The sequence below is a fragment of the Halichoerus grypus genome, chromosome 5, assembly GCF_964656455.1.
Source record: "Halichoerus grypus chromosome 5, mHalGry1.hap1.1, whole genome shotgun sequence".
NCBI lineage: Eukaryota > Metazoa > Chordata > Mammalia > Carnivora > Phocidae > Halichoerus > Halichoerus grypus.
The window spans coordinates 171,390,234-171,457,515 of record NC_135716.1 but is presented as its reverse complement, the minus strand read 5'-3'; the positions used below and the strand labels follow the sequence as shown (position 1 = coordinate 171,457,515).

At 56.4% G+C, this 67,282-nt stretch overlaps 1 protein-coding gene across 4 annotated transcripts; it reads right to left on the bottom strand.

Moving 5' to 3' along the window:
* Positions 1 to 10,901: 10,901 nt before the first annotated feature.
* On the bottom strand, positions 10,902 to 37,687 carry WNT4 (Wnt family member 4). 4 transcript variants are annotated; one of them, XM_036093075.2, is made up of 5 exons: positions 36,194 to 37,687; positions 21,338 to 21,573; positions 12,352 to 12,483; positions 12,115 to 12,257; positions 10,902 to 11,466 (listed from the first exon to the last, which is right to left on the bottom strand). In XM_036093075.2, the coding sequence occupies exons 2-5, from the start codon at positions 21,483 to 21,485 to the stop codon at positions 10,999 to 11,001; spliced, it is 891 nt and encodes a 296-aa protein (XP_035948968.1). In that variant the 5' UTR covers positions 21,486 to 21,573; positions 36,194 to 37,687; the 3' UTR covers positions 10,902 to 10,998. The 4 variants fall into 4 exon arrangements, with proteins under 4 accessions (XP_035948968.1, XP_077929802.1, XP_035948965.1 ...); XM_078073676.1 differs by lacking the exon at positions 36,194 to 37,687 and adding an exon at positions 35,265 to 35,474 and having other exon boundaries at positions 12,352 to 12,441; XM_036093072.2 differs by lacking the exon at positions 36,194 to 37,687 and adding an exon at positions 35,265 to 35,468.
* Positions 37,688 to 67,282: the final 29,595 nt, after the last annotated feature.

The window sequence follows — 67,282 nt, the reverse complement described above, 5'->3', positions numbered from 1 at the left end:
TTTCTTAACCTGTGTATGAGCCTCTCCTTGTATCCAGCATGGTGTGAAGCACATAGTGAGTTCAGATGTCTGAACAGAAGAGAGGCAGGGAGGAGAGGGGAAGTCAGGAACGCAGAAGAATCCAGCAGGGGAAAAAATAACGCATGGGTCATAATACCGTCTCATGTTCATCTTCCAAAAGGCCTGTGAGGCAAGTAGAGCAGGTGTTTATTTTACAAGTGAGAAAACTGGCCTAGAGTTCAGCTTCTATAAGATTTCACAGATGGAATCAGAGCCTTTGGTTCAGAGTCCAGTGCTCCCTCTCTGCTTGAGCACCTTACCTCTATGTGGATGATGCCCCTTTTCTACTGAGTGGCTTCTGTGGTTAGGCAAGCTGGGACTGGCATTCCACTAATTCACAAAATGGGTAAGGTTCATCGTAGCACCCCTCCTGTCCATTTTCCTTCTGCAAAGCCACGCACCCTTGGGGCAAGTTGTTGGCTGTCACTTGGTCATATTGAGGTGGGCTGGCAGCGGCGGCGGCTTGGTTTCCAGATTAAGGAGTCTGCATTTTGCTTCAGTCATCTGAACTTTTCTCTTCAGATATTAAAGGGTAAACCAGCCCCTCTGGAGTTGAAAAGCAGGACATTGGGGAAGAAGGAACATGTAAAAGCGTGTGTGCATGGAATTTTAGAGCTACTAAGGAAGTTGCAGGCTTTGGAGTAGAACAGATCTAGGTTTCAAACCATCTGTGCCATCGAACAGCTGTGACTTTGGATAAGTCCATTAACCTCTGTCAGCTTCAGTTTCTTCATCCCTAAAGCGGCACAGTTGCTATGTTGTAGGGCTGGGGAGAGTCAGAGATGTGTACACAGAGAAGCATGTCCCCGAGTGGCTGTTGTGCGTCCGAGTTATTTGCTGTCTCTCTTGGGTGCTGCCGATGGATGGACCCTTGATTGCCTTCTGCTCTGGTGAGCTGAGAGCAGGAATCCCAGGCCTGGTTCTTGGGAAGCTCACCCCAGGGGCGATAGAATCTGATGCATTTGTACTTTCCCAGGAGAAGGGGGAGGATGTCTTTAAACTTCGTGTTGGCTGCTGGGCCCTGGGACAAAGGGGAGACAAGCCCCAGGGCTGAGACAATCCTGTCTTTATTATCTCCGATGTCTCAGGCCTGTCCCCGCCTGGAGATATATGGCCGGGAAAGCTAGCTCCGTGGCCTCGGCGCGATTCCAGGTCCTCGGAATGTCTGGCTGTTTTATAGCAAACAGGATCACGCACAACAGCCCAGCATCCAGGCATCTCCACCCCAGCAAGCTCTTTCTCTCCGCCAGCTTGTAAAACAGTGGGACCTACAGCAGTGTGACATAGGCCCCATGCCTCTGGGGGTCCCAACAGCCTGGCACTGCTGGGGCAGCAATGCTGGGCAATGGTGGATCCATCTGAGACTCTGGGCACAGGGCCAGCAGCGCCCTGGGAGCATCTTCCAAACCAGGCTCCGCCTGGCTCAGTTCTTACTTGTAAGCCATGGGCTGCCCTGATTCTATCTGCTTTTTCCCCCTTTTGTCCCCTTGGGAACAGCTGCAGGGAGCCACTGAGAAGGCTTGTTTACAGATGCACTTGGCACAGGGTGGGGAGACCAGCGGTGATGAGTCCTTGAGTTCCAACCTCCAGCTGCTCCCAGGTGCTGGGGAACCTTCCGCTCTGGGCCCCAAAGAAACGAGTCCACACTGTTGTCTTTGGCTGAGGCTTCAGGAACTCAGGGATGAAGGGACCAGGAGACAGTGGGTCAGATGGCTGTCCAGGGCACCATTTATAATGAGGCCATATGGGCTGGCCCTCCGGGGAGGCCTTGTGCAGGGACCAGGGCTGTGGACCCCCGGCTGAGGCTCTTCTCTGGGGCCTTGAAAGGAGAGTGGGGTCCTGCAATCCAGGAATGGGTAGTAGATGAAGATGGTTTCGTCTGTTTGCCTGACTATTTTGTTCGGGAGAAGGAGTCCAGAATACCAGCTGTAGAGCTGTGGTGGTAGAGAGCTTTTGAGCCCACTCCTGCGCAGTCCTTCCTCAGGTAGGCAGTCCACCTTGCGCCCTGCTCAGCAGATGGCTGCATTGCATTATTTTCTGGAGTGTATGCCTCGGTTCATTTGAAATTTATTTAGTGAGTGCTGACAACAGCTTCCCTGCCCCGCCTTGCCCATATAAAAAAGAAGATCCAGATCCCACCTTGCAGGAGCTCCCAATCTGAGAAGGAGCATGTGCAGGTGTAAGCAGTAGTGTTTGTGGCCCAGTGTGCCATATACTTCAGGGGAAGCACAGATCTGCAAAAGGGGTGCCTGTCTGTTTTTCTGAAAAGTGTGTCCTCTGCCCAGCAGAAGTCGGGGGTTCCACCCTGAAACATCTGGCCTTGGCCAGGCTTAGGATCATGGGCGAGGGAGTGGCCACAGGAGCATTCTGTGATGTTCACAGCAGTAGTGCTGGCTTGATGGCCCGGTACCAGCCGTGTGACAGGCAGCGTGCTAAGTGCTTTTCGTGCTTTATCTTCACAGTAGCTCAATTTCTAACTGAGGAAGCAGGTGGGATGACTTACCCAAGGTACACAGCTAGGACATGGTAGAGCTGGGGTTATTTGACTCCAGGGCTTTTAAGCACTAGACCCCCTTGGGGTGGACAAATAGCGTATGTAATTTGAAAGGCTTATTTTAGCTACCAGATTTATTTTGAAATGTCAGATAGAGCTAATAAAGTAAGGGCTTTGTCTCTAAAGGCAAGAGGTATAGGTTAAAGGTTGAGAACCCCTTTCCTGCTAATGAACTGATGCCTCCTCTGGGCAAGCTAGACGGGGGTTCTGACCCTTGAGGGCAAGTTGGAGGGGAGTAACCTGCTTCTCTCCTCACCATGCTGGGCCCCCCCTATCCCGCTGAAGCTCGCTGTGGTTGCAGGTGGGTGCCTGAGCAGCTTGGGGACCAGGAATCAGATGCCATATTGCTGAGCGGAGAGGGGTGGGGTGTGTGGGGGCGCTGTCGTCAGGCACATGGCTATGCTGCCTGGCCAGGTAGGCAGGGGGGCGTGCATGTCCTAGGGCAGAAGTGGGGAACGGGACGGGCGACTGTTTACTGGACACTGCCTATATTACGCTTCAGTTCCCACAGCAGCCTTTGACATGGCATGGGGGGAGGGGAAGTAGAGACTCATGGGGGTTAACTTATCTGAGGTCCCCCAGCACACAAGAGGCCTGAAGAGACTCATTCCCAGATCAGTGCAGTGTTGGTGCTCAGGCTTCTGGCACCACGCTGTGCCTGCTCTTCTGAGGAATGAGCCTAAAGTCCTCTCCCCTAAGCCCCCTCTGATTTGAATGACTGAGATACCCTCTCTCTCAGCCTCCCTCTTTCCAGACTGAAGCAGTCTGAATTCTTCGCAGCAGCCCTGCATCCTCTTGGTCACTTCTCTGGATTTATTCCAGCTCTGTGATGAATCAGAGGGGCAGCAACTCGCCCTGTCCTGGCTGCGATAACCATCAGCCATTCCTGAAGCTTCCCAGGTGGCTCCAGCCGCTGTCCAGGATGGGGGTGAGGAGGAGGCCCAGGCTGCAGGAGGTGCTGGAAGGAGGGAGGAGAAGGGATGGAAAGACTCCCAGGAGAAGAAAGACCCAGCAAATTTGAGTGTCATTGAGCCCTTATGGGGCCAGGAAACTGTGCCATCCACACACCCTAGCACACAGTTTCCCTTAGTCTTCAAGAAAGAGCCAGGTGCTGGCTGATGACCACCGCTAGTGTTGCTTACAGTCCACAGAGCACTTCCCCATTCAGTGTTTCAGTTGGTTCTCCGACAGCCAAAAGGGTGGGGTGGGGGTGGGGGCCCTGTAGAGTAGAGGCTTTGGAATAAGAACTGGGTCCGGTTCTGGCTCTGCCATTGTCTTCACCTCTCTTTTACAGATGAGATTTAGAGGTTATTAGCTTGCTTCACATTCCACAGGCTGTCAGCAGTGGAGCTAGAATGAGATCCGGGGTCCTGGTGTCTGGAAGGGGCCTCACGAGGAGGGAAGGGAGAGGCAGCATCTAGAGGGCTCTGGTTAGGGGCTATTTAAGTCCTGCCTAGAAATCCGCTTATTTCTGTGTACTTATGATCTGTTTGCTTTTCTTCAGTTTCTTAGTAAAAGATCTTTTTGAAAAATACCTCCCTTTTTGTCTGAACTGAAGGGGAAAAGGAGCTCTCTCTACGGTCTTCTAAACCTTGGTCCAGGCTAGATGTTCTAGAGCAGGTGTGGGAATAGCCTGGAGAGAGTTCAGGCTGCGGATTGTCAGCCCCTTTTTGCTGTGGCTAGGAACCCAGCAGCCTCGCTGGCCGGCTTGACACTAGACTTCTGCCACACCAGCCAGGGCAGGGGGTGGTGGGCAGGGCTGCTGTTACCGTCGTGGCTTTGTCGCCCTTTGCAGTGTGACGCCAGCTTTCCTCACTCTCTGCCCCAGGGAACGCTGTCTACAGAGCAATGTGTAGGTCCCCTGCAGAGTGATAGAGTTGACCTTAGCCCATCTGGAGACCTAATGTTGCTTTGTGGGGAGGGGTGGGCTCATGGCTCTGAGGCCCTTTGGCCCAGGACCTTCAGAGGTTGGTCTAGGCCAGCAGTGGGGTGAGGGACGATGGAGGTGGTTGTGGGACTGGAGGAGAGGCCTGGTGACACACTACATCCTGACTAGGAGCCTGAAGATGTAGGCAAGTCTCTTCCTTTCTGTGGGCCTCAGTCTCCTTATCTGTGAAATGGGGTTAAATCACACACCTGCCTCTGAGCTGGTTTATGCAATAGGAAATACCTCTGTTCCATTGTTTGCTTGTGATCATGGGGTGGGATAATGCTGGTAGGTGATGGTTAGTGTGGGGCCTGACCCTGTAGTCAATAGATTCTTAGTAAATGGTGGTGCTCTTGCATATTGACGATCAGCACAGCATTCTGAGGGGCCTGGCTCATTCCGGGAGGCTGTGTCGCTTTTCCCAAGTGGAAGCTCCAAGGAGGCTGCAGTTCTTGATGTTGCTACAAAGTCCAGAGGTACCTGGGTAGGTGAGGAACCAAATTGAGGATAGAAGGTTTGGCTCAAAAAGGTGCTGCTGTCCGGCTGGAGGCTGACGGAGGTGGAATCAGGAAGTGGGGAGTAGGAGTAGGGCGTTGTCTTGGGCCTGAGCTCTCCCTGTGGTTGCTGGGTTGAACTAATTACGTCCAGTAATTCCTGGTCCAGGACCAGTCTGTGCCAGAGTTTGTTCTGGGTCCCTCCTGCCTCCCTTGGTGCCATGTCCCCCATTTATCAGTCTCTGGACCTCAGTTTTTCTCTTCTTTGGGGTCCCCCTTGGTCTTCTCAGTTGTGGGGCTTCTACCATAGCCTTCTTAAGTCTGGGAGTGTTGCTTGTGGGACTAGAGACTGGCCCTACTCCGAGGTCATACAGAGTTTGGTCCCTCACTAGACTGTGAACCCCTTGAGGGCAGGGTGCAGGTCTGAATTGCCTCTGGGCTCCTGTGTCCAGCACGGAGCTTGTAATCCTTGGGTCCTGACCAGAGGGCCCAGCCCCTCTGGGCCTCAGTTGTCAGGCTGGCCAAGGTAGCACAAGCTCGAGTTGGCCCTTTTTCCTCACAGGTGGCATGGGTAGGGGTGGGGGTGGGTGCTGAATCAGAGTATATGGCTCCTTGTGTCCAGCTTCCTCTTCCTGGCTGGCCCAAGGCTTGGGAACAGTGGCTGCCTTTCTGGGGCAGCCAGGGCGCCTGGCCAGAGTATGCTCTGTCGGGCACTGTCAGCTCTTCAGCAAACCCCAGTCCTCCTCTTAACCTAGAGAAGGCCCCGGGTTATTGGTGTTATTCTTGGCGGACCACCGGGCCCCTCAGCAAACAGGGAGGCGAGTGTGCACCCGGCCTGGGCCTGTTTGTGTTGGCCTCGCCAGGCGGGGGATTAGCTCAGCTGGGCTGCTAATTGCCTCCGAAGTGCTGAAGTGCTGGCCGGCCGGGATGCTGACAAGGGCTGGGCCTCTAGGCCCCTCCTCCCCAGCAGGCACTATGCCAGGCTTGGGGGCCTGGCCCAGGAGGGCCCCTTCTCTCCCCTGTCAGCGCCTGCTTGGCCTAGACCCTTGAGATGCGGGCAGGGGGTCACCAGGGCTGGCGGCTCAGGAAGGAGTGGGGGGAGATGCCTATGAAGTCATTGCCTGGGCCAGGCCAGACTCCGCCCCTTCCCCCCACATCCCTTAGACCCCCTCTCCCTTTCCTGAGTCAGATGCCTTCTGAAGCTCAGCATTTTCTCCTTTTGTCAGGAAGCTACGGGCTCCTCTGCCCAAGATGCCCTCCGGTCCCTCAGTGCTGTTCTCTCCTTGTGTGTGTCTCTCTCTGTCCTATGTCTGTCTTCCCACCTTCTTTTTTTTTTTTTTTTTTTTAAAGATTTTATTTATTTATTTGAGAGAGAGAATGAGACAGAGAGCATGAGATGGGGGAGGGTCAGAGGGAGAAGCAGACTCCCCGCCGAGCAGGGAGCCCGATGCGGGACTCGATCCCGGGACTCCAGGATCATGACCTGAGCCGAAGGCAGTCGCTTAACCAACTGAGCCACCCAGGCACCCTGTCTTCCCACCTTCTGCCTTTCCCTCACTCTGTTTCTCAGTCTTTCTTAGCCCCTCTCAGTTGCCCAGAGCCCTGTACTTCCTTCTACCCTCTGTCTTTCTGTGTTCTCTGGCCCTTCCTTGGTCCAAGACCCATCTCAAACCCTGCCCCTGGTCTCCCCAGACATCTCTTGGACCACTGCTGTCAACCAGGGGCTAAGACGGAGGTCCACTTTATCACGGTCTCACAGCTTTCCTAGAGACCTTCAGGCCTGAGTTGTGAGGGCAGCTGTCAAGAATGGATGTGGACATAGGCCCTCTGTGAGCTGACCTTGCCTGGGAGTCCTGAAGGCCTTCCATCCTCAGGCAGAGCCCCTGGGCCCCACTACATACACTTCCCTACAGCTCTGACACTCCTTCCTCCCCTCCTTGGCCCCTGTTCCCTGTCCTAGCCCTGCTTCTCGGCCACACTGAGAACTTGGTTCAGCCTCTCTTGCTGGCGCTTAGGGGCAGCTTTGCCATTGCCTTGCTTGCTGCTGCTTGGGTATTCTGACCCCTAGGGTTCTCTGGTCTCCTGGCTGGGGGTCTCTGTCCTGAGACATCTGTCTGTTTCGGATTTTGGGGATGGGGCCAAAGTAGGATCACCTGTCTTCAGCCCTTAACTGTCTCTGATTTCCTCCTCGTTTCATCCTCTCTTCTGGCCCCCTCAACTTTAGAGCCACCTTAACTGCCTCCTACATTCCTGAAAAGGGAATAATAATATTTATAATAGTAGCTGCCATTTGTTGAGCTTTACATATTTGATTTAACATCCCCAAGAAACTGGTTCTATTATTGTTTAGCCCCACGTGAAGTTGGGGCAGGGGGCGCAGCCCCATATTACAAATGAAGAAAATGAGTCCTAGAGGGGGACAGTGAGTTATTCAATTTTCCATATAGTGAAGAAGTGGCAGCACTAGGATTCCAACCCATGTCTGTTTGATTGTAAAGCCTGGGTCCTTTTCACAGTTGTAGGAAATGGTTGGGTATGGATCTTTGCTCGGCCATCATGGACCCCCTGTATCACCAGTTCTTTTCTCTGTGCCTTGACCCTGATTTGGGGATGAGGTGTCCTTTTCTCTCCATCCACACTCTAGACCCTTCCCTCCCTCCGTTATCCCCTTCCCCAGTTCTTCACAAATCCGTGTGTACCTCTGCTGTTTTGAAAGCACTTGCTTCAGCCCTTTTATACTCCGCTAAACCTTTGGAAAGCAAGCATATAGTAGCCTAATTGCCCTCAGGCATGTGAATTTGCTGCAGAGGGGTGGGGGCTCGGGAGGACAGGCCATGGCCCCCTTGGTAAGGGTGAGGACTTCACTAGACTGAAGTTCCTGAGAAGCCACTTTGGGTCTTCCCATCAGCTCTGACTTGGGTTACATGGAGTTTTCCATCCAGACTTCTCATCCTGACCAGGCTTCAATTCTGGAGTGGACTTCTAGCCACAGGCCTTGGATTCCTGTGTCCTTGGGCAGGAACTAAGTTCTTTTTGATTTGTTCCCTACCTTCTCAGTTGGCACCCACTTCACCAGACCCTCCTCTGTCATTGTCTTTGTTCCTCGTCTGTATCAGCGCTCAGGAAGGGTTCTGAGGCCTTAGCTCGGGCCAGGGCTTAACTAGCTGATCGTGGCTCAATGAAGTGCAGGTAGAGCCTCGTGTGTTAAAGGGGGATTCCAGACAGCATGCAGGTGGCTCCTTCTCATGTGGCCATCAAACCAGTTACTCAGAAGGAAAGAGGGCCAGGAGGGTCCCCATATCTAGACTATGAACTGTTTATCTGCTTTTCCCATGTCCTTCCCCACATCTCTCTCCTCCCTTTTCTGCAAACAAAGGCACTTTCACAATTGCAAGATAAAGAAATAATCATTTTATCGTGCATCAGGCTATTTCATGGGGATGTCACAATGGCAAGGGGCCTAGTATAAAAATTAGAAGATGGGGTAGGGCAGCAGAGGGAGTAGCAGCATCCAGAGCTGGGGCTTATCCAGCCCTAGGCCTCAGAGGACATCACCTTTGTCTTATGGAGACTAGTGGAGAGGGTTTCGGGCAGGACTTGGATCCTCTGGCCAGCTTCCAGAGTGGGTGGGCTACATCAGGCAAGTGCTGGTTTCTCCTCTTTATTTGGGACAGTTTGGAGCTAGGTGTGTCCAAGGAAGCTCCATTTTCCTGCGGCTGTGGGTCCCTTTGGCCTTTGGGGTGCTGGTTGTGGTGGCAGCAGGGCTGGGCAGAGCTTCCTAGAATCTAGTCTACTTTATAGAGGTCATAACCTTGAGAACCCCAGGCTGGTCAGCTTTGAGAGAGCCCCCGGGCAGGTGGAAAGGTGAAGCCTGTGAATGGACACAGACCCTCTCACTTCTTCCTGGGGCAGTGTCCATAATACCAGCATCCAACCTGGACCTACCAGTACCCTGGTTCTGGCGACAGGATTCGGGGATGGGGGAGAGTGGTTCTGTCCTGTCTCCAGAGGGGGAGGGTCTCCCCTGCTTCCTTTGTGTGGATCTGGCCTCTGCCAGTGAGGGATAGCATTTTCCCTGGCACTGAGCAGACAGCTGAACAGAGCCTGCCAGAGGAGCAGTGAGCCCAGCTGGGCCGCTGTGGGGACACTTAGTGGGCTTAGCTTTCATCCACATCAGAGCCTGCCCGCCCCAAGATTACCCCTCATTCCAGTGTGGCTGCAGCATCTCACTTGGTTTTGGCCGCCTTCTTGGATGGACATTGAGCAGAGAGCTTGGCTGGGGGCCAAGGGTGTTGACCCTCTCTTAGTGAGGGAGCCAACACCAGGAGGCACAAACCACAAGGCCTGGAGGAGAGTTTCTACAGGCCGGAGCCTATATTCTCAAGCTGGGACTTTGAATTCAGACATGGAATCCTGGAGCCAAGAGCTTGGGGTCTGAGAATCTCCAGTGGGGATCCCAAGCCCAAGATCTCAAACCAGGAGCCTGGAGCCCCATTGAGGGGGCAGCTTGGAGACTGGGCCTCCGGCAAGCTCCTCTGGTGGTTGGGAGCAGCAGCGGGGTCAGGCCACGTCTTGCTGTGTGCATGTCCTGCTCACAGGAATTTGGTCTGTGCTCCTGCCGGTTTGGCTTGGGCACAGGGCCAGACCCGGGCTGCTGGTGCTTTCTCTGGGGGACTCTTCTTCAGTGCCCAGGGTATGTGGGGGCAGGGTGCCTCAGCTGCTGACACCTCACTTCGTCAGCCCTCTAGCTGTGCACCGCTTCCCTCAGAGCCTGTTGTGTGGGTTGGGACCCTGTGGCCGCTAGGCCCAGCTTGTAGTCTGTGGCTTCTGCTGCTTCCTGGCCCCTCTTCCTCCAGCTGGTGCCCCCTCCCCAAGGCTCAGACCCAAGGGGACCTGCAGGTCCTGGGCCTTTGGGTAAGGTGCCCCGGAGGAGCCTTGGCTGCAGGGCTCTTCTGGCTGTGCCTCTGCAGCCAGCTCGCCCTGGGACCCGGCTGCGCATTGTCCCCTGTGCTGTAAGACAGGCACAAGCATGTCTGCCTTTGCATCTGCCGGGAGTGTTGTGATCATCCTGTGGGATGGCCCAGGAGAGGGCCTAGCACATAGTATTTGCTCAGGAAATGTGGTTCACTGAGGAAAGTAATGGGTGGGAAAAGGCTTTTTCACTGGCCAGTTCCTCTGCGTGTGTGATTTCCATTCTTCATCTTACCGAGGAGAGGCACCGCGAGGAGACACACGTGGAGGTGTCCCTGCCAAGGCCTGGCTGGGACCTCTGATCCAGGATGACCGCTGGTGCTCCTGCCTGGGAGGGACCAGGGAGGGGCAGCTTCCCCTCTCTGATGGGGAGGATGGGTGGGCTGGGCTCCAGGGCAGGACCGGAGCCTTCTCTGGCTCTTGTCTCACCTGCTCTTCCTGCCTGGAAGGTCCCACAGAGACTGAACCTCCAGCTGCTCATGGAGGGCCGAAGCGAACCCTTTGCCCTTGAGCTGGTACCTGCCCATTCCCTTGTCCTGGGGACTCGAGAGACAAGGTTACTAGGCTGAAGCTGCCAGGGGTCGGGTGTGTATGTGTAGGGGTGCAAGTTCATCAAGATGGCGCCGGTTTCCCCCTGCCTTAGGGCCACCTCCTTCCCTAGATGGCAGGGCCAGGGGGCACGTGGCGAACACTCCTTGTTACCCTGCTCAAGTCTGCGAGTAGAAAAACAGGGCTAGCGGCCACATGTGGACAGCCAGAGGCACGAGCAAGTTCCCTTTGGTCAGTGGCAGCCACGAAGGCCCAGGCTTCAGAGAGGCCCTGGCTGGTGCCCTTGGGGCCGCCCGCCTGGTTTCAGCAATAAATAACATGAGGACCCAAAAACCAAACCAAAACAAAAAATACAACCAGTATCTTTTGGGGTAGGTGCGGGGGGCTGTTTAAATTACCGGCCTTCGGCGGGCCGCGAGGTGGTCGCCGGCGGGCCGCCGCGGTCACCGGCACGTGTGCAGCTCCACCAGCCGCTGGCACTGGCGGCACTTGACGAAGCAGCACCAGTGGAACTTGCAGCTGCAGCGCTCGGCCAGCTCCACCTGCGCCGTGTGGAAGCCGCGGCCGCAGCACAGCAGCTCGCAGCCGTCGATGGCCTTGGACGTCTTGTTGCACGTGCGGCCCCGCGTGCCCAGCACGCCGCTGCGCATGTCCTGCTCGCAGAAGTCCGGGCTGGGCTCTAAGTACACCAGGTCCTCGTCCGTGTGCGGCTTGAACTGTGCGTTGCGCGGCACCAGCGCCCTGGAGGAGCCCACGCGGCGCGGCTCCACCTCGGTGGCGCCATCGAACTTCTCCTTCAGTGCGTGGCCCACCTGGCGGAAGGGCGGCACGGCTCGCCAGCACGTCTTTACCTCACAGGAGCCCGACACCCCGTGGCACTTGCACTCCACCCGCATGTGTGTCAGGATAGCCTGCAGGGGGGCGGGGAGGGGAGAGGGCCCATCAGGAGACGGCGGGCGGGGGGGAGCGCTGAGGAGGGGCCGCTGGTGGGGGGGCGGCCGGCGGGGCCGGGGGTGGGGGAGTGCCACAGAATTGGAGCGAGGTTGACTGTCCTGCATCTTCTGTGTTAAGCACCTGCTGTATACCGGGGTGGGCCAGTAAGCTGTGTTGGGGACCGTTGAAGACACTGTCCCTGTGCTTGGGGCACTTGGCGTTGATGGAGGAGAAGCATTTCGGAGGGTAGCGTTATATGAGACAGGGAGTGGCGAGTGGCAGGATGGGGGAGAGCACGGCTGCGCTGAATCTGCGGAGGAACCGTGACGAGGAGGGTGGAGAAAGCACGTGGTCTGTGCGCTGACACCAGGTTCGCATCCTAGCTCTGCTACTTAGGAAGGGTGTGTGTGTGTCGGGGGCACACCCTGCTCCGTGACACCCGCTCACCCGGCTGCTTCCCCGCCCGCCACCCCCTAGCCCGCTGGCCCCCCTGGGGGCGCTGGTGCTGCTGGGAGCCTGAACGAGTGTTCCCGCGGGGCGCCTGGTGGGGGGGGGAGTGTGCTGGGGGCCCTGCCGAGCCCGCCCCTGCCCTGGCGGTGATGGTGGCAGGGGACGTGCCACACTACCTTCCTGCCGGCCTCGTTGTTGTGGAGGTTCATGAGGGCGCGGCTGGACGAGGCCCCCTTGCTTCTCTCCCGCACGTCCACGAAGGACTGGGAGAAGGCCACGCCGTAGGCGATGTTGTCCGAGCATCCCGACCACTGGAAGCCTGTGGGGGGTGGGGGGCACCGTGGCCGCCGTGAGTGAGGGCAGGGCCCAGGCCCCCGGCCGCCACTCACGCCCTCCCCACGTCCCACACTCACCCTGCGGGCTGACCCCGTGCACCGTCCGGTCACAGCCACACTTCTCCAGCTCCCCACTGCTGCACGCCCGTGTCACCGCAAAGGCCACACCTGCTGAAGAGATGGCGTACACGAAGGCCGCCTCCCGAGTCCCTGTGGGAGGCAGAGGGAGGGCAGGGCTGGGTCCCAGTGCTCCGCCCCGCACCCTCCTCTGTCGCGGGGACTGGTGCAGGGGAGCCCCACGAGGCAGGCTCCCGGGGGCCAGGAGGTGCCCCGAGCCGCCGCCCTTGTCCTGCCCAGGCCAACCACCGGGGGCGCTTGCCGCAGCCCAGCGCCGCTTCCGCCCGCGAGGCTGCCCATGGGCTCCTCCCTGCAGCGTCCCTGAGGTAAGTGCCACCGTATCTCCATTTTGCAGACAGATTAGTCACTTCGCGGCTCACACAACACGTGGTTGAGCAGGCACGCGGTCCAGCCTCAGTGCTCTTACCTACGGGGGACACTGTTCTCACAAGCTCTCCGGGACACGAGCACTGTGCACGGCAGCATCCGGGAGACGAGACAGGCTCGACAGGTGGACTTACCAAGGCCACAGAGCGACGGCGTAGCAGAGCCGTGACCGCCAGCCCCGCTCTGGCTTCCTCCAAAACCTCTGTTCTTTTCGTGCCCATCCCCCAGCTGGCCCCTGGCGCTCTCAGGGGGCCCCCCCGCACTATCAGCCTGGCCCAGCCTTTTCTGCTGAGGCCGCGTTGCTTCCTGACACCTTCGGGAGGGTCCATCGTCATAGCGACGGCCCCTGCTGTTCACCATGACCGGTAGTAACGGGAGCCCGTCCTCTGCCGCCGGGAGCCTTGTCTGTGTCCATTTCACAGATGGGGAAGTGGAGGTTTGCAGAGGGGAGGTGATTTGGTCCCAGGCCCCCAGCAAGGAAGTGATAACACCAGGACTCAAACACAGGTCCGTCCGCCTCTGCTGCTTGTTCTTCTCCCCCCCCATGACTTCTTAGCGGTTCTATTTTGGTGCCTGCCGTCCTTCTCTGCCTGAATGGGTGTTTTTATCCTCCTAGGAACTGTGCCTCGGGGTGTAGCTGCTGTGGAGCCTCTTTCTGGGGCTGTGGGTGGTGGTGGGTGTGTGTGTGCGCGTGTATGTGTGTGTGTGTGTGTGTATGCATGTGTGCGTGGCTGGCTGGGTGTGTGACCAGACAGGCCCTGCTCCTCTTCTAGGCCCTGTGAGGGCCTCTGTGTGCCCGTGACTGTCCTTCTGTCTCTCGCTGGAGTGTCTGTGTCCGCAGGAGTGGAGGGGGCAGGTTTTGGCCCCGTGGTTGGCAGTTACCACTGTGACACCCAGGCCTTTGCTCTTGGCTGCCCCTGGGAGCAGTTGCCGTGGTCAGAGGGAAACAATGACCTCCTCTGTGCCCATGTCTGTGGACAGGCAGCAGAAGCCGAGCCCTGGGGTGGGGGGCAGCTCGGGCCCCGATGGCTCAGGACGCCCTGTTCTATGTTCAGCCCTTGAGCTGGGGCTGTGGCCCCCCACCCACTCTCCACGGCCCACCCTCTGCCCTGGTTTGGCCATTTTGGGCCAGCATCAGGGGGCTTGGCTGGAGCCACAGGGGCCTCGACAGCCTGAGATGGAACCCTCTCCAAGTTAATCGAGGTTAATAGCAGGATCATGTTGGTTGGTTTTGTGCTGTGGCCGCCCAAAGAGGGACGACTTTAGTTTCTGGTATTTCTGGTATTTCCAGGCCTGAACCAGCATAAATCTTTGCCCCAAAGACTAAGGGGGAAGGGCAGGCAGGAGATAGGGACTGGAAGGGTGGCCCCAGCTCTTGGCTGAGCGTGGTCCTTACTTCCGTTTCTCCGGGCTTTCAGGCAGCCCCTGGTCCTCCCGATCCCTGGGCTCATCTCCTTCCCTGAGCGCTGGTAGCCCTGGTGTCCAGGGCTCCCTGTGAGTTTGCTCAGGGAGACCTCTGCCTCATTCTCCAGACCAACGTCCATCTACTGGGACTCCAGGTCCCCCTTGCCCTGGTCTCGGGAACAGGACACTGCGGTTTTCTCTGCTTGGGAGGGGGCCCGAAGGAAGAGATTCTGGAAGGAAAATATTAATAGCAAAGAGCAAGGTTTAGAGAGCGCTCATTCTGTGCTGGGCACTGCCTAAGCACTTTACATCATTTATAATACTCTTCACACCAACCCTATGGAGTAGAGACTTAATCCTCATTTTACAGACGAGGAAACTGAGGCACCGAGGGGTGAAGCAACTGGACCAACAGTACCCAGCCAAGAAGTCGTGGAACCTGTATTTGAACTCAGGCAGCTTTCACCCTTGACATTGTCCTCCTCACGGAGCCCGGAGCCCCCAGGAATACACATGCAGTGGATCTCTTCCTACCTCCTGTGTGTGAAGCCAGGAAGGACTTTCTTAGGCCTACCCTAAATCTCGTGTGCTGTAGGCCAAGTCCGGTCCCTTTTGTGGGCTCCTCCCTGGGGGATGCTGAGCAGTTGGCCTGGGCTCAGCACAGGAGGCCCCAGAAGGCCTGGAGAATGTGGCCACACCATCATGCCCCTAAGGCCCACGGCAGTGGCTCTGTCAGCCTTTTCCAAGTGGCTCTGGGTCGCAGCCCTTTGACTCCAGGGCCGCGGCCCCCCCAGCTCCTCCCTTCTGCCTGGGTGCCCAGGCTGGAACCTCACTTACTAGGGGGGCACCTGGCAGAGACAGAAGGGGACAGCGGTGCTCCTACAAGTGTAGCAGAGGGAGGCCCCGCGTGTCATGGAAGAGAGCTGCTCCCTGGTCGGGGGTTCGCTTGTTGCAGCTGCAGCAGGGAGACAGACCTGGCTTTGTGCTCCTGGGACACCGGAGCCGGGGGTAAGGCAGAGCTCTCTAAGGTACCAGCAGAGGCCCTGCCACCTTCCATAGAGCCCTTTGCCACATCCCACAGCCAGCTCCTTTCCTCCTCCCCTGGCTCCAATGTCTGTCCTCTGGGTCCCACCTCAAGGCCATCTTTCCAAAGTGTGAAGGCGGCCCAGGGCTGGGAATTCAGAGTTGTCTTGTGGACCTAGTAGTAGCTACCCTTTCTGAGGGCCTACTAAGTGCCAGCACCTTCCCATAAGCTGTCCACGGTTCATGACAACTCAGCACCCAGCCCTCTTGAGCTCTGCTCCGTGGAGGAAGGAGTGAGGCTCCGTGGCCTGTCCGGGGTCCCTCAGCTGGTCAGCAGCTAAGTGGGAACAGGAACTGAAGCTTGTCTGACTCAAGGCCCGTAACCTTCTGAGCACATCATGTGCGACGTCTCTCCCAGATGTTGGAAGGAAGGACATTTGAGCGGGAAGAAGTTTGGAGGAGAAGCTGTGGACGAGGAGTTGGGCTGGAAAAGAAGCCACGGGCATGGTGATCCCCTGGGCACCAGACGGATATCCCAGTGGAAGGGCCATTCAAGCATAACTCACTTGTTTCCAAAGCAGACCCAGCGGGAGTCCTAGCAGATGGGACAGGACAGGCACTGGTCTCTGAGAAAGACATTGTCCCCGTCCTCTCCTTTTCCATGCTCCCAGCCTGCCTTCCCAGTTTCCTTTGTTCTCTTAGCTACAAAAGCTCACCTTTTCTTGAAACCACCTCCAGGAAGTCTCTTTGGATTTAAGAGACCATGTAGGACAGGGGAAGGAGTCAATTAAGACTCTTACTAGTGATGGGACTGTTCTCTCCGAGCTTCATCGTCCCCACTCTAACAAGGGGAAGAGAGTGCTGCCCAGGCAGGCCAGACCCCACACTTCTCCCACACCTCCTGCCCACCATCTTGGGCTCCCAGGACTGCTGGCACGCTCGCTGGCCTGCCTGCCCCGGGACTAGAATCAGGCTGCAGGTCTTATCTTCTAAGGGTCTTGCATGTTTGTCTGGCCTCTGCAGCCAGACTGGAAGCTCCCGGGGCCAGGCTGACCCCATACTTCTCCTTTGCCCCCCGGCGCCCAGCGCAGGGCTGTGCACAGAGCAGCCCTCGGAGACAGGGGCGAGTATCGGGAAAGAGTCTGGATGCTCAGCCAACAGGCCTGAGATCTACTTCTCGCTCTGCCGGTGTGTGATTTCAGTTTTCTTGTCCACAGAATGGGGCTAATAGTACTGACCTCAAGAGGTGGCTATGGGAATCTAAGGAGGTAAAATATAGAACGTGCTTAGTCTAGTCCCTGGCATATAATGGGCACTGGAGACATATTTTGTGATTATTGTCGCGATTAATGACACTTTATTCATTTGCTAACAGATGTCATAGGGTGCTGACACTCTGAGGACCAGGTAGTTGACTGCATGTTTGCCTTTGGGCTGAAAGCTTCCTTAGGGCAGAGAAATGCCTTGCTTGCTCCCTCACCAAACATTTATCGATCACCTGCTGGGAGCCAGGCCCGATGCTACACACTAGGGATACTGAGGTGAATTTGTCCTCTAGGAACTCCCGGTGACAGAATGTCTCTGGGAACCCACCCCAGCCCACCAGGAACTAACCCGGACCCCAAAAGGCTGGCCTGGAGGTCACCCAGAAGGAAGGCCTGAGCTCACCCTCATGGGGCCCACCATGATGCCAGTATTGAGAGTCAAGGGGAGAGCAGAGGTTTTGGTAAGTCACAGCCTAGGACTGAAAAGCCTTCACGTCTTAAATCCAGTCTGATGTTACAGTCAGTAAGGCATCTAGATGACGTTAGACACGCAGGGGGTGGGAAGGCGGGCCTGGGTTTGAATCCTCACTCTGCGCTGGCCAGTGCACCCCTTCACCTCTCAACCATGGCAGCCAGAGGCTGGAGGGTCTCAGGGCTCATCGAATCCCCTCTCTCGGGACAGGCCTCGGTCAAGGTCACAGAATGAGATGTGCAGAGGCAGGCGGAGGCACGGCATTGCCCACAGACGGAGGGGAGAGGGGAGGAGTTTGCACCGCCTTTCTCGCCGCTCCGTCATGCTCAGGCCAGCCCGCTCTGGGAGCCCAGTTTGTCCTGCTCATGGCGACCTTGAAACTTTGCCAGGCTCTACAGGGCTTCACCCTCCCATCCTCAAATCCTTTTTATTCAGTCAACATGTATTTATCAGTTACCTACTATGTGTAGGTGCTGCTCTAGACGCTGGGACAAAGCAGTGACTAAAGTGTACAGAGGACATCCCACATCCGGTCCTTAACCGCTGCTCAGCCAAGAACTTGCCACCTGCCCCATTCCTGGCTGCCCCAAATTTCTGCTAGATTTTCAGCCAAGAGCACACGGTTCGGCCCTCAGTCATACGCTGTCCTCATTGGTGACCATTAGCTCACGTCCAGCTCACCTCAGTAGGGCCAGGAGCAGGGTGACCTCCGCTGCTGGGGGTGGTGGGGTGCAGGGCTGGAGGCTGGGAGACCTCAGGCAATGTCAGCCTGGGGGGCCCTGGGGAGTCAACGAGCCCTTCAGAGGCACCATCTCTGCCTGGCGGGAATCCCAGGAAGTGGGTCCTGGGATTGTCCCCACTTTATGGGGAGGACGCTGAGGCTAGGAGGGGGCGTGGACCTTGTCTGACATCTCAGAGCCAAGAGTTGGCAGGTCCCGGAGCTGGCTGGGCGTGTCACCACCCTCTGCTTGCTGAACCTCCCTTCTTGGCGGTAGAGTGGGGGACATCACCACACATTCGGTTGTCCTGAGGGTGATCTGATGCCAGACAGCACACATGGGGCCGCCAACAAATGGGGTTCCTTTTCTTCTCCAAGGATGGCCCGACTCCCGGGCCTCCTCCATGTCTGAGGCCATGACCCCAGCCAGGCAGCTCATGAATGTGGGCACCAAACCAAGCTCACCCTTGCCATCACCCCAAAAGCTGGTGGCCTCGCTAAAGGCCGGCCCAGCCTAGCTGCTGCTCTTGTGACAGTCCCCAGTGACAGCAGCTGGTGAGGGGGGCTCTTCTTGGGTCAGGGTGGACCCTAAGTGCTGCCACACACCGTGTGACACAGTGACACCACTCGCCCAAGGTCACGCCTGCCCATGCCCCACCGCCGCTGCCTCCTCAGCCCTGCACCTTCTGAGAGCAGCACCTGGTGATGTCCAAGTCCCTCTTGCTCAGTGGAGGCAAATGAGGACTTTTCCCAGAGGACTTTCGCTAAGGAAGAACACGAGAAATCCAAGAGTGAGGAGATGGATGAGCGGGAAGAGCTCAGACCTCTCCTCCGGACACGCCTGACGTCTGCCTGGTGGGCACGCGCCATGACTCGGCCCCAAGGGGGCCGACGCTCCACCAAGCCACACAGACTTTAGTCCGGAGCAGGTTTCAGCCAAGCCTGGTAGGATTCTCAGTGTTTCCCCAAACTTGCTGAGCCAGGGGTAGGCCCTTCCTTTGTTCCTGCTGCACACACCAGTGAGGAAGGCACTTGCCCACGGGGTTCCCCACCGGCTTCGGGCCAGCACTGACCCCATGCCTCCCCTTCTTTGCCCCTTGAGTCCTTGCCCCGACTTGCTGCCCCTGGATGACATCCACTGACTGTCTCCTCCATGCCAGGCTCTGCCATGTGCTAGGAAACAGGTAAACGAGACAACACCTTGCCATGGAAGGGTTCAAGGTTTAGGGATGGGAGAGCGGGGTAAGAGGACAGGCATTATAGTCTAGTCTAAAAGATGTAATGAGGGGCGCCTGGATGACTTAGTCGGTTAAGCGTCCGACTCTAGATTTCAGCTCAGGTCATGATTTCAGGGTCGTGAGATGGACCCACATTGGGCTCCATACTAGGTGTGGAGTCTGCTTGAGATTCTCCCTCTGCCCCTCCCTGCCACCCCGCACACCTGTGCGCTCACTCCCCCTCTCAAAAATTAAAAATAAAAGGTGTAATGAAAGCTGTATGAACACAAATGGTTTAGACATGTGTGTGCGTGTGCGTGTGCGTGTGTATTAAGGGGGAGGGAGAGAGAAATTGATAAGGCAGATGGGTTAAAATGTAAACAGCTGGTGAATCTAGGTAAAGAGTATTATGGGAATTCCTCATAGGAAAAACCAAGCTCATACATACAGAGAACAGACTGGGGGTTGCCAAAGGTGGGGGTGAGGAGGTGGGCGAGATGGCTGAGGGGGGTCAAAAGGTACAAACTTCCAGTTACAAAATAAGTAGGTCATCAGGATGTAACGTACAGCATGGTGACTATGGTTAATAATCCCATGTTGCATATGTGAAAGCTGCTAAGAGAGTAGATCTTAAAAATTCCCATCACAAAAAAAATGTGTAACTTGTGATGATCATTTCATAATATACACAAATGTGGAGTCATTATGTTGTAGGCTTGAAATGAATATAGTGTTGTATGTCAATTATACCTCAATAAAAAAAGAAAAGTAAATCTCTCACCTAGAGGTGAAACAAATTTTTTTGTAACTTTCCTGTAAGTTTGAAATTATATCAAAACCAAGAAAACCCCAGCATGAGCAAAGAGCTTCAGAGCCCAGAGGAAAAAGCAACCGCCCGCTTGTAGGAGCTGCGAAGATGCTGGAGGAGGGAAGCACTGAGCTGGCAGAGAAAGAGGGGTGAATGCTTGGGGTGGAGGCAACAGCATGTGCAAAGGCACGGGGGCTGTGACAGGGCCCGGCACATGGAGCCACCCGTGCCCCTGAAACTCCAAGCACCTATCGAATACGAGGGCCTTCCCGTGCTTAGTCTGCGGTTTGAGCCTAGTATTTGGGCCTCATCAGACGGTGGCCCCAGGGCCCTGGCAGTGGCGCCATCGTCCCGGGGAGATCCTCCATTACCTGGCTACTCGCTGGGTCTCTGCTGCTTCCCTGGAGCAGCAGTATTCAGTAATGCCAAGCATGATGGTGCCTTTTTGGCCTCTGCCAGCTCCCCAGAGAATTGCTTCCAAATTTCGATCACAGTTGGTTTCCAACAACATCTAAACGGTTTGCCACAAGCCCAGCAGCCCTGGCTGTCCAGGACCACAGGTGCCAAGGCAAAGGTTGGCCCAGGCAATGCCCTCCCGCTGCCTCGTGAGTCAAAGGGCCCTGTTGACGGTTAGTAGCTCCGGAGTGTCAGTTTCAGGCTCAGGAAGTAGAAAAAGAGGCAGCTGGTTTACAGCACTTCCTCGAGGGCAGCAGCTTGACCCAGTGACCTCTCGAGGAGCCTTCCAGTTGCACGGAACATTCTCTCCGCCCTGCCCACCTTCCTCTGGCTTAATGCCTTCTCATATTTCTCATCTCAGCGGAGGGCCTAACTTCTCAGGAAAGCTCTCTCTGAGCACCCAGCCCTGGCCAGGGGAGGAGTCTACCCTCGTGTTCCCAAGGCTCCCATGTGACCCCGCATCACGGCATTTTCTCATTATGGGTAAGAGCAGGACCCTGGAGCTGGGTTGCATGGGCTCCAGCCCCGGCTCTGCCACTTGCTGGTTCTGTGACCTCGGGCAAGTTACTGAGCCTCCATGTGCCTCAGTTTCTTCACTGGCAACATGGAAGCCTATCTCCAGGGACAGAGGAGTCAGCATTTACTTAAAACAGGGTCTGGCCCCTAGTTTGGGCTATTGGTGTAGAAGCTCCTGCCCCTCCTGGGCTTGACTTTACTGCTCCCGGGAGGACAGAGGAGGGGTGCTGCTCTTGCGTGGTCTCAGAGCTGGGCATGGTGAGGCTGTCCACGTGGCTTGTCAAAGGTACAGACGAACGAGGTGGGCTCACCCAGGAGGCCAAGGGTTAAGGTCAAAGCAGCATGGGGCTGGGGGTCTGGAACCCCAGGTTCACCCTCTGAGGAGCGCTGGGCCAATCTATGCTTTCCCCTGCCTGAGCCTCGGTTTCTTCCTCGGTAGAACGGGGATGGTAGCTTGGGGACCGAAGCGCTACGGACTAGCAAGTGCTGCACCCACAAGGAACAGCACTCGTCTGCTGGCCCTCCCGCCCCACCTGCAGCCTTATGCCCTGGCTCCAGCCGCGTGCTGGTTTAGCTTGCTCAGTGGCAGATGGCTCCGGCCACTCACGAGCACATGACCCCCCTGCCAGGGAGATGCCCCCCGCCCCCACCCCCCCCACCTCCTGCGAGCCCCTCCCTCACCTTGTGTCACCACCTTGCCGAAGACGGGCAGGGAGTCGAGCGTGGAGCAGTTCCAGCGCCGGTTCCGGAACTGGTACTGGCACTCCTCAATGGCGAGCTGAGCGCCGCGGCGCACCGAGTCCATCACCTCCAGGTTCCGCTTGCACATCTGCACTTGCCTCTGGATCAGGCCCTTGAGCTTCTCGCACGTCTCCTCCTCTGAGATGCTCCCCACCGAGGACAGCTTGGCCAGGTACCTGGGGAGAAGGCGGTGGCGTGGAATGCGGTGTGGCGCTCCTTCCTCCTCTTTCCACTGTCGGGACCGGGCTGTGCTCAGCCCAGGTCTCCGGGGACCGACTCATCCCCCTGATGGGTCCTGGCGGTGACTTCTCTCTGGATCTGGTGACAGGCCCCCGTGCCTGGCTCTTGGGACCAGAGGGGCAAGTGCTGTCTTGCATAAGAAAGCCTCTGCCTCCACCAAAGCAGGCCAGGCACTGGGAGCGACAGTGACAGAGCCCCCACGGGACCCTGGCATGGCCCCTGGGCTCTGACCCTGTCAGGTCCCTCTGGCTGGGAGGCCGGGACCACTCCCCTGCTGTCTCTGTGTCCCCGCCCCCAGGCAAGGACCCCGGGGACCTAAGCCCACCCCAAGCCACGGCCAGCCACATCCCTGGGTACCAGATGGAGGCCAGCATCAGGGCGGCAGCCGGGAGACTCAGTCAGCACATGGAAGGGGGCAGGGGAGGAAGGCTTCAAAAACATTGTGCCGTGCTCTTCCCTCGGCCCCGGGAGTTTTTATAGCCTGAAGATGGGGCAGCAATGCCGTTCCACCTCATAGGGTAATGACGAGGATACAAGCTGGGTAACTTACGTCCGAAGGCTCTGGGACCAGGCCTGCAGGGAGCAGGGGCTCTAAAGCGTCCATTTCAGGGGAGGACAGGAGAGAGCACGACTGTTCACTGAACACCCAATATGTACCATGCACAGTGGCAGTCACTGCCGCATCCTCGCCCCCAATCTATGAGGTGGTAATTATTATGCCCATTTTATGGATTCCAACATGAAGGCTAAGAGGGTGACAGGGCCAAAGTGACACAGATAGCAAGTGCCAGAGCTGAGCTGCAAACCCCTTCAAGCAGGGTGGGCCTTCCTCCTGCCTGTCCTCCTCCATGGTGGGTTGAGGGGCCCGGGCAGGCTCTGCTGCATCTGAGGACAGACACTGCGATCTGGGCCAGGAGGTAAGGGAGCTGGAAGCAAGCTGCAAGAACGCTCAGCAGGATGGGAGCAGAGCTGGGGAAAGGCCCTGGTCAGGGAGAAGTGGTCCCTCTCAAGGGAAAGAGCTATGCATTAGCTGAACACCTACTAAGTGCCGGGTATATCTCAGGTGAAGTGGTCGGCTCAGGGTCACCTGGCTTGTAAGGGCAGATGTAGACTGAAGCCCAGGTCTGATAACCCCGCGACTCTGTTCTAACCACTGGCCCTCAGGCTGTCCCCCCTCTCCACGAGCATCCTTGGCCAGAGAGAGCAAGCTGCCCCTAACTTTATAGTGAACCAGCCTCCCTGCACACCACCCCTCCACAGGGGCTTGGCCAGCAGCCCTGGTCTGGGACGGCAGGAGCTTCCTGGAGCAGGGGGGTGAAGATGCTGTTGCATCCTAGAAGGGAAGCTGCTCGAATTTCTTGTCCAAAGGGGGGTCAAAGGGGAAGGTCACCACTCTCCAGGACTCAGTTTTCTTATCTGTAATGTGGGGAGGTTACCACTGGTTCTGGCTAAGTCAAGGAACTGTTGTCAGAGCAAAAGGGGTCCTGTGTGTAGAAAGATGGTCTGACCAGGGGTCTGAGGCAGTGGGGCAGGAACTGGCCATTTGTTTGCTGAATGAAGTGAGTGAATGGAGAGCAAAGGGAGAAGTACATAGAAAGCCCCACTAAAATACGGGACATTTTAGTGATGATGGTAATAAGCATAGCTCACTTTGATGGAACTTAGGACCAGGCTAAGCACTTTACTTACATTATTGCATTTATCCCCTCAGCAAGCCAATGGACTCCCATTTTATAGAGGAGGAAACTGAGGCACAGACAGATTAAGTAGCTTGCCTCGTGCACAAGGTCATCCAGCTGGTAGGAGGTGGAGCCAGGACTTGAACCTGGTTTTGCCTGACTTCTAGATGGGCGCTAAACCCAACGTTGTTTTAAGCAGCTCAAGGACTAGACCTGACCCCAGTGGGCAGAAGCTGCTGGGAGCCGGGTTCGCTCAACCTAAAGATGCTGGTCAAGGTGCAGCCGATGGGCTGCCTGCTGGTCGCCAAGCTTTCCTCCCCTGGAGGTGTGTGAGCAGCAGGTGGATTCTGTTTGTCAGGCACGTGGGTTGGACCAGAGGGATGGTTCTCAAATCTGGCTGTGCATCGAAACTTTTGTGGGGTTTGCTGAAAGCGCAGGTGCCTGGGCCTCCCTCCAGGCGGGGCTGGGTGGGCATCTGGGCTTTTCGCACATTCCCAGGAGCAGCTGGGAAGCCAGGCTGGCCCTGGACGGCACTTCAGGGGACGCTCTTGGCTAACCACCGGTGTTGCCTCCTTCTACACCCGAGGGGGATCTGATTCTGGGACCCACGCTCCTCCTCATGGCTGCATCAGCACCTGCAGCCCCGGTTGTGAGGCCTGAGTCTAGCTTTCTTTATCTAGAGGGGGAGATCGTGGATCCTATCGCAGAGGGCTGCTGTGAGAAATTAAGGCGAACTGATGTGGCTGGTGCAGCCGGCTCTCAGCCGGGCACATCGCAGGTGTGACCCTGAGGACCCCTCCTTCCCTGGCAGCACAGGTGAGTAGGAGGTGGGTGGTCTTGGGCTGAGGCAGTCCAACCTTCCCTTCCTCTCCCCACGTTCCTCACCTCCTGGGGGACCTCCCTGTCTTCTCTACCAGGTCCTGCCTAGGGGATACAAAGACACTGTAGGGTTGGGGCAGGAGCCTGAGCCTCCCAGAGGGGAGAAGGGTGGGGGGATGGTTGAAGGGCAGGGGGGTGCATCTGGAAGGGAAGGAGGCAGACTTGGCTCCTCAGCCCTGTCTGGGTGCTCCCCTTGCCTGGGCCAGCTGAGGAAAGGGGGTCCCCTAAGGAGCTAGTCCCACCTGGTGCTCTTGGCCTGCAGGGGGCGCCAAGAGCCCAGCGACTGGCCAGGGGCCAGGTCCACACTTGGGAGGCCGCGAGTGAGGGGACAAGGGGTTGGGCCTCAAGTTGGATCCTTTCTTGCTCAGACCCAGGCTTGGCCTCTTGGATGAGGGTGGGGGCCCCTATTCCCTGAATGACATGGGGGCACAGAGCTGGCCTGTCCCCATCTCAGCCCCTGTTCCCTCTGCGTCCTGCCAAGGGGCCAGGTCAGACTATACAGGCCCCTGGCTCCTGGTGAAGGGAGGTGTTCAAGGGCAGGGGTTCTCTGGGCAGGGGAAGCAGGCTGGGGAGGCCTGGCTGAGCCAACAGCCCACAGTGTGACCTTGGGCAAGTCCCTGCCGACTCAGAGCCTGTTCCCCTCCTGGGGACAATAAACTGGCAAGTCTGTGCAGCCTTTCCCTCTGTCCGAATGGTAGTCCTCCTTCTACAGACCGGGAGGGGGGTGTCCAGGCCTCAAAGGCCTCGGGGGACCCCGGCCAGGCTGATAGATGGAGCCCCTACCGTTGAATGAAAAATGAAGTAGACCAGGGGAGCTGCCCACCCCTGTCTCCTAGGTCCAGACTCAGTGAGGGGAGGCAGCCTGAAATAACAGTAGTAGGGCTTTAGGGGTGAGCTGTGGGCTGCCATGGCAGTGAGTCACTGGGACAGCTTCCAGGAAGAAGCTGAGAACCCTCTTCCGCCGAGGAGCGTGCCTGCCCCCACGGCTGGCACCCGTGCCACCCCCCGGCCCCTGCCTTCATCTGGCTCCCCAGCTGTCCCCTTCCACGCCGCAGGAGGCGCAGCTCCAGCCCCCCCGATTCTCCCAGATCCCAGGATCTGGCCCAGGAAGGGCTGGCTGCTGGGGACAGACATGCAGCTGGGAATGGGGCGGAGAGAGGTGGGGTCCCGGGCCCTTGCCCGCCCTGCCTGCCTGTTCGGGTATCTGGTCTGGAGGCCTGGCCTCATTTTAGAGAGGAGCGAACTGAGGCCCAGAGAGGTGGAGTGCCTCGTCCAAAGTCTCACAGCCAGCGAGTGACCAGGAGCTCTGTCTTCCCTGTACCCCGGTTGTGGGTCTGCCCAGTCTGACAGCTGTGGGGGCTGATGCTACCTTCAGTGTCATGTCCAGCCGTGGCCTCCTCAGGGCCCAGCACAGGGCGAGGCCCACAGAAGGTGTTCGGTCAATGCCTGCAGCGTGATGGAGGGCTCTGTCCCCCGTGTCACCTCCTGGCAGAGTCCTCAGGGTAGGGCAGAGGGGGGCTGAGGGAGTACCATGGGGGCTGCCTCTGCCTACCAGCCTGCACAGGGCGTAGAGACGGTCAGGGGTCAGGCCCACCTGGTCCTGGGGGCCTCAGGATCCCCTCCCTGCACCCTAAGGTAGCTCAGCCTTTTCCCCAGAGCCACGTGTGCCACTCGATGACCCTGGAGCTGGGCCGGGCTCGAATGTCGGCTGCACAAGCCATTTCTGGGGAGACGGAGAGCCTCCCGGGCGTGATCAGTGCTGGCCGTCGCTGGGCCGGGCTGGCCAGGCCTGCGGAGGGCCTCGACCATCTCTGCTTCTTCTCTCGTTCTGGTCGCCTTGCCCCAATTTGGGCTTCTTCCTGCCACTGCTGAGTACAGGATTAGCAATTTGCCACCTGCTGCCCCAGCCACCCAGGACTCTAGCCACAGCCCTGCCATCGATCAGGTTACCCCAGCAGGCCGGGCGGCCCCGGCTGCCGCTGCCAGCCAGCTCGTGCCCCCATCTTCTCAACCGGGGGCTGCAGGTCCGGCAGGCTCCTCCCAGGAGGCCCTCCCCGCCGGCCCGTGCCGCAGCCTGCAAGGCTGGAGGGCCCTGGCCCTGCCAGGGAGATCAGATCCTCTCGGCCACCTGCTGTTTTCATTAGAAACTAAAATTAGCTGGGCTTGTCCCAAGCTTTTCCAGGTTTGCTTGCTTTTTAAAAAAAATATACAAATTCCTAGAGGAAAATCCGTACCTCTCGACTCCTCTCCGGCTCTTACTCTGAGCGTCCAGAGGAGAGGGGACGGGAAATAGCTGGAGCGTTTGGGAGGCCAAGCAGATCAGTGTCGTGGGTCTTGGCCCCGCGGGTGTCCAGGTGGGGGCTGGGACGCCAGCCCAGGCCTCTCTGCCCCCTCCCTCTGGCCTCCCTGCCTGCCCGGGCCACATTTAGAGCCTCCTCAGGAGTGGCAGCGCCTGGGACACCCGGGAGGAAGGAGGCCAAGCAGGCGGGAGGAGGAGCCGGAAGGAGCCGTAGTGCCTGCCCACCAGCGAGCCGCCTGGGGAGATAGGCCCGGCGAAGGCCCGCGCGCCGCAGACCCCACCCAGGACCGCGTTCTCCCTGGCGGTGGTCAGTGCCTCTTCCCCAGGGTGTCACCACACCCCTCAACCCTTCTCGGGCCTTTGGATGTTTCTGCACCCACGGTCTCCGAATCCTGCTGCCCACTCCCCGACGTGGCCCGGTCCCGGAGACCTATCCTTCCGCACGGCCCACAGGGTGGTGCACTGTGCAAGAGAGATGGCAGACTGGGTCAGAATCCTGGCTCCGTGTTCCCGGAGGCAAGTTAGTGAGCATCTCTGAGCCTCAGGGTCTTCATCTGTAGAATGGGGAGAATAATAGGTCTCGCTTGCCTCAGGAGGCTTAAGTGGATTAAATGTCCACACAGTAGACACTGCTCCCCTGTTGGCAACCTTATTATGTTATATTATCATGATGGTCGTCATTAAGACATTTACCTTCATCTTCATCTTCATCACCGCCACCGCCTCGAAGCCCCTTCCCAGGCCCTTGAGCCGGGCCCCCTGCCGGACCGCAGACCAGTCCTGCTCATTGGTCTTCTTTGGCTCGGCTCCCTCAGCTCCTGTAGACCTGGGTTCACCAGCCTGAGGGAAGGACACACTCCCACTGGGAACAGTGGGTCGCTTCAGCCTCCACCCCAACTGCAGAGCTTGGACGGAATCTCCAGACGGAGCCCGTGGAACTAGAGGGCGTGTGCCAGCGACTCGGGCCCATCGGACGGACCCTCCAGGGACCAGGAGTCCGAGAGGTGGGACGGGGGATGGGGTGCTGTTCGGGAATCAGAGGCTGGTGTGGCCGGGGGGCTTGGAAGCCCTTTGCGGGACGAGATTGACTGGACGGGAGGGACCTTACGTCCCCGTCCTCTTCAGACAGCAGTCACATGCTTGAATACATCCTTGTTGCCGCCGTGAGGCTTGGCAGGAGGGTGGCATCCCCTCCGTGTTACGGATGACGTTCCGGGAGGCATGTGTTCAAGGCCACGTAGCCAATCAGGTTGTTCCGGCTCCTGAGCCTGGGCTGGCGAATCAGGCTCCGGGGATGGCCCCGGGTACCCAGGGCCTGACGGTTTGGCAGTGACCGTGATTTGAGGAAGGTGGCTTCTTCTTCCATTGCTGAGTCCTGCTGCAGTCCCACGGTGTCCCTGGGCCACGGCGAAGGCGTCCACATGCTCTCAGGAGTGAGGGGTCCTCGGGAGGGAGGTGTCTCAGTGGCTGTGGGGCTGCCTGGACGGCCCATGGGCCTGTGGTCTCAGCAGCCTCTGCGGCCGTGGAAGGAGTGGCTGCCACTGGCCTGAGACCCCCAGAGGGGCAGCCGGGGAGGAGGGGCCGGCCTCGGAGACACCGTGGTTGTGGGGTGCGTGGGGGCAGCCTCCCCTCCACCTTCTCCCCAGCCTTAGCAGAACTCTGGAGTCCTCGATGCTCAGCTCAGGTCCCAAGGACCTTTCCTCAGTTCAGGGGAATGACGGCCTTTTCTGGAGCCCAAGCCCCCACTCCTGTAGCTCAGGGCACTATTCCCCCTTCTCCCTGTCTCCCGGGATCCCTACCTTCCTTTCTCCCCATCCTCAGAAGCCTCAGCAACCCCATTTTAAAAATCTTTTCACTTCCAGTTTCTATTACTTCCCGTACCCCTGTGCCCCAGCTCCCTACATGTCATTCCTGAGGGCTCCATGCCCCCCCCCCACTTCCTTCGTGGGAGCCCCTCTCCCATCTCATAGTATGTGTTTCTGGGGAGCAGGTGGTTGACTCAGGGCCAGGAAGTAGCCACTCAGACCTGAGCCTGGAGGGCCCCAGAGCTGCGCCGGAACGTAAGACCTTTCCTTCTCTCCGTGGGGCAGGTGTGATGGTGGGGGTGAGTGGGTGTCAAATTTAGGGCACTTCCTGACCTTGCCTTGCCCCCTCATTTGGCAGCAGAGAGCTGCTCCCTTGCAAAGACCCACCCAGCTCTTGTCCCCGGAGCCACTGAACCGTAGAGCTGTCCTCCCTAGCTCGGCTGAGGGAGCCCGGGGTCGGGAGCTGGGAGGGACGGCTAACACCCCAGCTGAGCTGTCCAGGGCGGCTGCTGGCTTCCTAGACTGGGGCTCATGCTCTGGTGGCTCCAGGTTTCTAGGGAGTTCCTTGGCTTTGGTGGATTCCTTCTGAAGGCCCCGTTCTGGGAGAGCCTGTGGGCAAACCCGCACCCCTATCCCAACGAGGCAGCTAGGGCAACTTTGGTTCCTTCCTTGCTCCATTGCTCCTAACCTCCCACAGAGGATGACTGGCGAGGGTGTGGGGCTGCAGGGAAAGTTCTGGGAGGATAGTCAGGAGACCTGGGCTGGAGTTCCCACTTCTACCACGAATGTGCTGTGTGACCCCATGTGCCTGGCACAGTGCCTGGTGGGGTGGGTCGGGTCTCCACAGGTGAGCATTTGACAGGGTTGAATGGGGCTTTACCAGGCATGCCCCTGCTTAGAGTTTCAATGTCGCTGGAAGGGGTTGAACGGACAATCTCCGGGGACCCTCTGAACTCTGATGGCTGTGACTTGGTCCTCTGTTCCTGGGGTGCCAGGACTCCTGGGCCTCCCTGACACAAGAGGGGTACCCTGGTGTTGCCAGCCCTCGGGGAAGAGTCCCTGGAACCCAACCCTGCCATGATAGGTCCTGTGTGCGAACCGAGGGAGAAAGAGGGTCCGAAAGGACCATCCAGGGGTCACCGCAGGAAGAGGCCCCTGGTGTTTCACTGGAAATTTCCCGCTGCTTCTAATGGGCCTCTCCAAAGTTCCTTTGTGAGCTGTGAGCGGCTGGCTGTTGGGAGGCTCCTTCCCGCTCTGAACCACATCCCTCCCTCCTCCTACCCACCTTCCTCCCCTCTCTGCTCAGACCAGGTCCCCTCCGCGGCGGCGGGGTTCATGACTTGGTCAGGGGAACTTTTAGAACATAGTTTGGTTTCAAGTTTGCCAGGAGATGGGGGAGGTGGAGAGGGGTTTGGATGGGGAAAGGGGGAGCCGGTGGGGTCACGGCAGGGAGCGAGCCTTCTCCTGGGTTTGGCTGAATCACAGAAGACGCAGTTCGGGCCTCAGAGATAAAAGCTGGCAACTTGTGTGGACATCTGGACCGCAACCGTGGGGTCCCGGCTTCGCCTTCCAGCTGAGCTTGCTGAGCAAACGGGCGGCGGCCCCGCCGAGCTCCTCTGCAGTGGGGGTGACCCGAGGGGCCAATGGCGGGCAGCTGTCACCCCCTTCCGTGGCTCCCCGGCCAACCCTGTGCCCCGTTGGCTAAGGCCAAGCCCTTCTTCCCAGAGGGAGGAACAAGAAAAGAGGCTTGGCGTAAATGCTCAGCTTTGCAAATGCACCCACAGGGCCCGAGTTGGGCGAGTTTCAACAGGTTTGGGGAACACGGTCTTGTCAGATGCTTGCAGAGTTGCTCAGTTGCTAATCCAGGGCTGAGGGAAGACAGTCAAGCCATAGCAGACAGCTGGGTGGTTACCGCCGCTTGAGTAAACCCCTCGGGCAGAGCCTGGTCTCGGGGCCCTGCCGTGGAGGGGGAGGGGGAGAAAGAGCTTAGCCAGGCCCCAGGGGGTGCGCCCTGGCAGGGGACCCCGGGTCTCCACAGCAGCAGCCCATCCCGACACCCACTTTGGCCCCTCTTAGCACCACCTGAGACTCAGGGCGGTAGAGGGGAGCTTCCCTTCTCCCCGAGGTCTCTAAGATAGGGCACGCTTTGACAAAAACTTAAAACCCTCTGGAGTGAACAAGCCCTTCCTTCCTTTCTCCGTCACCTGGCTGAGCACCTACGACCTGTCAGACCCGTGCCAGCGACTGGGAGCTGTTGAGAGCCAGCCGTCTGTGCACAGCCTTGGCCTTCAGGTGTTTACAACCTCGTGGCAGTACGAGCCACACTACGGGACCGTGGTTATATATGATACGAAACAGTGCCATAGGCAGGGGATAAAAACCAGGAGATCGGGACATGTGGGAGCAAGTCAAGCTCAAGTCCTGCTTCTGATTTGCAGAATGGCCTTGGGGAGGTCACTGCACCTCTGGGTCTCTGAAGTGGGGCTGCCAAGAATACAGACTCCTTCCTCCAAAAGTGGGAAGGGAGAGGTTATGTGGTTCTAATAGGGTCATGGGTGGGAAAGTGCTTTGTGAGCCACTGACTCTCAACGAAGGGTGATCTTTCCCCACAAGGGACATTTGGCTATGTCTAGAGCACCTGGGCGTGCTCCTGGCATCTAACAGGTAGAGGCCAGGGGTGCTGCGGAGTGTTCTGCAATGCACCAGGACAGGCCCAAAATATCAATGGAGCGATTTAGGAGATTCTGGTGTAAACTATAAAGGGCTACGGACGTGTTAGTGATTGATCCAATGCCCAGAGCCAGGGGAGGAGCTCCAAAGAGTGGGTTTACATTTAGAAGAGAGGGAGGGATCCATTGTAGCTGGGGGTTGGGGGACACTTCCTGGGGGAGATGGGCCGCACCTTTACCTGTGGGGCCGGGCACTGCACATCTGGGCTGGCTCTGCCCACACCTGGCCCAGCGAGTTGCACCCAGAGCTCCAGGCCTCACTCGGCCCATGGTCAAGAGATTCACTCCCTCCACCCCCCTTGCTGGGCACGTAGGCACACGGGAGCTTGGACCGGAGACACACACCTGCACGGAGGCAGATCCAGCGAGGGTGAGATGCTGCTGCCCCCAGCCGCCCTGAAGGGCGCTCCCAGACACAACTCTCTGGCCACCAGGATTTGCTTGGCTGGATCCCTGGCTGTGTGAGGCTCGGGCGGGGCCCCGGTTGAAGAGCAGGGAGGTGGCCTGTGTAAGAGTACAGGATCCCCACAGAACGGTTTGGGGTACACAGGGCTTGGGAGCAGCGGCCTGAAGGCCCGTTCTCTCTGTCATCCTTACAAACGAGGACACGACTCCCCCATTGCAGCGACGGTGATCCTCAGCTTCCCATTTCCATCGGCGTGCCTGGCATGGTGCTCAGCATGCTCTACGCATGGGCTCACGCTTGCCTCACAACTGCCCAGAGGTGGGCGCCACTTACACAGAGGAGGACCCTGAGGCTCAGAGAAGTTAAGGAACCTGTCCGTGGTCACTCAGCCGGTCAGTGGCAGACCTGGGATGGAACTGCGGGCTGTCTTGGAGACGCGGTTCTTAGGCGCTCCGCTGGACTAGCTCCGAGTGCAGAACAGGCTCCTCACCCTCATCCAGGGGGCCTCTGCTGGGACCCCTGCTCAGTGCTCCACTGCCTTCCTTCAGGAAATCCACAAGCATGGAACCTTAGCTGATCTAGTCCCTGACTCTCCCTGGTACTTCCATTTGGAGTCCAGAGCAATGTGCTGAGGGCTGGGGCCCGGGGGGCGGGAGAGGCTCACCCAGAGCCGGCCAGCCTGGGGGCAGAGCGGGGACTGGAACCCCGGCCTCTCAACTCCCAGCACAACCTGTGTTGGAGGGAACGTTCAAGGCCATTTCTGAGCCCATCTGTGGCAGAGCCGGGCCTTCCACTGATGGACTGTTTTCATCCCTCCATCCCTCCGTCGATAGTGGGGGCTGCCACAAGCTGTCAGCTCACCCGGGGTGCCAGACACAAGTCTCATCAACAGCTTCCAGCTTCTCTGGGCTTGCCCAGGCCTCAGGCTGTGGAGCCCTCCCAGCTCCAGCCTCCGTCCTGCCCAACAGCTGCACGCGGCGGGACACCTGGCCTCCCCGCCAGGCCACCCGCCCTTCTGAGACAACAGACAGCCCTGTCTCCTGCAACCGGCCGGCCAGCCGACCCTGGCCAGAAGCCTAACTGCAGGTACTGGGACGGGAACGGACACCCAGGCCCGGCCCCTCTGAGAACACTGCCCGCCATCCTCTTGGGGCCAGACGTCCATTGACTCACACGGGAAAAGATAGTGCCAGCCACCATGCCTGGGTGGACATCCGCCTGCCCAGAGCTTTTCCTTCTAGAGGCAGCTTTTGGGTCAGGTGCCCTTGTCATTTACTAGCTAGGTGACTTTGGGCAATGACCTCTGTGACCCCCCATCTTCCCAACTGTGGAATGGGATTCAGATGTTGTCAGGATTTAGAGAGAACAGCGAGAGCTATTATAATGCTTACTATTACTGTCCTCATTCTGCCACCTTCAGGCCGAGTCCCCTCTGTGACTGCCCCTACTCACACCGAACCCTTCCTCTGACGGCAGTAGCATGCACACCGTCCCACCCATCCGTGGTTTTGCTTTTATTCTGTCTTTCCAGACCCCAAGGTCCTTGGCGGCCAGGCTGTGATGCTTCGTTCCCTCCGAGCTGGCTCAGTCCCTGTCCCAGGGATGGAGGTTGCTAAAAACAAGGCAAATGACCCAGTCTTGGAATGTGCCCAGAGATCTCTTCTCCATCACTGCCTCTCTGGTTTGGTAGGGGTCCCAGGAAGCCCCTATTCTTCCCGTCTCAGGCCGCGCAGAGACCCTTGGCTCGGAGCCCGGGGTGGAGCAGGAGTGAGCTGGGTCATCCAGAGATCTGCTTCGTGGCAACCTGAACCATCACTACTGCAGAGAACAGGTTTGCCAACCTCTCTTCTCCCTCCGGGCCACCCCTCCTCACCCCGCCCCCCTCGACGCAAGCACAAGAACTGAGCTGTTGGAATTCCCCAAGGCTTGCGTGACCCAGACCCAAAGCTGGGGCTGCCTCCCCAGCTGGGATTTCGGGCTTAGACGTGGCTGAGGGTGGGTGGTGACACCACCTGGGCCACACCTGCTCAACTTGGGGACGGCTTCAGGGAAGGGGGCATGTCACTGCCCGGGAATCAGCACCTGGGTTCAGTTCTCTGCTCTGAGTTTGGGCCAGTAGCTTCCCCTCCTGGGGCCTCAGTTTCCTCATCTATAAAAGGAGCTCAAACACCAGATGCCCTTGAAGGACGTTTCACTGTGGATGTTGCTCTCTTCCCTGAAGACCTGGGTCGGACTCTGGAACTGCCACTTCTTTCTCTGCCTTTTCGTAGCCCATGGCCCTGGGTGGGTCACACCTCGTCCTTGTTCTTCCTGACACTCACACCTACTTTGGAGACCCTGGCTCTGAACTCCTGCTTTCAAGGGTCAGCTCCAGGGACCCCAGGCCCCCCCCGGATCCAAAGCAGCTCCCCTCCTCAGCTCGGTGACCTTGTCCTCGCTCAGGAGGATGGCCTGTGGGGGTCGTGGGAGGGGGTGGTGGTGCCCTGGTTTCTGCACACTTTGCCACTGCCCCTGAAGTGTTAATCAAATTAAGCCTCCAAGAAAAACAAAAGCTCTGCAGCCACTTCGGGCTGCCTTGGAGTCGCTCACTCTCCCAACAGCTGGGAGAATTCCACATCACCTCGGTCCCCCAAGCCCTGGGTGGCTCTGACCCCAACGAACACACTCCTTCCAGCCTGCAGGGCCCCGGCTGGCCGCAATGACCTCATAGCAACAGCCATTGGACACTCGGGGCAATTTCATGGGAGATATTTGTTCTTTCGTCTTGATGCAGAGAGAATTTTTTCCTCTCCCGCTGTCTCCATGGAAACCCCAGCTACACTGTTGGCTATCCCCCTTCCCACCTCATGCTTTTCAGATCAATATTGGAGCTTGGCTCCCCACTGGCTGCCCACAGTGGATGGGGGCAGAGCTCTGGGCAGAAGGGATTGGGGCCAGGGTTAAGCCTGGGGCCTGGGGAACCGTCCCTGACCGGGGGATGAAGAAGGACTCTAGAGTCTTCTTGTTTCCCTGTTCATCCCCTCACCAAAGCTCATCCCTTTAGAATCCCCCTCCCTCCACCTAAGACTCCCCCCCCCTCAGTGAACCTTCTGTCCCTTCCCAGGGAGTCCCCTGAGCCAGGCCCTGCAAAGGAGAAGCAGACAGGTCACCAGTGGTCACCACCCCTCCCTCCTTAGGTGAGACACAGGGAGGTGGTGGGCTGTTGTCCTCTTCAAGGGCTGGAAGGAGTTTCTTCCCGCCCCAGGGAGAACAAGGCCGGCCAGCGCCCGGCCGCGGGCTCTCCGAGGCCGGGTGTCCTGGTCCCTTCCCTCCTTCTATCCCTGGCTCCCGCCCCCCAAGCAGAAACAGGTCCCTGCACGCCTCCAGCCCAGCCCGCAGCGAGGCGCAGCGAGGCGCGGGGAGCTCGCTCCTGGACTTCTCCGGATTAACCTGCTATTACGACCCTGAGTCCCTCCCCGTAATAGGCTTCCTCCGCGACCTGTCAGCCGAGCCTGGGCTGCGCCCCGAGCGGCGCACCCCACCCCGGCCGCCGCCCCGCGCTCGCACCCCTCGCACTCTCGGGCGCCCCAGGCCGCCTATGGGTGCGGACGCCGCCGCCACCCCTGACGCCTCTGGGCTGGGAGCCGCACCCGGACAGGAGGGGTGCCCGGAGGGAGGCCCGGGCCGTGGCGGCGGCAGCGGAGAGGGCGAGCGAGCCTCGCGCCCCGCGGCCGAGACACCTGCCGGGCGCCCCCGCGCCCGCTGCCCCGCGCCGCCTGGCACCGGCCGCTGCCCCCGGGGCCTGCCCCGCCCCGCCCCGCCCGGCCCCGCCGGGTCCCGGCCCGACTTACAGCCAGTTGCTCGCGGCGGCCGAGAAGACAGCGAAGACCAGGAGGCGCAGCGAACGCAGGCACGAGCGGGGACTCATGGTGCCGCCGCGGGCGCCCGGCCCCGGGCAGCGGCTGCGGCCGCGGGGGGCCTCCCGTCGGGGCGGCAGGTGGGCGCCCCGCGGGCGGGCTGGGGCGCGGCGCCGGGCGCGGGCCGGGGCGCGCGCGGCGGGGCTCTGCCTCCGTGCCTGCCGTCAGCCCTGCCCGCTGCTGCGCCCGCTGCCCGGCGCGGACCAGACTGTCAGCGCCGCCCCAGAGCCGGGATGCGGCGGCGGCGGCGGCGGCTGCGGCGGCGGCGGCGGAGGCGGGCGGGCGGGCGGCCGGGGGGGCGGGCCGGGGGCGGGCCGAGGATGGGGTTACCTGGGCGGGCCCAGCGGCCCGGGACACCCCCCCCCCCCGGGGGCGGGCCGGAGCGACGGCGGCAGCGGCCGCCCTGGCCCGCGGGACTGGGCTTCTCCGGGGGGCCTCCCCGGCCGGTCGCCCGGGAGGACGGAGGGCCGGAGCCCGCTCCGGGCACGCCTGGCTGCGCGCCGCCTAGCGCGGCCGGGCTAGAGGCGCGGCCACCCAGCCGCCCGGTCCCAGCCCGGGCCTTGGGGACAGGCGGGCACAGCTCCCCCAGCCCGCCGCTTCGGGCACTGCAGCACCGCCCTTGCCGCCCCGCCTCGCCCCCCGCCGGCGCCTCGGAGCCCGACCCCGGCCCGGCCCGGCCCCGGCGGACCGACCCGAGCGCGGCTGCCACTCGCGCGCACCCAGCCGCTGGCGCTCCGGGCGCCCCGGGCTGCGCACCCGGGCTGCGCACCCGGGAGTCCGGAGCCACCCGGCCGCCCCCCGCCAGGCCCCTCCCTGCCTCCCGGCCGGCTCGTCCTCTGGCCCAGCCTTTCCCTGGCGCTCACCTCCCTCCAGCCTTCCGGGAGCTGGCCGGGGCCTCCCGAGCTTCGGGCAGCTTGGGACAGTGGCCGGAGACTGCGGGAATCCGAAACCTCGTTTCTGGCCAGCCTCAGGCTCTGGGCGCGCTCTAAGCCGCAGGGTCTTGACCAAGCCCTTTACGACTGTGGGCCTCTGTTTTCTCATCCGAGAAATGGACATAAGAGCCGGAGAGCGCGAGGATAGAAGGAGCTTAGGGAAGGTCTCTTTTTAGCACCCTCGCCAAGTCTTGCTTTGCGTTTCGGTTTTCTGTGCGCCTGTTTTGTTTATCCTCCCGTATCTGGCAGATTCGGAGAGCTCAGTGCCTGGCCCGGCGCGGGAGGCTGCGGTGTTTGTGGGAAGAATGAATGAAGTGGCATGGGGCTGTGACCGGTACCTTGCTAGGGTAGAGTGCTCAGTTCCACACCATGGTGCCTGGTAAGAGTTATTTGCCCATCCCCAGGTCATGGTCTCTTCAGGTCCTGGATCTGACTCTGTGTCCCTCACCCTGCCTCAAACTGTGTCCCCCATTACCCAGAGCTGGAAGGACTTCTCCTCTAAATGGGAAAACCAAGGCCCAGAGAGGGGCAGGGAGCTGCCCCACCTCACTAGGGGTGGGGGCCAGAGCCACAGACCAGGCCTCCGCCCCCACCTCTGACCCTGCGCTCTTCACTGTTTAGGAGCATGAGGTTTGCTCCCCCGTGGATGGGATGCTGGGATGGTTTGGGTGCTGGGATGGTGCCCTTCCCTCCATGGAGTCTCTGGGGCTCAGCACAGAGGAAGGGCTCAGTAAACATTTGGTGTTGAGAGTAGGCAGAAGGTGGCGGGGATTTGTGGGGCTGAGCAAGAGTACAGATGGAGGCTCACGTACCATATGTCTAAATATTTGCAAGTTATAAATCAAGCTAACAAAATGTGAAATAAAATATGTTCTATTCTCCTACCTTGACAAGTACACTTTCCCAGCAACCTGCAAGGCCAGCTTTGAATGCAGAATTCTCAGACTCCTCGGACCCTGCGTGGAGCATGGTGGTACAGGGAGAAGAGACCCCTTCTTTCCCACAGCTGCCTCTGGCCTGCCCTGCACACGTGAACACCTCGGCCAGCACGTGCAAGCCCGGCACACACCGCCTCTCCCCTCAGAGCCTTGGCCCCCCCTCAGGCGCGGAGCTGGCATACCTGTGCGGCGGTCTGTCCTCACGGGATGGATCTGCAGGAGAGACCCACCCGGGTCCTGGCAGTGGGCTTAGGGCTGTCTGGGCAGGCAATCGCCGGGGCCTGGGGACCCAGAGTGTGATCTAGAGAAGGGGGCACAGGTCCCACGTGGACACATCCTTTTGGCCTCGTGGTCTCCTCTCCCTGTGATGAGAGCTTGGCTGGAGAACCAGAGTTCAGGGTCCCCAGGGAAGGAGCCACCCTCACCTAAGGGTGGAACTGAATTCCTGAACCATTTTGAGCCAACATATTTGCTTCCTGGAGTCTCAGTGTGGTCTGGTGGGAAATAAGAATAAGAATAATTATTGTGATATAAGGAGCAACGGACAAATTATTTTAGGGTGGTCATATGCATTCCTTCCAAACCAAGAAATTTTTTTTAAAAAAAGACTTATTTATTTGTTTTTTAGAGAGAGAGAGAGAGAGCACAAGCGGGAGGGGCAGAGGAGGAGGGAGAGAGAATCTGAAGTAGACCCTGTGTTGAACATGGAGCCTAACACGGGGCTCGATCTTACGGCCCTGAGATCACTACCTGAGCCGAAACGGAAAGTCAGACGCTTAACCTACTGTGCCACCCAGGCGACCCCCGCCCACTTCCAAAATCAGGACATTTATGAGAGTGCTCAGGACTCTAACTAGAAGACTGGCTGGTTGTCAGGCATAAAGCAGGACCGTGTCCAGCTAACTCAGATGCCTTGTTCTGCTAAAAGATTGAGTCCTCATATGCCAGGCATCACTCAAAGTGCTTTACGTGGTGTCACTAGTTCAATCCTCACAGCAAATCTAGGAAGTAGGTACTGTTATGTTCCCATTTTACAGGTGAGGAAATGAAGGTTAGAGAAGTAAGTGACCCGCCCAAGGACAAGGGTGGGCCCGGGACTCCAGAGCCATGTCGTGTGCCTGGACTCAGGGGTTTGGGCTTGAGCCTCTGTCCCACAGCATGTGCCCCCGACCTTGGGGGGAGCTGCTGGACCTCCCGTGTCTGTATCTGTCAGGTGGGGACAATGTTACCTGACTCTCCTTCTTGTGGGGCCCCTGGGAGACACACATGGAGAGGACGTGAGAGTCCTATGAGCTGGAAGGAGCAGAGCCGAGGAGGGCTGGAACGGAGGCCCCGGGCCAGGAAGGCCCGCCCTGATTGCGATAAGGGAGAGGAGGAGTCCTCTGGTCTGAGTCAGTGGAAAGTCTTAATGTGAAAGTGTCTTTGAGGAAATGCTCTTCTAACTTTCAAGAACAGTCTAACTGTAAAGATTTACATACAAATTAATGAGAAAGTTCATTTGTCAACAGCTCTTTCATATATAATCACACATGATAATAAGAGTGAACATGTATCTAGTGCTTCTAATGTGCCGGCCACGGAGCCAGAGTCTTTGCTTATATTAACTCATTTAATTCTGGCCACAGCCTTGGAAGTAGAAACTGTTATTCCCACTTAGAGGTGGTGAAACCGGGGGCGTGGGGGTGGGGGTGGGGCTGCCCTAAAGTGCTTTAAGATGTATCACCAATCCTAGGACATAGGCACTCTCATGTTACATACAGGGAAACTGAGGCACAGAGGGATCAAATGGATTGCCTACAGCCATGCAGTTAGGAGTGGCACAGCCAGGATGTGGACGCAGGGGGTCTGGGGGTTGAATTGCCCCCTACCTTGTTCTTCCACATAAGGATTGATGTCTGGGTCCCGAAGGGGAAGGTCATAGAGTTTCTCTAGGTTCCTCCTGGAAGTTGCTATCCATTCTCAAGGCCTGATATGGGGCCCCTCCTCTGTATCTCCTCTCTGTGCCCAGTGCATCGAGTGCCTCACACAAATTGGAATCTGAATACATCCTAGTTGTTTCCTTTGCTTTCGTTGAAGAAAGCGATTCTTTAATTCTCCACGTGGTGCAGTTTTTGGAGGGAGTTATCCTTCCTCACTAGAAAATTCACCAAGGAAGGGAAACCCGGCAAGTTTTTAATCAGAAAGAACCACATACAGCATGTCTAAATTATCTCCAGTTCTCGGTGAATGGGTCCAAAGCAACGTGGTTGGCTGTTCTCCAGCCCAATCTTAGGAGCACCCGGTAATAGAGTGTCTGGTCAATGGGTGTCTGGGATTTCCAGCAACTTCCCAGATTTTTAGGTGGAGAAACTGAGGGCCTAGGCCTGGGGTCTAGAACATTCTTAAGCCTATACGTGCACTGTTCAGGGAGATAAAAATCAGTGGGTTCCTCTCCTGCCACCATGGCCTGCGCCATCTCGGGCTTGGCTGGACGGATCTGCACAGCCGTCTGCTCTGAGCCGTCCACCTGGTGCCCTGACCAAGAAGGGGCAGGAAACCTGATCAGTCTTAGCTAGCCATGCACGTTTGTGTGGCCCTGGGCGGCTCCCAGCTCCTCTCTGGGCCTGTCATTTGCTCCCTGAATTCCCTTCTAGGAATTTAGAGAGGGGTTAAAGTGGAATGTCAGGTTCTCGGGAAGCCTGTATTTGTTTCTAGCCTTGCCAGATCTCTTTCTCAATCTGAGCCTCAGTTTCTTCATCTGTGTAGTGGGACTCATAAGAGATACTGTGAGGAATCAACGGGATGATGTGTGTAAAGACTTCTAAGCATGGGGCTCAGCTCCATTGAATGTTGAGTAAGGCGCTTCATCTTGTTCTATGGTTTAAACCGGAAGTCACACTCCAGTGGTCTGCGGTGGTCTGTTTTGCTTGGTCCACCCAGTCTTTTTAAAATATATAGAATTTGTTGACAACATTTCAAGATTGGGAAATTTCACAGATTAAGATCCCCAGGTTTTCTTAAAAAATGGGGAGATTTGGCAACAGGGTACCCGCGTTCTCTGGGGGAGAAGGGTTACCTCTACACATCTTGGATGGCTCACGCATGTCCCTACAATCCCCTAACACAGAGCCAGGGGTTTCTGAGCATCCTACTATGGGTCAGGAGCTGTGCCTACATAGTGCATTGAATCCTTACCGTAAGTTATAAACACGCTTATTTGGCCAACAATGAAGTAGAGGCTCAGAGAGTTGGGATGAGTTGCCAAGGTCACGGTGTTAGCAGATGGTAGCCAGGACTCCCAAATAGGACCTCCGTCACTTTTCTCTATTTGGGCTCTCTTTCCACTTCAGCCTAGCTTTGGGTCCATGGAGAAACCCCACTTATGACCGGTTGATGGACTGATGGAAGATTAAGCATGTGATGTCAATGTCTATGGTTCCCATCCCTAACCTTCAGATCCTCGAGGCTGTGGAGTTAGGGTAGGGGTCCAGGAATCGATGTGCACACCTAGAGTTCATGGAATAAAACTCTCCTGCCTACATATAAGATGACTGCAGCTTAACATTTTGAAATAAACATTATGAAAATGTTCAGGGGCGCCTGGGTGGCTCAGTTGGTTAAGCATTCGACTCTTGGTTTCAGCTCAGGTCACGATCTCAGGGTTGTGGGATCAAGCCCTAGATCAGGCTCCGTGCCCAGCAGGGAGTCTGCTTGGGATTCTCTCTCTCCTTTCTGACCCTCCCCTGCTCTCTCTCTTTCTCTCAAGTAAATAAATAAATCTTAAAAAAAAGAAAATGTTCAAATACTTACAATAGAAGACAGTAATAGTATAGTAAACGCCCATGCTGAATCATCCAGATTCAGCAATGACCAAAATTTGGTCCGATTTGCTTCATCTACTCTTTTTTTGTTTCTCTTTTTCTTTTCTTTCTTCTTTTTTTTTTTTTTAAAGATTTTATTTATTTATTTGACAGAGAGAGCGAGAGAGCACAAGCAGGGGGAGCAGTAGAGGGAGAGGGAGAAGCAGGCTTCCCGTGGAGCAAGGAGCCCAATGCGGGACTCAATCCCAGGACCCTGGGATCATGACCTGAGCCAAAGGCAGACGCTTAACCATCTGAGCCACCCAGGCGCCCCTGTTTCTCTTTTTCTTTTCTTTCTTTAATCTTTGTTTTTTTTGAAGATTTAATTAATTAATTAATTAATTAGAGAGAGCACATGAGCACGAGTGGTGGGGATGGGCAGAGGGAGAGGGAGAAACAGACTCCCTCCTGAGCAGGGAGCTCAACAGGGGGCTCAATCCCAGGACCCTGGGATCATGACCTGAGCTGAAGGCAGATGCTTAACGGGCTGAGCCACCCAGGCGCCCCTGTTTCTCTTTTTATTTACTGAATTATTTCAAAACACATTCCAGATATCTTGTTGTGTCATCTGGATATGTCAGACTAGGTCTCTAAGACCAGTGGGGTGCTGGAGCCAGCTGGTTCCGGCTGCTCAGAGCTGACTGTGCGCACCTCTTCTCAATTCCGAGTTCAGCCACGTGGTGTCGGTAGCTGCAAATCTGCCACGTGGGAGTATTTACACCACGGAAATCAGCAAACGCTACACAGCAGGGTTCCCCTACAACTCTCCGCCCCATCAGGGGTTAAACATTTATTAGTACGCCACTGTCCGAAACACATGGACATTTTCTTATACAACCACCGTGCGATGATGTCACCTACTGAAATTACTGTTTACATTCTAAGCAAATGTCCACGACGGTTTCAAAGACGCCTGTTTCTGGATGGTTTGTCTGATCAGGATTCAGACAAGATCCACCTCTGACGTTTGGGTGTTATGTCTCTTAATTTGTTTAAATCTAGAGCGTGCCCCTCTGTCCCCCACCTGTGGCATTTGTATGCCCTTGATTGTTGCGGACGGCAGGTTGGCCGATCCGTTCTGCTGGCTGCATGTTCTGTTAGCTACTGTGCCCCTCTTTCCCCTTATCTCCTGTCTTTAGAGTCTGAATAGATTCAGCCTAACTTGGTTGGCTGGTTGGTTTTTTTGGAGGGGGGCCAGAAGGCTTCATCGAGGGAGCTGGGTTCAACGTTCACCTTTTCAATGCTTGCAGATGATTTGTGACAGATGAAACGCAGAGCCACGGAAAAGCATTTTTGAATTTATGATGGCCTTTTGTTACCTCGCCAACCACATATACTACAAGGAAAGCCACGGTGGAATCTTTTGCTAGAAGGAAGGGCCATCAAAGTCAGGGAATCCGGCCCCTCTGATTGGGCCTCACCAGCCTGCGCAGGTCTTTCTACATTCCGGTCTCAGGGATGAAGAACTGCCTTCGGGAGTTCATTCCACGATGCTGTCACTTGGACAGCCAGAAACTCCTACCTCGTGTCTAAATGCAGTCTTTCCTGCTTTCAGTGAAGCCCATTTTCTCTGCCTGGAACCTTGGCATATCTTAACCTCCCCTCTCTCGAGTCTCTTCTAGCACGGGGAGAAAAACAAACTGAAATGTTCTGTGGTTCTAGGTTCTGGATCCTGTCCTGGACGTGGTAATCATTTCCCCTTGGAGTGGTTTGAACCTCGCTCTGTCCCCAGCCCCCGGAAGCGTTGTGCATACCTTCTCCACACCCCTGGAGGATGGGGGTCCTCACGGGCCAGGGCACAGGGCATCTGTCCTGGGATCCCTCTGTGCACCCTCGCTTGCAGGTCTGGGGTCTTGTCTACTGACCAGCCTCAAGTTGTGGCTTTGGTTCCCAACAGGGCCCCTGTCCTTGCCTGTCCTTTCCGTCCTTCCTGTCGGGATCGAATCCTGGAAGCTGGTTCCTCTTCACCTTCATCCTCGTGTCCGCTCCTGACCCCACTCACTGACTCAGCTGGGAGCTTGCTCCTTCCTTCCAGAAACAGGGAACTGTGGTGAAAAATGCGCGTCGTGGCCGAGCACTCTGCTTGAATCTCCGAGATGGCCTGAGCTAGAAGGGACACCATTTCCTCTGGGAAGCAGAGCCGTGTCTGGGGAACATGGAAGCTTCCTTAGTGTTGTGCCTTGTGCCAGGAGTTTGAGTCTGAGCCTGTGTTCAAGCCGCCGTCAGAACTCAACCTAGGAAATGAGCTCTTCAGGGTGGGAAGGCCCTATCAGACCGTCCCTTGCACTTGCAGTAGGCGTGGGTGGCGTGAACTCGACTTTTCCTCAAAGGTAAGTTGCATTACCTACAAGGCCTCAGACACCTGTACTCCCACAGTCTCAGAGAAAAAGCCTGATTTGTAAGGAAATATTCAAGGGAAGTTAGAAGAGGCGTGCTGTTAAGTTCATGGAAACAAGGAATGTGATCGACAGCTAAGGATTACTGCATATGGCACCAGATTGCTCTTGAATGTTTATCTTCTTGACTTGTGTTTATTAGAACCTTTAAAAAAAATGGATTGCTAAGCTATTTTAATAGAGGACTTAGTTTTCTTAAACATTCCCAGTTAGAACTAGTGATGTTAATTTGTTTGTCATGATTAGAGCTGAAATCCAAGGAGGACAAGGAGACAATAATACGGGCAGCTCCCAGTGCTGCTTTCCATCAACAGCAACCTGCCCTCCTGTTGGAGAGGCACAAGCAAAGGCCCTGGGGTCAGCTAGCCTTAGGCTCTGACCCAGGCCTGTCCCTCACAGGCTGCAGGGCTTTTGGCAGATCATCTCTTCTGTCCCTCCATCTCCCCTCTACCTCCCCTCTGGGCTTTGCACGTACTGTTTCCCCTGCCGGGAATGATCCTCAACCAGTCCTTCGGTGAGCTAATTCCCTCAGGTCTGGGCTTCCATATCATGTCCAAGAAGACTTCCTTGGGCTCCTGGTTACATATTCTCTGTCAGCCCTCTGGACTTTTCCTTTGAAGCACTATCAACCGAATCAAAAATGATTATTAAATAGTTATTTGTAAAATTATTTATGTGGTCTGTCTCTTCCAGTGGTTTATGATCTCCAAAATGGTAGGGATCATGCTTGCTTTCACCACTGTGTTCCTGATGCCGCTGTGTTCCTGGTGCCACTGTGTGCCTGGCACAGGGTGTTGGATAAAGAAATGAGGTGCAATTCTTTAAGCCTCAGTTTCTTTATCCAGAGAATGGGGCTATGACTCTCTTTCTTTTATTTTTTATTTTTATTTTTTAAAAAGATTTTATTTATTTATTTGACAGAGATAGACAGCGAGAAAGGGAACACAAGCAGGGACAGTGGGAGAGTGAGAAGCAGGCTTCCCACGGAGCAGGGAGCCCGATGCGGGGCTCAATCCCAGAACCCTGAGATCATGACCTGAGCCAAAGGCAGACGCTTAACGACTGAGCCACCCAGGTGCCCCACCTCTTTTTCTTTTAAATGGGAATAGATAACCTGACAAATATTGGTTTCTTTCCTATCCTTTCTCCTTGCAAAAGGAAAAAAAAAACAATTTAGAAGAAATAAATGGCCTTTTGAATTGTTAGCCTGAAAAACCCATAACTTAAGAGAGCACACACAAAGTTGGAATTGTAATTGTGGAATGGTGGAGATGTCCCTGATTTCGGCCACAGGCGGATGGACTAAATGACTCCCTTAGATCCTGGGGTGGAGGAGCCCTTTCTCCTGGGCATGAGAGAGCTGGTTTGCCCATGTGGGGGGGGCCCAGGGCGGGGTCGAAGAGTCCACGGAGAGTTGTGGGGGCTCCTTCCACTCTGGGAGTGGCTTCTAAGCTTCCCTTGGCCTCTGAGGTGGAAATGAAGGATGACCCAGAGCACCTGCTCCCCTGCACTGCTCAGGGGAGCCTTCCTGGTGAAGGGGATACCTAAGTGCGGGCCTGCAGGGTTAGTGAGGTTAGCCCAGCAAATGGTAAGAGAAGTATTCCAGGCTAAGGGAATAGCATGTGCATCGGCCCAGAGGTGAGACGGCATGGCGCGTGGGAGAATGAACGTTCAGAGGGGTGGGCGGGCGGGGATGGAGGAGTGGGTAGGTCCCATGACAGAGCTGGGAGAGGACAGCAGGGACCAGGGCAGCTCATGGGGCACTGTACGCATGTGCGTGTGCATGTGTGTACGTGTGTGCATGTGTATGTGTTCGTGTATGCTCATGCATGCATGTGTGCACACGTGTGTGCATGCATGTACACGCGTACGTGTGTACGCACATGCTTATGTGTGTATGTGCGTGTGCATACGTTGTGCATGTGTGCATGTGTGTATGCGTGTTCATGTGTATGTGTTCGCGTATGCTCATGCATGCATGTGTGTACACGCGTGTGCATGCATGTACATGTGTGTACGCACACGCTTATGTGTGTATGTGCGTGTGCATACGTTGTGTATGTGTGCATGTGTGTACGCGTGTTCATGTGTATGTGTTCGTGTATGCTCATGCATGCATGTGTGTACACGTGTGTGCATGCATGTACATGTGTGTACGCACATGCTTATGTGTGCATGTGCGTGTGCATACGTTGTGTATGTGTGCATGTGTGTACGTGCGCACCTGCATGTACGTGTGCATACATTCTTACGTGTGTATGCATGTACATATGTGCATGTGTGTGTATGTGCACGTATGTGTGTATTTGTGTACCTGTGTGCATGAGTGTATGTATTGCATGTGTGTGTGTGTGTGCGTGTGTGTGGAGGGTTCCTCCAGCCAGGAACCATGCACACAGATGCCCAGCCGGCATCCCCGCAGATGCAGACACCCCGGCACTGGAGTGTCAGAAACCCGCCAGGGCCGGAGCAGCTGCTTCTAAATCAAGGCCAAGGGCAGCCGAGGGGCCGGGTTGGGTTTGGTGGCTTTGCTGTATGGGCTGATGGGGGCTGGGGCCGAAGGGGGGCTCTCCATTAGGGATTCTGGGCCAGAGTGAGCCTGGCTGGTTTGGGGAAGTTTATTTTGGAAACTGGGATGATGCAAAATTAAGTGGGGAGGAAAAAAATAGACGAGGCGGCGGTGAGGGTCTGTCTGTGGCCGGCGGGGCTGGAAGCGCCCAGCGAGGAGAGCGCTGTTGGGTAAACAGATGGGGGTGGCAGCTTTTCTGCATGCCCGCTATAAATATCCCACAGTTTGGCCGCCCCTGCTGGGGTTTCCTGGCATCGTGGGTGTGGAGATCAAGGTGCAGACGCAGGGCACTTCCGGGAGCCGCAGAGGGCGGCCAGGGCGCTGCTCAGATCCCAGTCCCCCCGGGGGGGTGGCGTGGGCGCCGAGGTCTGAGGCTGAGGCCCTGGGTGGGGGCGGGAGGTGCTCCTTCGCTACCCACTGGCCGTGGAGCTCGGGCAAGCCCCATTCCCTCTTATGATAACAGAAGCGTCACTCCTGGTGCCTCGGGGGGCAAGCTCGAGACAGGCAGGCAATGCTCTGTCCATGGTCAAACCTCTTAGGTTCTGGGTGACCTGGGTGAGTTCTATCATCTCCCTGAGTCTCAATCTCTTCATCGAATATCTGCGGGCGGGGGGCGGGTGGTGGGCATCTGGGAGGCTGGAATGGAAGTGCAGGGGTGGCAGTGGACGGCAGTGTGCGTGGTGTCTGAGCTGACTGTGGGCCGGGCTGGGGCTCCCCCGCAGCCCCCTGCAGCCCCGGGGGGACCTCTGTCTTCTCTACAATATTGTGCACTTCCTAATACTGATGCGGGCGGTGGTTCCAGCCATGCCCACTGCGGGCCTGTGATGATCCAGGGACTTTGCAAACTAGGTTATCTAAGCTCTTTTGTTATCTCGGGTTAGTTTCCCAGCCACCCCATCCTACACATAAAGAACCTGAGGCTCAGAGAGAAGGGACTGCCCACAAGATCCTTCATGCGGTCAGTAAGTATCCAGTGCACATCAGCCATGTGCCAGGCCCTGGGCCAGTGACTGGGGATTTGGTGGGTCTCTGTGTCCATAGAGCCCACAGCCCAGTGGGGAGAATCCATCAGTGAAGGAGGGACACACAGACAAGCATCTAGCGTCACGCATGGCCTGGGACCCCTGCTCTCCTGCATCTGTATGGCTGTGTTTGGGCTCCTCCTAGGACTGAGGGATTTTTGTCATCCTGTCACCCGCAGCACTGGCTCGGTAGTTGGCAGGTACCTGCTGAAATGAATCGAGAACACATCAGTTCAGTTCATCAAAATAGCGCCTGAACACGACTCTGTGCAAGCCTTGCGCTAGCGTCAGTGGGCCTAGGGCTGACGGGGCTGGGTGGGGAGAAGGGGCCGAAAGCCTCTGCTTGTACACTACACATCGGTATGACAAGTCACGATGGAGCAAATATTCCCAAACCTTCTCAGAGCCCAGCGAATGAGGCAGGGCAACTCGTCATCCCCATTTCACAGATTAGGAAACCGAAGTTCAGGGAGGTTCAATGACTTGCCCAAGGACACTCCACTGAGACGTGGTAGGGCAGGGCCTGGAACACAGGACTGCCCGCCTTCAAATCCAGGGTTTCCCCTGCAGATGGGGAGGGGCCCTCGGCCTGTGGGAGAGGCCCCGAGGGCCCCGAACTGCCCTGGAGGCCTGTGTTAGCGTGGCAAGCTCAGCAGGGGTGCTTTGGCCCAGGGAAAGGCAGGCATTGTCCTCCTGACTCTCAGTCCCACTACAAAGATGTCTGCCTGCAGCTTGAGGGTGGAAGGGACGGACACTGGACAGAGTTTCTGGAGACCTTTGCTCTGCCCTGGGAATCAGCTCACTCTCTCTGAGCCTCAGTTTCTCTCTGTGAATGCACGGGTTGGACTTGATGATCTCTAGAGAACGCCTCAGCTTGGATGCCCCATACTTCTCCTCCAGGGTGCCCTGTGGCCTGTCCTTGGGCCCAGGAGGGCACAGTTGGGAGCAAGGGTGTGTCTGAGGCAGGACCAGGCAAGATTTATGCTGCAGCCCCTGGGACACTTGGGCTCATGCTGATCCTGAAGTGTCCACTCACAGGGAGAAGGGGCGGGGAGCTGAGGAGTGAACATGTCCCCTCAGGCCTCGGGCGTCCCCGGGTTGAGATGGGGCCAGGGCCTTTCCTCTGTTTTTCTTCCACACTCAGTCCCCACCTCACTGACTCTGGGACAGTGCTCCCAGGGAACTAGAGGGAAGCAGCGCACGTGGGCAGCATTAAGGCTACTCACAAATATCCAGGTTCTCCTCTTGCGGGATCCATGGTGGGAATGCACGGCCCTTTCCCCTGAAGCTAGGGGTGGCCACGTGACTGGGTTTGGCCAACGGAATGTGACAGCCACCAGCAACTGGCAGGATGGTGTTGACTTGGGTCCTGAGGACAACGTGGAGCAGGGTCCCCGCCAACCCACAAGCATGTGGTGTGAACAAGAATGAAAGCTTTGCTGTTTGGAGCCACTGAGGTTTTGGAGTTGTTTGTTACCATGCCATAACCCCGTATATCCTGACTAGACCGGGGCGGGCAGACGGGTCAACAGGAGAGACAGCAGCCTTGGGATTAACTGATTGGGCTATCCTTCCTTGTTTAATTTTTTCATACATTTATTCATCCATCCATCCATATATACATCTGTCCATCCATTCACCATCCTTCTGTCTGTCCATCTACCCATCCACCCATCCAACCATTCATCCATCCATCCACCCACCCATCCATCCACCCATCCAACCATCCATCCACTCATCCATCCACCTATTCATCCACCCACCCACCCATCCATCCATTCATCCATCCATCCACCCATCCAACCATCCATCCATCCATCCATCCACCCATCTATCTATCCATCCATCCACCCATCCAACCATCCATCTATCCATCCATCCACTCATATGTCCAACCATCCATACATTCTTCTATTCATCCATCTATCTATCCATACATCTGTCCACCTAAGGATTCAAACCCAGGTTGGTTTGACCATAAAGACCAACCTTCTCTGTTGTGCCAAGATGCTTCTTTGGAAAAGACACATCCTTCTCTCTGCCTGCCTGAATTTTCTCTGTCCAAAGGGCCTGCTCAACCCCCCCTCCTCCAAGAAGCCTTCCCTGACCAGCTCCCAGCCCCAGTCAAGGTGTCCAGGGGGCTACACAGGCCCACAGAGCCCTGATCACCATGGCTGGCCTACAGATGTATTGACTGAGTCACGGTCTGGAGGCACAACTGCACTTTCCCAGAGAGAACGGAGGCATCATAGGATTTGCCAGTAGTGGCCTTGGGACTTTGATTGCCAAAATGGCCCCACATTCACATATCCAGGGACCCTCATCCTTCGTAGGCCTCACGTGCCCATTTGGGCTTGGTAAATGTGCTCCCAGAGTCACAGGCCCATTCCGGGCTCCTCCAGAATTCAGAGAAGCCTTGGGGTCTACTTGCAACCCAGGTCTTATTTTGCAAAAAAAGAGGAGGAGCCTTTAATGTAGGGGAAATTAGATTTTAGTGAAATTGTCAAGGGCTGGCTGGCTAGGGGAGCCACTTGGGCCTCTGTTATTGCTTCTGGGGTCTCCCCAGCAGCCCATGCTGAAGTACAGAGAGAGCAGAGTCTCCCCTCAGCCTCAGGGTAGCCTGGTGGTAAATGCCTGGCCTTTGCAGGTAGACAGTGGGGCTCCGTGTGGTCCCTGAGCAGAAACTTCACATCTCTGAGCCTCAGTTTTCACATCTGTAAAATGGGGGTCTCCTCAGCTTGAAGGGTTGTTGGAGAACATGATGGGGTAGTGAGCAAGCGTGCAAGGACTGGCACATTGTAGGTGTGCAGTAAATTGTAGTTACCATGAATGGTGGTGTGCCATGCCCTGGACAGGACCTCACTCTGTGACGTATGTATAGGGTTTGATGTCAGGAGTGGGGGTGACGGTGATGATTATACTTTCGAGCTGAGTAAGTCCAGTCCCTCTTGTGGAGGAGGCTTAACCCCTGGGTTAAATGGGACCAGGATCAAAGGCACAATTCAAGTTACATTTATTAGGGCAAGAGAATTCTTTTGTAACACTCCTCCTGGGCACCAGGTGCTGAGGTGGGCAGAGTAGGTACGTGATTTCCTGGGAGCCTTGCCTAGGCTCTAAGAGGGATCATTAGCTCCATTCTACTGATGGTGTAACTGAGGCTCAGAGCGGCCAAGGGACTGGTCAAGGTCATACAGCCAATAAAAGATGGAGTGAAGATTCCAGCCCAGGGGCCGAAGGAAGGAGACGGGAAGTGGGCCGGGGGACAGCAGGTGGTGGTGGCACTGGGGAGCTGGTGGGCTGCTTCTAACACCCCATCTGTCCCCAAAGGGCCCCTTTCTCCCTCTCAGCCCCTCCCCACGGCCAGCACCACCTTCATTCTGGAGCCCACATCCCTCCCTCTCGTCAGGGCAGAGAATCAGCCCGAGGACCCCTGCACTTGACTTAGGCCACAGTCCCCAGGCACAGGAAGGGGGAGATCTGCCAAGTGGCAGAGCCCGAACCGAGAGCACGGGCCCGGGACTCCCTTCCCGGGGCCCGCTGTCTGCAGAACTACCAGGATGACCCCATCTCCCAACTAGTTGGTTTCTGTGGGAAATGGGAACAGATGACCGGAAATCAAGAACTGTCAAGACCAATTCGGGACACACAGCACAACTCAACCACACACTTTCTCCCTTCACTCTCTGCGATGGGGACTAAACGCATTACTTCTTCTGGGAGTGGGGATGCAGGACGATGCTGTACCCAAATCCCCAATTCTCATATTGGGTATGGTGGTCCCAGGGCAGGGTAGAGGCGTTGGCGCAAGGGGGCATTCCTGGCTTCCTTCCTTCCTGATCCATCATGACCTTCGGGAAGCTGACCAGAGCCCTTGCGCCAGGCCGGGCCTCCTCAGAAGACCATTTCTGTGCCTTCCTGTTGCGGTTTTGACTTTGGAGAAATGCTCCAGCCTTGAACTCACCGAGGGCCAGCCCCATGTGAAGCTTGAAGTTTGTTCAGCCGTTTTGGGCTCCTGGTGGCAGGGAGCTCGGCCTTAAGCAAAGTCCAAACTGACCGCAAGTTTCCAGGGTGACTCTGGAGTGGATGGGCCTATTTATATGTGGTGGGCATTATATCACCACTTCCCCCTACACTTAGTTTGTGAAGGTTTTTCTCTAGGGGGAGGAAGCATGGCCTTCTTTCCTCCATCACCCTTGCTTTTCCTGGCCCCTTGGAGTATGGAGGTCGACGGGACCAGGGAAGAGTGCCACCGTGGTTGGGGTGTAGAGGCAGACGCACCTGGCTTTGAATCCTGTAGGTCTCAGCTCAAATATCACCTCCCCCAAGAAGCCTTCCCTGACCACTCTGCTCCTCCCAGTATTTGCCACCCCCTGAATTATCTCATCGTGTATTTATTTGTCTCACTCTCTCTCCCAGTAAGATGTCAGCTTTGAGGTCAGGGGCTGTGTCTGTCCCCAAATGCATCCTCAGGACCTAGAGTGGCACCCGGTACACAGTAGGGACTCAAGAAAAACTTGCTGAATAAATGTGTGACTAGGGCATGCTCCCTCCAACAGTGTCCTCAAACTTCAAGGAGCCTCAGAGCCCCCGCATGCTTGCTGACTATGCTGACTTGGGGCCCTGCCACAGAGAATCGGATTCAGGGGGTCCGGGGTCTGCAGCTGGTCTGGGGCCACCCCTTGGGAGACGTGAGCTCAGGGACCCTGGGCCTCAGTGGGTCCCAGAGCTGGCAGGACTGGTGCTGAGCTGTGGGTTCGGCTCCCTGAACACCCTGCCCTGGGGCTTGGGGGAGGGGGCCGGGCAGCAGGAGGGGCTGTAGGGGCCTCAGGTGGGGGTATCAGAAGGTGGACCCCCAGGTGAAGCCAGGCTCTCTCCCCACAAGCATTTGCATCACGGATCCCACTTTTAATTCTTTGTTTAGCATCTGTTCTTTCCGCTAGACTATAAGGGTCCCGGAGGGCAGGGATCCACTCAGTTCCTACCTGCCCTGAGACTGAAGCCAGTGAGGCCCTGACCTTGACCCTGGACCCACACTCCACCCCCCAGGCTGAGGGCCGCACCCCCTCACAGCCCATCCTCCAGACGCTGGCACGCCCTGCCCCGGAGGCCTGAGCCCACTCCCGGGGCTGTGCGGGGGTGGGGGGGTGGGGGGTGGGGTGGGGGTGGGGGGTGAGGGGGGGTGGGGGGGGGAGTCTTCCCTGGCCGATGCTCCCCAGGTGGACGGCACTGCAGGTGTGAGCACCGCTGGCCGAGTGGCCACGGAGCACGAGTGTGGATACGTGGGCTGGGGATCCACGCGCGAAGCCCGGCGTGGGGAGGGAAGGGGACAGGCTTCGGGGCTGCAGCGCTCAGTCTTGCTCCCACTCCTCCTGGCGCCTGGCTCGGCCTTCGCTTCCTTCTCCCCTGGCCTCTCTCGGCTTCAGGGCGGCGCCCTCCTTCGAAAGCAAGCGGGGAGCCGGGGGGTGGAGGATGCAAATGTGTCATTTCCTGCCCGCGTCTGCTCATCATTCATTAGCGCCTGCTGCCGCGTCCACAGCTGCCTTGAGTTTCCATGTTTAATCCTCAAGGTGTCCAGGGGTAATCACGTTGGCCCTATCCTGTGACGCTCAGAGAGGTGAGGCCACTCCTCCGAGGCCACACAGCTGGTAGAACGCCCTCCACTGGTGACTCCAAAGCCAGTGCTCATAGGTTGGGGAAACTGTTTCTTAGGAAACAGCAAAACTCTGGGGAGTTGGGTGGTGCACGTGCTGATGTGGGCCTGTTTCTAGGGTGGTGATGTGGTGAGCGGGGAGAGGGGTGGGGATAGCGCCAAAGTCCCCTGCAGAGGTCAAGGACAGGCCCAGTCACACAGGAGAGTGTCGGCGGTGTCCAAGGACACTTGGGAGCCCTTCAGACCCTAAAGCCACCATCAGACCTCCCAGAGCCTCCCCAAATAAACACCAAATTAATAAAGGGTGCAGGCCGCACAAAGGCAGCTCAACCCCCATCCCCCCCGGCTCCCTTCCACCCAGGTGGTTGAAAGTAGGTGGCCCCTAAAGGCAGGACGCACCACTGGGTGAGGCAGGGCTCCTCTAGCCTAGTGTCCCCTCGGGAAAGGGCTGAGGCCCCGGCCTGAGCCCCTCAAGTCAGACCACACTAATGTCATGGTCACAGCCCACAGGCTTGGTGACAGTTATTATCTTCATGCTACATATGGAGGGACAGAGGCTCAGGGAGGTGAAGTGCTTTGCTTGAGGTCCCAGAGCTGCAAGAGGAGGTGGGGGGGTTGGACTCGAGTCTCTCTGACTCCAGAGCCCCGGGGCTCACCCTCTACCATCCACCTGGTGTTGGCTGAAGCCTTGGGCAGCGTGGCCGGAGGAGCAGGAAGAGGTGAGTTCTGACTCCCGCTCCCCTCGGCTCCCAGACAGACCAGGAGGTGAGTGTGTGGCACGCCGGGGCCGTGGGGAGCCGGGCTGGGCAGGGAGCATGGGGGTGGGCATGGAGGGGTGGGAGACTCAGCCTGGCAATGCCAGCCCTCTGCAGGAATCACCTTTGCTTGTCTGGCTAGGCTGTGGGCGGAGGGCAGCTGTGTGGGACGCCTGCTGCCACAAGCCGGAGATGGCTTCTAAGGGCAGAGGGTAAACAGTCACCTTGGCTACTTGGGCGTGCACCTGGGGTGATGGGTCAGCCCTGGAATATTCCGGTAAGTGGAATTCCGGTAAGCGGAGGGAAGCGGAGGGAAGTCACAGCAGCGGGCCATCGCTGGGCGGGCCGGGATGGTCTCCCTTCTTGCGGGGGAGGGGCGGTCCCCGGAGTCAGGACATCAGGGAGGCTCGAGCTTTGGTCACACTGGCAGTGTCTGTGTGATGGCAGAGAAAAAGGTGCCACGTTTCTGAAGAATCATGACTGCCTTCTGATGCCGTGCTGTGGGCTGTCCACTTGCCACTTCACCCTCCACGTAACAAACAGTAAGCGAGCTGGCTCTGAGTCCGGCACTGAGGAAGACCAGCTCCCAGTCCTCATCCCCACGGACCTTCAGTTTAGAAAAGTTGTACCAGCCTGCTCTCATCTGTTGTTTGTGAGGTGAAACCAGCTTAAGCCAAACACAGCAGAACTCAGGGGTGGGGTGGGGGCATCACATAATAGGGAAGACCTTCAGACACCGCCGGTTCCAGGTCAAAAGAACATTTTCAGAATCAGCGGCTCGCTCTCTGTCTCCCGGTTCTGCTTTCTTTGTTTGGGGCTTCATCCTTGTCTGGGCATTCTCCACGGGGTACTGAAGATGCCTGCCCCAACCGAGTCCCCATACCCCCCCTCTTCTATCAACACTCATATATCCAATCTGAATCTGGACCCTCCTCTGGAATCATTAGGTCAAGGGAGGGAGGGTTGTTCTCCTGAAGAAGAGGCAAAAACAATGTGCCCATGACTAAGGAGACAGATATTCAAGGACCAATTCAGCCAATACTTATGTAATTATGATTGTGATTGTGATTGGGGCTACAAAGGAGAAGTACAGGGTGAGATCAATAAATGGGGGAGTCTGATCTGGTCTGAGAAATCGAGGAAGGCTTCCCTGAGGAAGTGACCTTGGAATAGGGATTTGATGCATAAGCAGGAATTAACTGGCTTTGGTTGGGGAAGAATGTTCCAGGCAGAGGGAGCAGTGTAGCTGGGAGGTTGGGTGCAGAGAGCCCCAGGGAGAGGGTGAGTGATGGGTCAGTAGGGTGGTGGGCTCTGCCCACGTGGGCCTCTCTGTGCACGTGACAGTAGGTATCTTGGAGTTTCCTTGCAAGCAACAGGAAGCCGCTGGAGAGCTGGAACTGGAGCTGGCATCATTGAAGGTATGGTTCTGTAAAACCATCTCTCTAGTTACCTTAGTTGTCCAGGCAGGAGATGATGGTGGCTTGAATGAGAAAAGGGACATAGGAGACAGAGAGAGGTGCGTGAATTTGAAATATATTTTGGAGGTAAAACGAGTAAAACTTGGTACCTGAGTGGATGGCGGAGGGGTGGGGGAGAAACACCTGAAGGACAATTTCTAGGTTTCTGGTTCACACAGCAACCCATGGAGTGGGGATTACTGGCTCTCACTTAACAGCTCAGGAAACTGAGGCCCAGAGACAGGAGATGACTTGCCCAGGATCACAAAGCGTGTGGGTGGCCGAGCCCAGATTCAAACTCAGGTCTGTCTTCAAAACCCACATTTTTTGCAGAAGACATGAACAGACATTTCTCCAAAGAAGACATACAGATGGCCCACGGATACATGAAAAGATGCTCAGCATCACTCATCATCAGGGAAATGCAAATCAAAACCACAATGAGCGATCACCTCGCACCTGGCAGAATGGCTAAGATCAAAAACTCAAGAATCAACAAGTGTTGGCAAGGACGTGGAGAAAAAGGAACCTTCGTGCACCTGAGGGTGGGAATGCAAACTGGCAGCCACTGTGGAAATATATAGCTGGAATATAGCTGGAGAATACCTGGAGTTTCCTTAACAAATTAAAAATAGAACTATTTTATAATCCAGTAATCACGCTATTGGGTATTTACCGAAAGACTATGAAAACACTAATTCAAAGGGATACATGTACCCCTATGTTTACTGCAGCATTATTTACAATAGCCAAAGTATGAAAGCAGCCCAAGAGTCCATCGACCGATGAATGGATAAAGAAGATGTGTGTATATACACAATGGAATATTATTCAGCCATAAAAAGGATGAGATCTTGCCATTTGCAACGACATGAGGGGAGCCAGAGAGTATAATGCTAAGCGAAATAAGTCAGTCAGAGAAAGACAAATATCACACGATCTCAGCCGTATGTGGAACTTAAGAAAAGGAAAGAAAGAGACAAACCAAAAAACAGACTCTTAACTCTAGAGAACAAACTGGGGTTTGCCAGAGGGGAGGTGCATGGGGGGATGGGGGACATAGGGGAAGGGGATAAAGAGGACACTTGTCGTGATGGGCACAGAGTAATATATGAAAGTGTTGAATCACTACTTTGTACACCGGAAACTGTATAATAACACTGTGTGTTCACTATAATGGAATCTAAAAAAAAATCATTTAAAAACTCCCAGTTCTTCATAGGTTTCTCTCTGTCCTTATCTCCTCCATTAAGGCTTCGAGAAACGAGTGGCAGATTTAGAGAAGCTCGGGGAACCCAGCCTCCTGTCGAGAGAACACCCACAATGAGTTGCCTGAGGGTTCTAGAAAGTCCACAGCCAAGAGCCCAAGTCAGAGGGCCGGTCGGAGAGCAGCCTAGGGGAGGATGACTCAGAAAGGACACTAGCCTCTTCTGATGTATAAAGGTGTGTGTGTGTGTGTGTGTGTGTGTGTGTGTGTAGCCTGGGGAATCTCAGTGTCTTGTGACAAGCAAGGAGATTGTCAGGCCTGGAGGTTCAGTCTTGGCCCCGTGACTTCTGAGCTTTGTTTCCTCGCTTGTAAAATGATGTCTACGGTTCCTACCCTGCAGGGTGACTGCAAGGCTGAGATGGAGTCTTGGCACTGAGCAGGGGCCTGTAAATCGTTAATTGTTAAAATTCTCTTATGCTAACCCCGGGGTTTGAATAGTACTGAGACAGTCAAGCAGGTTATACTGCAGACAAATGCCCAGACAACGTGGAGGAAGTGGTGGGCACCAGTGGCAGCCCGGGTACCTTGAACTTGTACCCTTATTCTCCACACCTCAGGAAACTTGTTCTTCCCCGGGACGCCTTCTCAGCACGCCTTGATCCACGTGTGCCTGCGCTCTTCCAGGCTGGATTTCTCGGGGGACCTCGGCGGATGTGGCTGTCTTCTTGCCGATCTGACCTTCGAGAATGACCACTTAGCTCCCAGAAAGTGAGACCAAGTAGAGTTGCCCAACCTGCTGGGTGACATGGAGTAACTTGACCTCACTGTCCCTCTGTTAACTCAGGGATCCAGAGGAGATAAGACTGTCTTCCCCAGAGTGTGTTTAAGGGTTCAGTGAGGTGATGTAGGTCAAGTGCTCAACACTGCCATAAATGGCGATTCCCAGTGGGCTGAGTACACAAGAGTCTGGGAGAACGGCCAACACAGTAGGTGCTCAGTTAAGGCTTGTTGAATAAATGTGCTTCCCTTCTTGGTGTCCCCAGCGGCGCCTTGCACATGACTGAGATTCAGGATGGGGTGAAGGTTAGGAAAATGGATTTGGGGATCAGACAGATTTTGGGTTCATATCCTGCCTCTGACTCATAACAGCCATGATACTTCAAGTTACTTCACTTAACCTGCTTTCTTCTCTGCAAAATTGGATTAAAAGGCTACCTCCCAGGGTTCTGTGTTGATTCATTAAATCACAGAACTCACGCATGTGAAATGCTTAATGTGGTTCATGATGAGAGCTGCAGCTATGACAATCAGTCGTTAACTCCCATGTATGTGGCTGCCCAATGCAGTGGGCAGGTAGGGGTGGCTTTCCCAGTATCTTTCTCCTCCCTGGCCCCTGCCCTCCTGGATAGCGGTGGTTTTGATTTGGGGAGCCATGCAGCTCCAGGGACTGGCTCTAAATCAGTAAGTGCATTTCAACCCCCTGGCTCAGTGATTGGTTTACAGTTGGGCAGGTGACCCATACCTGTCCCGTCAGAGTGAACTTCAGGACTTGTGTGAGGGTTCTGGGACAAAGATGCTTCTCTGATAACCCTACTCAGCACAAATGAGGTGATCTTTGTCTTGGGAACTTCTGGCATGTGTCTTGAGACTATAGGGAAGCCAGTATTGAAAAAGACAAGCTGAGTGAGAGAAACTGGGTCCTTGCTGGCACTGTTAAAAGCTGGATCAAGCTTTTCCTGAAGGACTTTTCAAAAAAAGTGAGTCAATGATTTGCCTTTATTATTTATGGCTATTTGAATTGGGTTTTCTGTTCCTAGTAACCAAAATCATCCTTACGGATACAACCCATACATTTCTCCACCTTGTGTAGCTGTCACTTCCTTTCTGTGGGTGGGGTGACATCGGCTCAGGCCACATTTCCTCCATGAGCACATGGACTCTGTGAGAACCAGCTGACGCTGCTGCCTGTCGGAAACCAGACCACCCAGGAGCCGAAAGATTATGGAAACATAAAGAAAACCAGAGCAGGGAAAAACCCAAGTGAATGCTTCCAGAATAACCAAAAAGTTAAAAAAAAGAAGTGGTGGCAACTCTAATAGCAAAATAATTGACCACTATGCTCCTGATTGAGGAGGGTGTATCCCCATCTAAGCCACCTGAAGGGTGTGTCATCGTTGCAGGGAATGTTCGTTGCTTCTGGCCGCCAGCATCAGCCCCCCTGCAGGCCAGCACTCTGGTTTCCTTTCCTGGAATGCAGGAGTCTCACCTTCCCTAGCGAAAGGTAGGCTAAACAGAAGCTCCTTTACTGGAATGGAATCTTGAACTGAAGAGCCTGATCCATCCGTCCCCAAGTCAGGATCCTTACTGTATTATTCTGGTCATGAACCCAATGTTGTACCTTGTGCTATTTAACCTCTGCAACATCCTCGGTCCCCAAGCTCGGGGCTCCAGCCCCCTACAGATTCTGTGAGCTCTCAGTAGCCTTCCAGTATATTTCCTTTTGCTGAAGCTAACAAGGTTCATTTCTGTTGCTTGGAACCAGAGTCCTCAGTGATACACCTGCAGAAGGGGCTGCGACAAGGTGGCAAAGGGGTCTGTGACTCACTGAGAAGCCTTGTCAAACACAGGCTGGGTGATCTCACACCGGGTTCTGGCTATTCCACCATGGGTCCATTCTTGGGAAGGCAGACTAGCCTAATTGTGAGGGGTCCTCAAGGTCATAGTGCATTGTCAGGCATTAGGCATTGTCTGCAGACTGGATACATAGATACATGTTGATGCTGAAGTGATGAATGAAACACAGATCAGTTTCAAGGAATTCCTGAATTCACATTTAAAAAAATTATTAGGTGGTTTATCATCTAACCAATACTAAATGTAAAATCTGGGAAAATGCTCACATGGAAAAGAGGTGCTCCTCTTGACAATGTCAGAATCACAGCTGCGAGGGTGTGATGAGCAGAGGGTGTATCCTGCAGGATCACAGCGGCCATCCGGCTTTCTCGCCCCCCGGCAGGATCCATTTTCACTCCCGCCAGCGCAGCACCCAGAGAGAGCTCTGGGGGCCTGGCTCCTCCCACTGGCTCCGGAGATGGCATGTGACTCAGGTCTGGCCAATCAGAGCATTGGATTCTCCTGGCCACAGTGATTGGCTCAGAGATGGCGAAATGACCCAATCAGAACCAATGAGAAGCAGCGAGAGTTTTGCTGGGGCTGCTGGGAGCCGCCCACCGTGGCTTGGAGGATTTAACCTGTAGAGAGGGACGAAGGTCTTGCAGTGGCACAAGGTGAAGGTGAAGGTCTCCGCTGAGGGCTTGCGTGTCAGCGGAGGTGACACATAGGAGAGGGAGTGAGCTGGAGAGAGAGGAGCTGGGTCCTGGTAACACGGATTGGACTCTTGGGTTGCAGGAGCCAAAGAATCCCTTTCTCTGAAGCCACTCCAGGGCCCTGAGGGACACGTGGGTGGAGTGGTGCTGGAACTCTGAGACTCATTTAGAAAAGCATCCAGTTGTCATCACCCCCGATCGATGGGCTTCTTGGAAAAGGCACATTCAGTGTAACTCAACCAAGATGCAGCAGGGACCTGTTTTCCCTCTGGAGTGTGAGTTCCACTGGCACCGGCCTCGCTGAGGAGACTCCTTAGAGTTGCTAGATTTAGCAAACAGAAATACAGGATGTCTCCTTAAATATGAAGTCCAGGTAAACAACAAATACTATTTTTTTAGAATAAGTATGTCTCATGCGATATTTGGGACATACTTATACTAAATAATTTTTCATTGTGTATCTGAACTTCGAATCTAACCGCGCATCCTGTAGTTACTCTGGATGACCTCTCCAGACGTCTTATGAAGTCACCACGCACAGGTTTGTTTGCAAGAGGAGGGAGAGGAGGAGGCAGGCCCCGTGCCTGTGAGCTGTCTCTGGATGGAGTGGAAGCCTGGAGATGGGAGAGGGGACTGGGGAGGAGCTGAGCAAGGGAAGAGAACAGAGAGGAGTGGGGTCATTGAAGGTGTCAGCAGGGGGGACCCTGAGACCCAGCAGGGGAAGTGTACAGCGCATGGCAGTCAGTGAGTCTGCCGTGGCCATGAAGAGGAGGCTCTCCTGTCCTCATCCCTGCTCAAGGAGTCCATGTTTGCACCTCATGACCCCCTTCCCCCCTTGACCCAAGAGTAGCCAATCCAGGGCCCGACTGTGGCTCAGTGAGAAGCTGGAGTGGCCTGAGCAGATGCCATCCTGAGCTTAGAAATGAGGAGAGATGGGGGCAGTCAGTAGTAGGAACTGAAGCTTGATGGAGATATGGAAAGAGGCCCAGAGGCCAGGAGAGGAGAGGCCTGTGCGAAGGGGAGTGGTGAGGGAGGGAAGCTGTGTGAATGCAGAGGCTGTGAGGTCCGGAAGCTAGGTTCCAAAGTAAGTCTTGGGGCTCCAGGTATAACCTCCCTCTTGACAAGCTCCCAGCTTAGTGGGAGACTTCAAGGAGGAGGACTTTAGCTTTTCCTGGCAAGTTGAGGAGGGCCTCCTGGAGGAGGTGGCCCTTGAGCAGGGCCATGCAGGATGAGTAGAAGTTTGCCAGGGAAGGAGGCAGGAAAGGCATTAGAGATGAAGGCACTGAGAAGCAAGGGTTCTTGCTGTGCTCAGCGAGAGAGGCAGTTGGGTTAAAGGTGAGGACTTGGAAGTTACTGGTCTTTGAGATGGTATGTGGATAAGGCTAGCCAGGGGGAGGGCAGAGACAAGGGTCACAGGCTGCTGCTTTGCGGGGCCAGGTGGGCACATGAATGAGCTGAGTCAGGTGTGAGTGAGATCCTGTGGTCTTCTGGGTCTCCTTCTATTTCCCAGTTTTAAAGGGGCAGGGATCCAATAATTGTTCTCTAATTAAAATAAACCATTGTGAAATGATAAAGAGCAAATGTCACCATGGCCAACTGGGAAGTTCATAGTTTGCCTAAAGCAGAGGCCCTGGACCCTGGCGACCCCTTAGAATCACCAGGGGTACCCTTATGACGTAGGCTTCCTGGACCCCATCCCTGGGGAAGCTGACTTAATTGGTCGAGGGTGGGGCCCAGGCAGCGAAATAGTTTAGTAACTCCCCAGGCGCAGCTACTAAATTGAACCTAATTCAATTCTAAGGTCCAGCCGGGCCGAGAACCACTGGCTGCAAAGGGAGGCCAGCTGGTGCTTTGAAGGAATGGATCTTCCCAAATCTTTTGGTTTTTCAAGAAGAGCCAGAAACCTGGATTTTTTTCTGTGAAATCTCCTTATTTTAAAATGTTGGCTCAAATTTAATAAAAGGCAAAATTGGGGTGTATTTCCTGTGGACTATTCCAAGCTCCTTATCCCCACACCCACTCTGTGAGGTGTTTATCTCAACTTTGCAGATGAGGAAACAGAGGCACGGAGCGGCCGGGTAACTCGCCCAAGGACACAGAGCTCGAAAATGCCAGTCTGGCTCCAGAGGCCATGCTTTTATCCGCAGAACCTGTCTGCAGCCTGGATCTGGCCCGGGGCCCAGCCGTTTGCGGCCTCTGGTGGGTGAGTAAGAGGAGGGGGAGCCTGGGGCAGAGTCTTGGCCACTGTGAGAAAGGTGGCAGGAGTGGGCCAAGGGTGGGGAGACACTCGCGGGATGAATGAAGTACGGGGCCCTTTGCCGCCAGCACTTCTGAAGCCCCAGGTGGCCTGGCCCAGGGAGGGGAGCCCAGCGGCTCTGCTTCCGACGAGGCCTGGCAGGTCCAGGCCTGGGGCTTCATCAAGTGCCTTGCCGGCCCTGGCGGCGCTGGCTGGGCCCAGATGCTGCCGATAAATGGGCTCACGTGGGAGGGGGGCCATGGCCGGGGGGAGCTGCAGGCTTTGTTTGTCGCGGTGACTCAGGGCAGGTCATCACATCTCAGGGGCTCCAGGCTAGGCCCGGGAGGTGTCTCCATCTGGGGCTGGTAGGACCCACCCAATGAGCCCTGCTCTTGTAGTCACCCGATAAGATGTTACTTTCCCGCAGGCTTTGAGGATGGGGCCAGTGGGCAATCTGGATAAGGCAAGAGAAAGGATTCAATCAGCCAGTGGGATTGATTAAGAGAGAAAGGTGGCCTTTTTCTGTGGGCCTGCCGCAGGGGCTGTACCATGGTGTGTGTCTTTGCAACCAACTTCTTAATTTTTCACAGTTCCAAGGGGTCAGTGTTCTCTCCATTTTACAGATGAGGACGTGGAGGCTCAGGGAGGTGAAGTGACTTGGCCAAGGTTTCGTGGCTTGAAATGGAGCTGGGATTGGAGTTGAGGTTATTCCCTGGCTGTTTACCATCTCTAGGGATGTCTAAGCCAGAGAAACCCCTAGTCTGCCTACGTGGAGGAAGCAATGTCTGAGGTCTGTTGCAGAGGCAGATGGTTGGGTTTTGACTGTCCAGTGTCCAGGAGCCCTGGGGCTCACCCCTGTCCACCCTTAGTCTGCTGCTTGCATGAGGCTCCCCACTCTCAGGGGTGGAACGTGTGACCTGCAGAAGCCAGCCTGGTCACCGTGTTCCATCAGCCACAGGGACTGGGTCATTCCGAGATTGGGGGGGGGGGGGCTCTGAGCTGAGAGGTTGCTGGGGCTGCTGGGACAGATTCAAGCCCTCCTTCTCCTGGGCTTCAGTCTGCACCTGCTTCTCCCAGCGGCCCTCCACTGTGAGCCCCCTGCAGCCTCCCAGTCAATGCCCCTCCAGCGGAAGGAAGCCCAGTTGGATTCTGTTGCTGGCAACCCTGGAGCTCGAGGGGAGACGTCCCTCAGATCTGCAGATCTATCCCACCTCCTGGGATAAAGGAGCTGAATGCCTCTTCCTCAGCAACCGGATGGGAGGGGAGGGCGGTGGTGAAAGTGCCTGGAGGAAGGGGGTTGCCCCATCTTGGCCGGGATGAGACCCCAGGGTCAGCTAGTTCAGTCCCGGAGTGAACTTCCAGTGAGGAACAACCTAAGCCAGGCTGCCTGGGTTTTGCCCAGAGGGGTCTCTCCTAGCCATAGACCGAATCCTCTGTGCAGAGCTTGGGCGGGAAGTGCGGGGCAGGAGGGGCTGCCCCTTCTAGGCTGACACGATGTCCAGAACCACATTCCAGGTGCCCAAAAGCGAATCCACGAGTGGGGCTAAATGAGGCCCTGGAGCTGGTAGGATAGAGGGGAGAGGCAGGAACAGGCCTTGCTGCCCACACCTGCCTGTCCCAAGCAGGAAGGGAGAAGGGGAGTGGAGAGAATATTGCCTTGGAGCCAGATGGATCTAGGTGTGAGTCTCCCTCCACCACTAATCCATGGTGAGAGACACCTCACCTCTCCGAGCCTTGGGTTGCTTGTCTGTAAAATGGGAATAATCCTACAGCTTCCCAGGACGGGGGTGAATCATGGGAAACGTTCATACGGTGCTGGCCACAAGCAAGGACTCCGCCAGCGTCTGCTTTTACTGTTGTGCAGAAGAGGAACGCCACTTCAGACCGAGCTGGGTACGGTCCTTAAAGAATTGGGCTTGGTTGTAATTGCAGGGCTGAGCTGGTAGACCTTGAGTGGCTGACTGTGGGCTTCCTCCTTGCGTGTCAGTTTGTTCATCTGTAAAATGGGGATAATAGAGTAGACCTGAGGTTTAAATGGCATCATTCCCAGAAAGTGCTTAGCACCAGGCCTGGCACATAGTAGGTGCCCAGTAGATGCCAGTTCCCTCCTTACCTCCTCCCCTTTGTCCTGGACACGGAAGAGCAGGCGATGTGGGGAGTAGGGAAGCCCAAGAGCCCGAGTCAGAGAACTAGGTTCTGGCCCAGGCTTGGCACTAAACTGCTGGGCTTGCTTTGTGTGGGATCCTGATCTCTGGGTCTCAGTCCACCTCTTATCTGTTAAATGACCTTGGACTTGGTGGTTCCGCTACTGACTCTAAAATTCTATTCTGTGAAAACAAAAACATTGCTACTTAAGTAAGGGGCTGAAGGCAGCTAGCTGCCCTTGCTTGGGATGGGGCTGTCACCGAAGGGGCCTGTGCTTTTGCTATGGGAGACCCCTTGAGAGGCCCTCTTTGGTTATGAAAGAAAAGGGAAGATCCCCAGTCGCACCACCCGGCCTGGTCTGGGAGGAGAAGTGAAGGACGTGGCTCTGTGTAAGGAGGAGCAGGAGTTTGGGTGTTGTTTCTTGGCCGCTGCACGGACACTTTGGGAGGCCCTGGACTGGGAACAGAGTGGACACGAACAGGGTCCCCTCGGTAGAGAGGGGCTTGGGAGCGTGAGGGCAGCCAGAGCCAGGGAGCGGGCTGGCAGGGAGGGCCCTGGAACGTTCTGGACAGTAAGTGGAACATTCACTTTGATGGTGCTGCTGGCTAGGTTCAGAACCCTCTCCTTTCCCCGAACCTTCCGTGAGGTCTATGGCTCACACAGCCTCAAGTCTGTGGGGCCCTGGGGATGAGGCAGTCAGGGCAGAGACTGCACGCAGGTGCAGAGAAGGGCTGGCAGACGCAGGATACGGCGGAGACGTGCTTCTGGCCAAGAGCAGAACTAGGAGGTGGAAGCCGTAGCCTCCTAGGGGGTCAGAAATACCCAGAAGAGCACTGGATCACCTGCGGTTTGGGGCATGGAGTTCGGAATGATTGTATTTTGAAATTAAGGCCATGGATGACCCTGGAGGACATGGAAACATTGGGCTTATGGCTGTATGTTTGTAGGATTTGGATTGGCAGAGAGGAACGAGCATCCTCCATTGGGTGGATGTGGCGGGGTGGTGTGACCCTGGCCTGGAGTTGCTGAGCAAGAGTGTGGAGGGGAGGACTTGTGGGTGGGGTTGCTACAGAGGCAATGGGTTTGGATCACAAAGGACCTGGCAGGCTGTGTAAGAACCTGACTACTTCTTTAGGCGATGGGGAACCATGGAGGACTTCAGAGCGGGAGAGGGAGAAGGAGCAGCCTGGCTGTGGGAAGGTGGGCCCAGCGGCGTGTAGCGGATGGACATCAGCATAGGCGGGGTAGCAAGGTTGGATGCGATGCAGGCCCCGGTGAGAGAGGGCCCCTGGGTCATGGTCCTGGAGGCAGCCCGACATCACCCGCAGCAGTCACTGGCTTCCTCCAGCCTCCGGCCTTTCGGTGACTCAGCCCCTCTGAGGACCCAACACAGGCTTGAAATTTTTAGAGTTCTGTCATTTCAGCGGTGACTCAGTGAAAAGGGCAGGGCCAGGGGAAGGGATCTCTCGCCCCCAGAACTTTCAGGCCGTTCCCAGATCTTCATGGGCCACAGCTAGGGTCCAGTGACCACACCAGCTCTTCTCATTTTCTGGATGGGGAAATGGAGGCCTGGAGAGTGAAGGGACCTGTGCAGGCTTGAGTGGTGGGAGCAGAGGCCTGGGGCCAGTTCAAGTTCAGTCACCCCGTGTGGCCGTGGGTGAGTCTCTTCTCTCCGAGCCTCTGTTTTCTCATCTGTGAAATGGGATAACCAAGTCTGCCCTACAAGCTCAATTTCCTCTCATCCCCTTACTGCCTTGCCTCCTTCCCCTCACCGACTCTGTCGCTGCCCAGGTCTTTGGTCCCATGTACTGGTCCCGGGTGTCCTTACGGCTCACAGATACTCCACCACCTCCTCTGTCTGATGCTGACTCCCCAGCCCTTCTAGGACCCTGCTTCCCTTGGGGACCTCCTTCATAAGCCTGCCATCTTCTGTCAGGCTGGGGTCCTCCTTGATTCTGCCCCCACCACCCCACCTGCCACCCTCCCCATTCCTTGGAGACTTGGCTCACACCCTTCCCTCTGCCCCGTGCCGCCATCATCCGTTCAGCTGCCTGCTGCCTTTGCCTCCCTGGGCCTTGCCCCTCAGGACTGCCCCCTCTGGAACCCTAACTCCGAGCCGTCCGCCCTGATGGGAACCACTTCCCACCCTCCTGGACCCTGCACGGAGACCCTCGGTGTTGCTCTGCTGAGCACTTCCTTTCCCCCCGCCAGGGCTCCATCTGCCCCAGAGCCCCAGTCCCCATCACCCACCTTCTCTCTCCGCTGCTTGCTCACCAGAGTGTTGCTGAAGGAAGTCACTCCCCAGTGGGTCACAGCCGCTCCTGACCCACGTTTTCCAGTCCCAGTGGGCCCTCAGCACTCGCTTCAAGCCCTTTTCTTGTGGCGGGCGGTCCCCTCTCCACGCCCTCATCACTACCCTCCTCCGCCCCCCAGAGCTGCATCCACGTCTCCAGGGAAGAGGTGACTGTGCCCACTGCCTCCTCATCAAGAACCGAGGCCTTGGTGGGAATATCCTTGGTTTCCCACCCCAACCATCCAGCCCCGTCATGCCATCCTTTGTCCTCTGGTCCCCAGGTGGAGGCTGCCTGCGTGGTGTGTGGCCCGCTGCTCCCTCCTCTCTCTTCTGGACCCTTGCTATCCCCCCTCACCCCTGGAGCCCCGCACCTTCACTGATTCCTATTCTCTCCGTCCCCTTCCCTCCCCTCCCTTCTCTGGCCCCGCTCTCACAGCCTATTATGCCTGGTCCTCTCATCTCCCAGGGAAGGACCCCAAACCAGGGCATCTTCTCTCTGGGTAGCAAGCTGGTCTCAAGTGTGGTCAGCCAACATGTCTTCATGTCCCCCCTTCACACTTCAAGCCACTGCTGTCTGCCCTCCCTTGTCCTCCTATAGACCTCATTGCCTAATCCAGTGGTTAACCCTTTACACCTTTGCTAATGCATCTTACTACTTTTTCTTTCTGGAGAGTTCTTTTCCCTTCTGTGTTAGAGCCTGCCAATGGCCTCCCCTACAGCCATTCTCCCCGGGTTCCTTACTGACAGAACTCAGGCTTCCGGGAAAGCAGTGTGCTCTGCTGAAAGACCACATTTCCCAACCTCCCTCGCACCAGGGGCTGGCCAGTGAGGTGTCAGCTCTGGGGGCAGAGTGGGAAGGACCTTCCAGAAAGCCCCTTAAAAGAGTTTGGGTGGTCTCAGCTAGGAGGTAAATCAGCTTTTGCTTCTTCCTTCTTGTTGCCAGAACGTGAACGTGATGGCTAGACCTACAGCAGCCATCTTGTGACCAAGAAGTGACCTTGAATGTGGAAATCAGGGCTAGGAGAAGCAGAGCTAGAGATAGAGAGGCCCGAGTCTATGATGGTGGCGGGCTGCCTCCCCCTCACCTCTTTTATACAAGAGAAAACGGAGACTGTTATCTTGATTAAGCCACCGATTGGGATTTTCTGTTGCTTATAGCAGAACCCCATCCTAGACGATGCAACCTC

What these genes read in the sequence shown, in the direction of transcription:
- WNT4 (XM_036093072.2), bottom strand. Translation starts at nt 35,341, where the DNA reads ATGAGTCCCCGCTCGTGCCTGCGTTCGCTGCGCCTCCTGGTCTTCGCT. An exon ending in CGGCAAGGTGGTGACACAAG is followed by an intron (nt 12,484 to 21,337) that starts GTGAGGGAGGGG and finishes TGCCTCCCACAG; the next exon opens with GGACTCGGGAGGCGGCCTTC. An exon ending in GCACGGGGTCAGCCCGCAGG is followed by an intron (nt 12,258 to 12,351) that starts GTGAGTGTGGGA and finishes CACCCCCCACAG; the next exon opens with GCTTCCAGTGGTCGGGATGC.